Source organism: Schistocerca piceifrons, chromosome X (assembly GCF_021461385.2).
Source record: "Schistocerca piceifrons isolate TAMUIC-IGC-003096 chromosome X, iqSchPice1.1, whole genome shotgun sequence".
NCBI lineage: Eukaryota > Metazoa > Arthropoda > Insecta > Orthoptera > Acrididae > Schistocerca > Schistocerca piceifrons.
This window is the reverse complement of record NC_060149.1, coordinates 8,713,300-8,785,388: the sequence shown is the minus strand read 5'-3', so window position 1 is coordinate 8,785,388 and position 72,089 is coordinate 8,713,300.

Sequence of the window (72,089 nt, the reverse complement as noted above, 5' to 3'; positions counted from 1 at the left end):
GTACCACCTGTAATGAATCCATAGACATCCCAGTCTATACTAGGTAGGTTGAAGTCGCCTCCAACTAATATATCTCGATCCGGGTACTGCTACAATACAGAATGTAGAGTCCCTTTGAATGATTCTAGAACTGTCACAGTGGAACCTGGTGGCCGGTAATAACACCCCACAATTAACTTTATTTCCCCTAGCCCTGTTAAATGTGTCCAGATAACTTCACAATCACACTCTACTTCAACCTCAGTAGACACAATATTTTTGTCAACTGCAATGAAGACACGACCTACTACAGTGTCTAATCTGTCTTCCCGATACACGTGCCAACCCTTACTAAATATTTCAGCACTTCCTATCTCAGCGTTCAGCCAGGTCTCAGTCCCGAGAATAATTTGCACACCACACGCTTCCTGGAGGGCAGTAAATTCATGAACTTTATTCCGAACACTCTGAAAATTTACTGCTAATATCTTGATAGCTGAAGTGTCTTTATACTGAGCACGTCCTGATTTCCCTTCCTGCATGTCGACTGGTGAGTGTTTATCAGGACACCTAGCACTACTGCCTAGCCTAAAAATCCCCTATGTGGACACCACAAGTACTCTGCTACCCGAGTAGCCGCTTCCTTTGTGTAGTGCACCCCTGACTTATCTAGGGGCATCCTACAATTCCCCACCCAATAGCGCAAGTCTATAGAAATTTGCAGCCAAGACCGCCACAGAGTCGACGAAGCCTCTGGTTGAGACCCTCCACTCGGTTCCAAACCAAAGGACCCCGATCCACTCTGGGAACGAAGCTGCAAATAGAGAGCTGTGTTTGCACCCCGCGAGCGAGGCCAGCGGTCTTCACCAAATCCGCCAGCTGCCCGTACGAACTGAGGATCGCCTCAGAACCCAAACGACAGGCATCATTGGTGCCGATGTGAGCAACTACTTGCAGACTACTGCACCACGTATGCTCAATAGCCACAGACAAGGTTACCTCCACATATCGTATGAGGCCCCCCCGGCAGACAAACCGAGTGCACGTTAAATTTCTTTCCAGCCCTGTACGCTATTTCCCTATGGGGCTCCATCACCCGCCTAACATTAGAGCTCCCAATAACCAGCAAGCCTTTGCCCCCGTGTGCCTGCTCGGGCCCTGCTGAAGGAGTGGCCACCTGCCCACTGACAGGATGAACGGGCGAGGCCAGCCGGCCAGCTTCCACATTCGACGTATGCCTTGAGCGACGTGAACGCATTGCAGTCCGCCACTCTCCCTGAGGTGAGGGCGGCCCAAACGCGCTGGGTACACTAGAAGGTGCCTCAGCGGCTGAGTCAGCAGACACAGCAAGTGACACCTGGGGTGTCTCAAGCGACGCGCCAGATCTTCCGCCGTCACTGCACCTCGAGGCAGCAGCCTGAAGGCAGCTGACCGTGGCCAACAGCACGCTCAGCTGCTCGCGAACCATGACCAGTTCCTCCTGTGCCTGCACACAGCACGCACACACCCTATCCATCCTACTGCTAATATCTAACAACTCTACGAATTTATACTCTACGGCTATCAATAAGTAATATTACTTCTCTCAAATACGAGAATATGTAAGAATTTTATGTAATTAAATATGCAAATGCACAAACACTCGGAAAGATATTAAGAATCAAACTGCAAAACATTTATGAAAGCTAAATATGAGACCCGCTACTGCACTGATACTTCACCAGCGGCTGCTGAAGGCTCCATGAATTATCAGTTTATTTATTTCAACTGTGAAAGTTTCAAAATTAGTTATTTTAATCCATGAAAAGAAATCAGTTGTAAAATGTATATTTCGAAAACAGGTACATATTTTGTTTAAATTTTGCAACTAAAATCATTAATAACTCGCCAAGAGCATTACAGTGTAAAGGATGCTTTTCCTTTTTCCAGAAAAAAATCGAGTATGAAAGGATTAACATACTGAATTATTTCTTTATAGTATCATTTATCTTTTTTACAATCTCTTTATTATCAGCAGAGCAAGAAGGCATATAAGTATTATGGTATTCCATTGTTTCCAGTTTATCTTTGTTACAGTAATGTGTCCACTATGTTATTCATAGCAGTCTACCTACACTCCCGCTTAACTTTCAATTACTGGACCTACTCCTTCATTATCTCTATTTGGTGTGGTAATGATAATGTTGTTCTGACTCAACTGTAAATCCTATCCATCCAGCCACCAAATTTCGCTAACTCCCACTGTATCTAACTTCAGTCTATTCATTTCTAATTCCAAGTTCTCGAAACTATACACACAATTAAGGGATCTGACACTCCAGAATGTCTACTGTTTGTTTGCTCCAAAAAAGATCTTTTCAGGTAGTCCCCACCATGCAATCTGAGTGGGGACCTACTTTAAAATTTGCATATTATAGTCAGGATATCTTCGTCATCATTCAACATCAAAGAGGAGTTGCCTGTCAGAGAACATATGTTAGTTTGGCCTCTCCATGGACACACATCACACATCAGACATTGCTACTCCTATAATGTTGCTGACTGTATCATTGAAACATGGATGTCTCTTCTACCCAGCAAGATCCCTGATTTGTGGGGGAGTTTTAGTGTTACATCAACTAAATAGCACTCTGTCTTCAGGCTATTAGTGGCCTACTGGGACCATCCGACCACCGTGTCATCCTCAATGGAGGATGCGTATAGGAGGGGTGTGGGGTCAGCACACCGCTCTCCAGGTCATTATGATGGTATTCTTTACCGAAGCCGCTACTATTTGGTCGAGTAGCTCCTCAATTGGCATCATGAGGCTTAGTGCACCCCGAAAAATGGCAACAGCACATGGCGGCCTGGATGGTCGGCCATCCAAGTGCCGACCACACCCGACAACGCTTAACTTCGGTGATCTCACCAGAATCAGTGTATCCACTGCAGCAAGGCCATACATCTACTACATATAATAAGTATTGGCAAGTGTAAAAATATCAAGGACCTGCAGTTTTGCTATTGCTATTGGTAAGGGAAATAGGTGGAAATACTATCTTAATTAACTTACCCAGTTATATTCTTGCTCCAAATCCATAATCAGTGAGGATAGTGAGAAGCAGAAGTACAGAAAAGAAATCAGAGAAAGATATGAGACAAGAATCTTTCAATCAAACAACAAGTCAAATGCTGCAATTGTAAATATGTACAGGAACACTGAAACATTTGTTCCACAGACAGATTCAATAAGAAGTATAGCTAATTAGGTACTTATGAGTTCTTTTAAAAAATATGTCATTATATTATTCACAACAACATAATGTTGTTTCATGATTTACTCTCATGTCCACATAAATAACAGTGGTGTAATGTTCTGCTATCATACAGTTGCACAAAATAGCTAAATTAAAATGCTGTATAGCACGCCTGAGTTTTTCCAAGATCATACAGCAAGAAAGATATGCAGAAACATGTGATAAGCCAGTCACATTTCACAGCAAGACTTTCAATCCATTTAGAACATTAATCTTAAAATATAAGGACATGCACTAATTTCCTAACTCCAGGAGATGAAAGTGGACAAGTAAATTCACAGATCAAGAACCCAGAACCTCTTGTACTTCATGTAATAGCCTACTCAAACAATTACTATGCATCATGTTTGTGATTCTCACTTAATGTAAGAAAAGTGAAAACTTTTTCTTCTACAGCAGCCTCTTGTTACTTTTCAGGTGCAGCCACAAAGAAAGGCAAGCGGAGTTACTTGACACAGACATCCCCTTCCCCCTGGAATCCGTGACACAAACATTTTACTCGTAATAGAATTGTCATATTTTTTAGAAATGATTGTCTGTTTCCTAGAGACCACAAATATAGCATTGCTGAACATGAAACACTCTGCAACTAAGTTTATTTGGTATTCACAGTGTTCATGCAAAATTAAGCCACTTCTTTGGGGTGACAGTGGCTTGAACGCTGTCCTGGAGTCAAGGCAATGTGAACTTTTACTGAATAGTGTCAAGATATTGTCCCCAAACTCTTCCTCATACAATTCTAATCAAACCACAGGAAAAGATCAGTCCACTATATTGGCATGTGGAGTCCAATGGCAGTTCTGTTTCTTCACCCCAACACAATGCAATAGCATTCTTTACTGATAACCACTTACGAATTCCACATGGTCTGCACCCTTTTTGCTGCACAACTTAACCACAACAGCAGTTTATATTTTACACAACGCAAACAAGACCTGTGGAATCTCATTGACATTACATTCAGTGTGACATGCACAAGGATGATAAAAGACCATGCAGAATGTGTCCATATCAAAAAGATGTCCTCTCCAGGAATTGGCAACTACTAATATGTTGCGAGTTGCAACACACTGCTGGTTACATGCTGGAGTTAATTAATGATATGATACCACTTCAGATCATTAACTCAAAATGTTGGCATCCATAATCATAGTAATAATATAAAATATATACTTTGTATACACCAATGATTTAATATTTTCGAGGTAGGTTTTGAGGTAAACTACTTTCAAAAATTATTGAAAGGATAGCTATCAGTTTTTGAGATCCAATAGGTTTTATGCATATCCAGTAAAATTTAATTATTATTGTACATTATGATTTCAGATCATTAACTCAAAATGATGGTATCCATAATAACAATAATATTGTAAAATATTTGCTTATAGACCAATGAAATAATATTTTCAATGAAAGTATCAATATAAACTACTTACAAAAGATACTGAATGGATAACTATCACTTCTTGAGATCCAACAAGTTTTTCACATATCCAGTAAAATTTAGTTCTTTGAGCATGACACATCTCAAAATACACCATACCGGATGTATTTCACAAACTGCTCCCCCCAACCCCTTCACCAAACTTCATTCCTTGGGCACATTTCTGTGAACATCTCAGATATTCCATATACCGTAACTTTCCTACACCACACAAGGACCAGGTGACACAATAATGTTAAGTTCGTATGATAAATTATAGAATGAAAAATTGTCTCATCTTAAACTGCTGTAACTCCTATGGTACAATGTCCTGGATATTTTATCTTCTTGACCCATGAATAGTCCTATTCTCTCTACCCACTTTCCTACTTCTGGGTGATGCAGGACTATCTGGTTCCAAACACTAGCATTTACACTAACTTTTCACTGTATCTATGTCTGCTGTCATCTAATCAGTTGTGGTATTCTCTATATTTATGTGGCTGTAATTTCATTTTGAAAATCAATTTTCCTAATTTTGTAAATATGTATAATTCATCTTCTAAACAAATGCTGTCTATACAACACTGTCAGTAATTATTAGTCTACCAGATGTTTAATACACTGTTCAAAAATTCACCAGGGAAAAGAAATATGCTCACAGAGCCTCACACACACACACACACACACACACACACACACACACAGACCTATATATATATATATATGTGTGTGTGTGTGTGTGTGAATACAAAGAAAATATAATAAATTTTGATTTTTTAAAAGAAACATATAGGTCAGTTAATTTTCAGTGTAGCTAATTACTTTAGGGTTGAGATTTCCCTCTTCTTCTACCATTGGAAAAGGCATGCACCCAGACTGTGAGTTGGCATGTTGGTGCATAAACAAAAATCTTTCTTCATGTCTGGTTGAGATAAAATATTAACATTTAACAAGGCTTACATGATGTTTTCAAAATCAATTCGACACTGTTTTTCCAGAGAAGACTGAGTAAAGCATCAGTGTTCATAATTTGGTTAGGGAATGAATTTCCTGAAAAATGACACTAGGCCTAAGTATGCCTTTAATTGCCTCTTGCTTTGAGGAACAGAGCAGTTCCTAAAGGCATCATGTGTTTTAGGATCTGGCAGTATGCCTTCCAAAGACATTATATGAGGGTAGGCAATAAATGCAAGCTCAGCAAAATAGATTACCTGTTCCTCATAAATTTGTTTGGTTGGCAAACTATCCTGTCATTTCAATTATGATATTGCTTAGCTGTTCATATGTTTCCTCAAAGTCCATTTAATATTTTCACACAACTCCCACTTATTTAAATCACAATATGATTATTTTTTTATGGCTTCTTTCCCTCATGATTCAAGCAGTTCTCACATCAAGCTGCGTGTTGTTAGTTGCATTTAATGTATAAACTTTTTTTATCAAACAGCATGGCTACCTATATATGCAGTGACAAATTTTTTCATTGCACTGGCTCAGTGCTTAAGCGTGTAAATATCAGACAAGAAACTGAAAAGTTGGGCTTGATCCTTCATTGGTTACAGTATTATTTTCCTGAAATAAACTAAATGCGCTGAAATGAATATAAACAGGTGAATGAGAAAGAAATCAACAACAGTGCAATGATATGAAATTATGTTAGTGCAGTCCGTTCTGAAACACCAGACCTGTAATGCAACGAATACGTATCACGACATTTGAAATTCTGTGCCAGACTGGGACCCAAACCTGGATTTCCTGTTATTTGTGAGGAGTTGTGTTAACCATTATGGTTACTTGTGTATGCCTCCAGGACAGAATCAGTGATTGCTTGATATCTTCCAATGGCAATGAATAGATACAAAACTGTCATGAAGATTTCCAACTTCTATCTATTTGGAATGTGGGGTCCACAATTCAAAATAAAGTATGTAATAGAACTTATGTGCTTTTCCTATTCAAAAACCTCTTCTTTTGATGAGTAAAGTTTTATTTACGGTTACTGAATTCACATAATAACAAATACTGTCTCTTCAAAGTCTTGTCAGTTGGTAATAAAACAGATTACATGAAAGGCAAAGAATATAAAAGACATTTTATGGATGTGCACTTAAAACTCTCATATTATTATAATGACCAAATGCCATTTAGCCTTCCAGGGAGTCCAACAAATTGTCTCCTTGGAGTACTGAAAACAACATTAATTATGTCTCTGCTACAATTCTGGTTTCTACCACCAGTTCTCATATGAAAGAGAAGTCACAAAATATAATTATACTTAAATATGTTCTCACATTATAGCTCACAACTATTTCAGATTCCAGAGAGGCTAATAGTTTGTCACTCTGTAATTCAAACATCAAACAGAAGAAAAACATGTTAATTACAAAATAAATCCTTAATACCACTGGGGTTAGTAAATCACCACAGGCAACTTCTGCATCCAACCTTATGAAAACAACTACTAGAAGTGATACAGCTTACAAACCAAAACTCAGCTGTAAGCTATTATAGACCACCTCCTTGCAAAGAAAAACAAATGAAAGAACGTTGTCGGCAGACTTTGATGACATATTATACACTTGCTGGTGCCTAGTTTTCTCTATGGATATCACTACAATATAATTTTGTCTTTCATGAAACACACTTTGATTCAATGGCTAACACCAAAAGTAATTTAAGGGAGGAGGGTGGTTATCAGAGCAGCACAAGACTTCAAAACATTAGACAAAGACCATATTCTAACCAGAACAAACTTTAGCAATGACTGTGCGCATCCATAAATATATAGCTACATAGCCAGGAAAAGGTATACTATTCAGACTATTACCCAATATCCTGGAAATTTCAAGTACCGGTACGTATTTAATAAATGCAGCTGTAAAAATGCACAATTATGTAACAGTTGTTGTTGTTGTTGTTAACTATACATTATGTGTTACAGCTAATACTATACATGCAGAACAACACTTCTGTGTGTTCAAAAGTAATAACTATTTTATAAACAGTGTTGCACACAGCCTGTGATAATGGTCAACAATTAGCACCAACAGATATGGACATGCCAGTAAGAATGCAATACGAAGATAGATTATTAGGCCCACTTAACAATGTGACTTATTACAAACACCAGTATCTTGATCTTTAAAAGAACACAAGAGAGCAAAACATAACCATGCAGCTATAGAGTCTTCTACACAGCACAAAAAATAAAACTTCATAGAATTTACAACTCAGATTTAACTTGCATAAATGCAGCTTACAGTTCCTGGAAGAGAGAATAAACTGTAAGTAATGCAACTGTATCAGTGACATAAGCATGGGCATACCCAGCGAGGGGCAGGGGGGGGGGGGGGAGGGGCAGCTGCTGTTTTATTTAATAAGAAATGCTGCATGTTTTCTCGGATTGTACAAGTGCATTCTTGTATTTAAAATGTTTATTAAAAGCAGTTTTTCACTGGTTTACTGTTTTATTTAATAAGAAGTGCTATATGTTGTCCTGAGTCCTTGTTTCCTGAGACTAGTATGACCTCCCGCCCTTCCCCCCTCCCCCCCCCCCCCCCCATTTCAGATCATGGGTACGGCCTTGGACATAAGTGATGATATGTGCAACAGAGATTACTGGAAACAACATGTAACTAAGACGAGATTTCCTAGGCCTCTATTACATAAAAACATTATCGTAGTTTTAGATATCTATCAGATATTCATTTAAATAAAATAATTAAAGTTACAGTTTATTAACATTAAGTTATCATCATAGTCAGCTTCATTAAAATATCTGTTAACGTGATCATAGTGTGGCATAGTGTACAGATCGCACTTTCAGGGTGAAATGCTTTAGTTGGTGTAGCTGAATGACTGACTAAACACAATTTTCGACATCTTCACAAAATACATTTTGTTGTCAGCACGTTAAGATCACTGAAACATTACGCTGCACTTGCACAAAAGATAGAAGTTTTGCATGAACATCGTACCAAATAACGCGCCCAATATGCTATATGTTACGTACGAACAACTAAATACGACTCTGTAAATTCACTGCAAATGAGAGAATGTAAAGCAGTACACATTTTAAAATAAGATATCATGAAATGGTAGCCTTTCGTGAAACATAACTTATGGTAACAGCCCAGTACCTTGTATCTCATGCCGGGTTTGAGGTGCGGATTCACTACGGACAAAAAGTCTTCGCTATGAGCGGAATGAAGAGACACCACTGAATCGTAGTTTTGAAGCACGGTATTTTCCAAGTAGTCGGTTATTTCCACGCTCCCTGCTAGCCTCATTTTCTTCGACTACGAAACATCAAATAATTATTTGAAGCACGGCCTCTTTAAAACACAAATAACTGTTACATATATCAGGGAAAGAATTAATAAATATGGCGTAACGATAAGCAAGTCGTAAAATCTCATTTCATCATAGCCGATTGGTACACATAAAACGGGAAGGCTTAACAAAATTAGCGTAAAGGTAAGCAAGTAATAAAACATATAAAACTGTAAAAAATTCATGCAACTGAAGAATGAAACCCAATTTTAATGCTCACACCTTTCGCACTTACAGATACATCTACCAGAAGTCAAGAAAATGTCCGCAGCAACGGCTACCATAATCTCTGCCGTAGATATTATTTGTGTTTACCACTCGATATCTCGAATGTCCTCACTTCTAGCACGTACAGTATAGCAAACACATTCCAGGTTTATTGGTTTGTTCCAATGTTCGCTTTCACAAAGAGGAGATTATTAGTTAATATGAGAGATAATACAGGGTTCTGTTTTCATGTTCGTTGTGGGAGAAACGCCTATAAGCATAAAATAATCTCAGCCAAAACATCTTTAAGAAGCTACTTAATCGCTTTTCATAAAATAATGTGCTTCGCAAGCTAAATGCAAAACCTGACGATTGGCGAAATTATTTTAGAATGGACTCCCCATATCACACGGTGAAATACTTGTATGAGGAGAGTAATTTCAGCACACGACCGTCTTACAGCGATATTGCGATTCCAGGCAACAGTATGAAGTTACAAAGATTTAGCAATACATTTATTTTTATTTATTTATTTTTTGTATAGATTGTATAGATTGCAAACATCAGTGTTGTTTTACATCATTTTCAGAATTTCTTTTAAAATGCCAATAAAATAGATAGTTGATATAAATTAACAAAACTGCAATACAAGCATAAAAAAGAATAAGCCACAAAAGTAGGTGGACAATTAAAATATGTTTAATTTGTAATAAAAACTGTAATGTCACTTGTTTTCAACTGAAAATTCAGAAAGTGAGTATAAAATTTTTTTGCCAAGAATAACCTAATTTTCTATTTCAAGATATTTCCATCAAGCGCGCATAAATTTTTTGACAATTTATTAATCCAGATTTAACCATTGATGTAAGGAGTGCGGTCACTTATTTTTGATTAGGTCTTTGCCTATTATAGTTATTTCTATTTCTAGTATTGTGGTCATATATGTCATTGCATTTTCTAGCATGTTTTTGACGACGTTGAAAAAATAAAAATACTTTAAATATATACCAAGAATGTACTATACTACTGGCCATTAAAATTACTGCACCAAGAAGAAATGCAGATGATAAATGGGCATTCATTGGACAAATATATTATACTAGATCTGACATGTGATTATATTTTCACGCAATTTGGGTGCATAGATCCTGTGAAATCAGCACCCAGAACAACCACCTCTGGCTGTAATAATGGCCTTCATACGTCTGGGCATTGAGTCGAACAGAGCTTGGATGGCGTGTACAGGTACACCTCCCCATGCAGCTTCAACACGGTACCACAGTTCATCATGAGTAGTGACTGGTGTATTGTGACGAGCCAGTTGCTCGGCCACCATTGACCAGACGTTTTCAATTGGAGAGAGATCTGGAGAATGTGCTGGCCAGGGCAGCAGTCAAACATTTTCTGTGTCCAGAAAGGCCCATACAGGACCTGCAACATGTAGTCATGCATTATCCTGCTGAAATGTAGGGTGTTGCAGGGATCGAATGAAGGGTAGAGCCACGGGTCGTAACACATCTGTAATGTAACGTCCACTGTTAAAACGTCAATCCGAAGAAGAGGTGACCGAGACGTGTAACCAATAGCACCCCATGCCATCACGCCCAGTGATATGCCAGTATGGCGATGACGAATACATGCTTCTACTTTGCCTTCACCGCGATGTTGCCAAACGCGGATGCGACCATCATGATGCTGTAAACAGAACCTGGATTCATCCGAAAAAATGACGTTTTGCCATTCGTGCACCCAGGTTCGTCGTTGAGTGCATCATCGCAGGCGCTCCTGTCTGTGATGCAGTGTCAAGGGTAACTGCTAAATGTATTCACATGGAGCAGTTAAACTCCCCAGTGTTCTGAACAGATCTTTACAATGAGCTCGACTAGTATTTTTAGTTATTATTCTTATGGCTCTTTCCTGGAGATTGAAAACTGTGTTCACATTTTGTGCATTTGTTCCCCAAAAAAGAATGCCATAGCTAAGAACTGAGTGTACATATTAATAATATGTAACTAAAAGACCCTGCATGTTACATACTGACGATAGGATTCTAAGGGCATAATATGCTGATGACATTCCGTTGGCAACTACCTTTGTGTGTTCACACCACTTCAACTGAGAATCAATATTCATTCCTAGAAATTCTGCATTTGTTACACAATCTATAGAGGTGCCATCCACATTTAATTTAACATTATCATTTTTCCTCTTCAAACTGAAATTCAAAGCATTAGTTTTCTTTATGTTCAATGTCACTTTATTACTTATTGACCAATCATAAACTTCCTTGAGAGTTTCATTTGCTTTCTCGGCAAGGAATTCTCTGGTTTTTTCAGTGACTATAATATTGTTGTCATCAGCGAAGAGGATTTTTTCACCATGAGTAACACTACTGGGAAATTCATTGATGTATATCAGGAACACTAATTTCTACCTTATGGAACCCCTATATTAATGTATTTTTGTTCAGATAAGTGTTTTACTAAATGTTTAGATCTATTTGTAGTATGTGTTATCTCTACTCCTTGTACCCTATCTGTTAGGTATGATCGAAACCAGTCATTACCTACCCCTCTTATTCCTGATGCTTCTAATTTATTCAATAGAATCTTGTAGTCGATGGTATCAAACAACTTAGAAAGATCCAAAAATATGCCACTCATGTTTAACAAGAGCATCAAGTACAGCTTTTGTGAAGTTTACTATGGCTGACAGGCAACGGCCTTGTTGCAGTGGATACAGTGGTTCCCATTAAATCACTGAAGTTAAGCGCTGTCGGGGTTGGTCGGCACTTGGATGGGTGACCATCCAGGCCCCCATGTGCTGTTGCCATTTTTCATGGTGAATTCAGCCGCGTGATGCGACTTGAGGAGCTACTTGACTGAATAGTAGCAGTTTCAGTAAAGAATACCATTATTATGACCGGGAGAGCGGTGTGCTGACCGCACGCCCCTCCCATCCATATCCTCCCCTGAGGATGGCACGACGGTTGGATGGTCCCGATGGGCCACTTGTGGTCTGTAGATGGAGTGGTTCTGACTCTGTATATTTGCCAGTTCAGAAACCAAATTGTGATTCGCTTAAAAGATTGTATTTATTCAGGTAATTCATTAATCTGTCTTTCATAACTGCTTCTATTACTTTTGAGAATACTGACAGCAGAGAAATGGGCCAGTAATTTTCTATGTCTTCTGCATTACCTTTCTTAAGCAAAGGTACAACTCTTGCCTGTTTTAACTGCTCTGGAAATGTCCCTGATGTGAAGGATTCATTTATTATATTTGTTAAGGGGCCTTGTGTAATCCCTATGCATTTTTTTAGTACACACATTGGTTCTTCATCTAAATCTACTGAATTTTTATTTTGTAGTTTTTGAATTGCTTTACTGACTTCATTCTCTGTGGTTGGAAGTAACAACATTGTATCTAGTGCAACATTATTTACAGGTGTTATGTTTGTTTGGGAGAATTTTTGCTGTAACTTCTCTGCAATACTTGAAAAATGCTCATTTACATAGCTTGGTAAGTGCTGTGGATCATTTATAACTTTATCCCTCTTCCTTAGCAGTGTGTTATTCTGCGTTTGTTTGCCTCTTCCTGTTTCCTTTTTTATAACATCCCAGACTGCTTTGTTTTTATTCTCTGTATTATATATTATTTTGTCATTAAATGACTTTTTTTGCAGCAATCAGCACCTTTCTAGAGATCTTTATGTATCTATGATAGAAATTTAAGAATTCTGGATCATTGCGAATCTTTTTCATGGAACTGAGGCGTTTAAGTGTTTGGGAGGACTTTTTAATACCTGCTGTTATCCATCTGTTTTGGTGGGATGTTGATACAGACATGCATACTTCTGGAAATACCTTTTCAAAGTTCAATTTAAACAATGTGGAGAATTTAGAGAATTTCATATTCACATTGGTTTCTTTATACGCTTCATCCCAGCTTTGTTTTTCTAGTTGCTTTGAAAAATCTTTTATTTTTGTTTCTGATAGATGTTGTTTGTAGGCTTGTAGTTTAGGGAATGATTCAATGCCTGATTTTACTGTTGTTGTTTGACAGAGATGGTCTGATAATCTGAGATCTTTTACAGGTACATCACATTTTTGCCTGTCCATATTTGTGGCCACATGGTCAATTACTGATGAAGTCAGTGTGATAACCCTTCTTGTACTATTGACAAATAGAGACATGCCAAAATTTTGGAGGATTTTTATGAAAGTGCTGCTGGATTCATTTATGATGTTAGTGTTGATGTTAAGGTCCCCTCACAGAATTACATTGACCTTTGTACTTGAGACTTTATCTAGAACTTCTGTTAACTTATTGAAAAAAGTGTCCACACTACCACTGGGAGATCTACACACCCACAAAATGATCAATTTCTTGGTGATATCAAACCCTGTTAAGTTAATAGCTGATATTTCGAAGTTTTTGTCTTCACTTACGGTACTGAGGTCATGTCTTGATTTGAACTGTGTTCCTTTTCTGATATAAATGCATGATCTTCCACCCCTTGATCTAGTTCTGCAGTAAAAGCTTGCCTTTTCGTACAATGATAACACTACATGTTGGATTTCTGTGACTCCACACCAGTGCTCAGTAATACAAACTACTGTGCAGTTAAAAGATTGGAGCTCAACTTCTAATAGTTTTATTTTATTTTTTATTGATTGCATGTTTTGATGGAGGATTGTTAAGTCTGTAAAATGCCCCATGTTACTCCTTCCAGTGGTTTATTTTTTTCTGTGACATCTGATATATGTGATATTTGAGGTGTTAAAATCTGTCTTGTGAGTGCTTGTTTCAGTATTTTCTAAAGTGCTGGAGATGCTCTTTGAGCAGGGGAACCTGTTGTCCGGATTTATTCTAAAAAGGACCTACTTTTCCTACATATGACAACTGATATTTGACCATGTGTGGCCCAAGATCCACCCCCTATACTTTCATGAATCAGCTGTACCAATCTTCCCTTCCCATTCCTGTTTAGGTGTAGGCCATACCTAGTGAAACCCCATCTATTGACTGTCCCAACGGGCACCAGAGAAACATGAGCAAAGCTTGACGTCCTCAGAGCCATCCCTAACCCCACATTGATTCGCCTCATAGCTCCATCATGTTGTGGTCGATCATGACGCCGGAACAGTTCAACAAAGTGTACGTTGGTGCCATGAGTCAGAGAAGCTATCTTGTCCAGGTCACCACCTATGTCATATGCCCCATCCCTGTCCAAACTGTTTCCCGCCCCACCCACTATCACTACATGGTCCTCTTTTGTAAAGTCCTTACATAAAGACCCTAGGTGCTCTATCACATGACTTAGCCCTGCATTTGGCTTGAAGATACTGGTGGCCTGGTACGCTGCCCCTAAACTTTCATGTAACTGAGGGCCTACACCTCACCCATGTCTACTACCTAGCAGCAGCACTTTCTTCTTCCTAACACTTTGTACATTCCTAGGCTTCTTGGCCCTCTTGAAGTGTGCTGCACATGTCCTGCTCCTCGTTCTACCTGAGGCTCTTCTCCACTTAACTCTGGCAGTGGTAGATACCTGTTTTTGGTGTTGATGATAAAACTGTCAGATTGCGTTACCGGTATCTTTCTTCCTATCCTCCTACCAGCTGCCAGTTCCCAACCATCCTCCTTCCCCCTACCTCCCTTGATCCTTCTGAGCTCCTTCCTTGCTTCCTCCAACTGTGCCTGAAGGGCACAGGTTATCCTTTTCTGGTCCCAATCAAAATGTTCCTACTGCATACTTTGCAGTTTCAGGAGAGAGCCTCTTCTATTCTCCCAACGTTCTCCCCACTTCATCCCTTCCAGATTGGCAACAAATCCCTCGACTCACTACCCTATAACAGCTCCCACCTTTCTCACTCATGGTCAGTTTCGAAAGACTAATTATGTTTAAAGAATGTTTTAAATTTGTTAAGGACGCGAAATTGGCTGTGTGTAAACAAAAAACGACACAAAGGTCTTATCTGCGGTGTTGTGTGGTTTTTTTTTCCCCTGATTTAGAGATACAATGGCAGAAGAATGTATTTGTAGTTAATTTGCTTTTAGAGAATTTACGTTATCAGGCGTGTTTGGTCAGGTTTTCAAACGTTTATAACTCAGAAAATTTAGGCCTAGATCACGTCTATCTAACTAGTAAACAATACTAGATGTATTAGTTAAATACGATTTAGAAACGTCTAATTACACTTTTATTGCGACAATAGACACTGATGAAACTAGTAGCAGTCTTTTTTTAAACAAATTTTACGTCACACAAAATTTTTTCGTTTTTTTCAAGAACAAGCGCTGATGGGATGCTAATATTCAGTTGTGTGACAAGAACGGACACTACAGGAAGTATAAAAAACAAAGAAAACTTAAATTCGACACTATTTCCTCTTAAATAAGTTCTCTTAGTGGACAAAGAAAATACCTGTGCTCTAACTCGGCGGCGATCTTGGTTGGGAAGAGCTTAGTAAAGGATATATTGTTCCATACTAAACAGTTTTGTTAGTAGAGTTTGTAACTATTTTTGCTAGGTGACTGCATAGATACAATCCACTGATAACACTGTTCGACATGGGTTCTATTTCTGATATTAAAGTGTGTGCTTCTAGACCATTTTACCGTGGGAAATTCAAATATGTAAACAAAATATCGTTGTCAGGGATACTTTTTATGTAATATGTATATATATGTATATTCACAATTCATGGCAAATACAGAGATGTTATAGAGAAATACGGGTATGGTGCCGCATTCAATAGTGATAGAACGTGATAATTTGTTGTGCAACAGCAGGTGGGAAGAATCAGACATCATTAGGTTATCTCCCGCCACACCTATGTCATTAAGACCACCTGAAACATCTCATTAACTCGAACGGCGACAGCCGGTCGCTGCCTCGGCAGTAAAGCTTCACGCCTCCTAGGTGCAGGTGCATTGAGTTTACAACAGTGGTGTTAGCCGCAATTTGTGTCAGTCTTAACAAGTGGGTATTTTGGCTGACAAGTAACTGTCTGTCATATTACGGAGCACGGTTGAGTTTTTTAGTTCCTGTGTGTAAGCTGATTGAGTCTGGTGCTGAAGGTAAAATGACTGTTTGTTTTTACACAACAGCGTTCCTCTAGTTCCCTTTCCATTAATTTAATACAGGTGTATTACTAAAGTGGTATTTTTAAATTTGCAGAAATGCCATTTCGTCGTGGAGGTCGATATAAGCCAGACAACTTCTGCTACATCTGTGGGAAGTTCACTTTTGCCAGAAATAGGAAGAGCATTTCTTCAGTCATACAGAAAGCCTACAAACATTACTTTGGAGTAGAGGTAGGAGACCAAGATAAAGAATGGGCACCACATTTCTGTTGTGCTACATGTTACTGCTAACTAATTCAGTGATGGAAAGGTAAAGAGAATGTGGCGTTGTTTGCTGTTCCCATGGTGTGGAGGGAGCCTAAGGACAATGTTACTGATTGTTATTTCTGTCTAACAAAAATTCAGGGTTTTACAAACAAAAAGTCAAAGAGGCACATTGTTTACCCAGATCTGCCTTCAGTGAGAATGCCAGTGCAGCATTCCGACAACCTTCCAGTACCTTCAAGAGCTCGAGGTCAAATTCCAAGTGACAGTGAAATAAGTAGTACTGAAGAAATCACAGATGATGATTCTTTATATTACTGCACAAGTGAGTCATCACCACATTTGTTAGCACAGGCAGATTTAAATGATTTAGTACGTGATCTAGGACTAAGTAAACAAAAAGTGCAGCTGCTTGGTTCAAGATTACAAGAGTGTAATCTGCTGCACCAACGTACTAAAATCAGTGTGTTCAGGCACAGAGAACATGCCTTTATTTCTTATTTTTCAACTGACAAAGCACTGACATTTTGCAATGACATTGCTGGCCTGATGAAAATGCTGAACTTCACTTATATTTCACAGGAGTGGAGACTTTTCATAGATGCATCGAAAACAAGTCTGAAGGGTGTTTCGCTCCATAACGGAAATAAAATACCCTCTGTTCCAGTAGCTTTAATTACGAATTCGTGCAAAGGATGCCAAATTCATTAAAAGACAATGAACACAAATGTAAAATATGTGCAGATTTCAAGGTAATTGCTATGGTACTGGGAACTCAACAAGGCTACACAAAATATGCCTGTTTTCTTTGCGAGTGGGATAGTTGAGACCGAAATTCTCACTACGTGAAAAAGAAATGGCCTAGGTGAAGATGGAAAGTTGGCGAAAAGAATGTACAACGTGAAAGTCCGGTCGCTCCTCAATATATACTACTTCCACTGCTTCACATCAAACTTGGCCTGATGAAACAACTCGTGAAGGCCATGGATCCAACAGGCTATGGGTTTGCATATCTAGCTACCAAATTCCCCCGTCTTTCAGCTGCAAAAATAAAGGAAGGTGTATTTGTGGGCCCACAAATCAGGGAGCTGCAGAAAGGTGCAAATTTTGAAGCATGTGTAACTGATAAAGAAAAAACTGCATGGAACTGTTTCAAGATGGTGTCAGAAAACTTCCTCGGAAGAAGAAGAGCTACTAACTACAAAGCAATGGTGAAGGATATGATCAAAGCATATCAGGATTTGCGGTGCAATATGTCTTTGAAGGTATATATGATGGACTCTCATCTGGACTACTTCACAGAGAGTTGTAGTGAAGTATCGGATGAACATGGGGAAAGATTCCATAAAGACATTTCTACCATAGAAAAGCGCTATGAAGGGAAGTGGGTACCTTCTATGTTAGCGGATTATTGCTGGAATATCATTCGAGAGAAGAAAGATTCACAATACAAGAGAAAAAAGTGATGTGCATTACAAGGCAGTGGCTCATTGTTTGTCAATTTTCTGTAATTTCTCATGTCAAATAAATGCTTCAAAGTGTATACACAAAGGTTACTGTGTTATATGTTAGATCCCACCCTCCATTAATGTGATGAACTTATAACATCATAAAGATATGCATTTGTTTGTTGAATTTCACCTCACGTTTGCTGCACTATATCAGAAACTGAAAAGAGAAATAAAATTGCGATTACTCATAAACTATCCCTGACAGATAAAAACCAAAAACAGTTTTCAATTCAGCACTCAAAATACAACTAGGATCACAATATTTTTTATCAGAATTGGAAAAAAACTTTTTTTTTTGTAGAACAGTGTAATTTTACCACATAGATAAGTTTAGGCCTAAGAATTTGCTGCTAGTGGCATCAGTTGGTTCAGTTCTACATATATGGTTTACAGAGGTGTGGTAAGAGTTAACAATCTTAAATGATATTGCGATTTGTTAATATTTACATTTAGATCTTGATCACGAAAGTAATTAATTTTGTTTATTACTTCATCTGCTGCAGAAGATGTAAGTTGACAGGTGTTTTTGCCAAAAAACAACAAAGATCTTTCATCTGCATCTCTCAGCCTTTTGGAGTTTTGTGGCTGGGTGATATTGTTCACATAGACTAAGAAGAGAGGGGCCAAGAATTGATCCCTGGGGGACTTCTTGTTTCACTACAAGACTGAGAGGTTACAGCGTGATCATTAATTTGATAAATTAGCTTTGTGCACTGCTTCTGGTTTGACAGATAGAAGGTCAGCAGTAGTATTGCTGAAACTTTTAAGCTACATGCCTCAAGTTTCTTTATTAATAGGGAACGTTTAAATAAATCGAGGAATATGCCTGTTGCCAATTCCTTTGTGTAGTACACTACATCCATTATGTAAAAGTCACAGATTGCTGTGGTTTTACCTGAAATCATATTGTGTTTCTGTAAGTTGACTATTTTTTGTGAAATCGTCACTGAGTTGTGAAAGTCAAAAATATTCATAGATTTTGCTAAATTTTTTGGATCCTTTCTTATATACTGGTTTAAGTAAGGACATTTTTAATGAGTCTGGGTAGCTGTTTTCCCTAATACAGCAGTTAATGAGATAGGTAATAAGTTAAAGTAATTCTGTATGACCCTTTTTAGTTAGAGCACAAGATATCTCATGACAGCCAGTTGAGTGCTCGGTCTCTGATGTCTTGATTATTCGACTTATTTCAAGCTCACTTATAGTTCTGAATTCAAAGTTTGTACCTTGGGGTGAGCAAATGTTTATCTGAATGTTTTGGTCAATAGATTGAGCTGAGATGCTTCACAGAGTGACGAAACATGTATTAAAGAGTCACAGTTTATTATTGGATCTTCTGTTAATTTCCCTCATGCAATATGCTTGTTTCTTCCGTATTCATGTTTGATGGAGCTTTCTGGCGTAGATAAATGAGCTTCCAAAATGCTTTACTCACATTGTCAGATTTAATTATTAAAACATTGAGATCTTTCTTCTGAAATTTGAAAGCTATGTCTTAAACATTTTCATGGCTTTGCAATACCTTTCCTTGACAATGATATCCTTTTTAGATTTGTAAAGTAAGGAGAGGTCATGAACATTCTGCTTCAGTTTAATCAGACTACCACATAGTTTCCACATTGGATTCTTTCCATGTATTAGAGTCTCAAAACTGTTTCATAAAATTCATTTCATTTATTGTTTGGGCATTTTACCATATAAACACTGTTCCATTCCTCCTGGGCTAGTTTATGTTAGAGGCAGTTTGAATTATGATAGTAGTAGTAGTAGTAGCAGCTTTAGTCATCTGTAGATCTCTTTTTACCAGGATATAGGACATCTGAAAGTATTTACAAGTTTGGATCAATTTAAAATAAGCTAATTCGTATACACGTACATTTACGTACTTCTAGTTAGAGACAATCATTAAATTTACTCCTGGTATGCATTCTTTCTTTAAAATAACTTATTAAGTAATTTCATCTCACACTGTTCACTCATATCTCACTATCAGTCACTGCACACACTAAAAGCAGTCTGTTTCATGGCACTTCACTCATTACACACACATAACACACACACACATTTGCTCTCTGGGCTGTTTTCTGTACCACAACTTCCCATTTGCTATCCTGGAAAATTGAGTCAGCAGCCCTCTATAATAAGTGAGGTGTTGATCTCAGAAAGAGGAAGAGGTGCTGATGTTGTGTTATGCATAGCTTGGGTTGTAAGTATTTATAGAATAGGAAAAAAGGAAAAAAAATATAGTGTGAAGGTTTTATGTGGAATGTTGGATGTTTTATAACCATTATTATTATTTATTTGTATAACATTTTTTACCAAAACCCTACTCTGTTTCATCTAAGTAATCCTTCAATGTATAAAATGTATTGCATAACAGGTACTTTTTAGCTGCCTTTTTAAATAAGTATATTTTTGCAATTTCTTTAATGTCTTTTGGTAATTTATTGCACATTTTTATTCCTTGGTAGAAAATACTGTTTTGAGTGTTTTGTTCATTTTCTCTTGGTGAATGTAAGTTGAGTCTGTCACTTGTTGCATGGTCATGGACAGAGCTGTTTGTGCAGTAATTAGCAATGTTATTTTTGATGTGTACAACTGACTGGTAAATGTCAATGATAGTTCAAGATTTGTTTGTATTCAATAACATTTGCTACTTCTGCTGTGTTTATACCCATGGACTCAACAAACTGTCGATTGTGGTGTGAGTAGTGAAATTCTATATTGCTGTTCTTAACACCGTTTGTAGCATGTTTACTGATTATGACATAATCTCTCCTGCTGGAGGTGTAGTCTGCCACTCTTGTATCAGTGTCTAATTTGTTCACAATGTTGCATAAATTCTATATATCTGTCAGCTTCAAGTTAGTCATGTTGTTGGAATTTGCTATAATATTCAGATCCTGAAGTATGGTACGATTACTAGGCCACTTAATTAACTACTCAGCTGAGTGTATTAAAAATTGTGATATATATCTGCATTCCGTGGGTGATAAATTACTATTACTTTGTGTATAATTTTTTGTATAATTACTACCCTCTCCCTTCAGTTCAAGAATAATTCCAGCAATTTCTAGATTTCTTTCACTGCTATGTCTATCCAGGAATGACATTTTCGTAGTAATTAAAGTCTATTGAACAAAAATAGCCACCCCCACCGTCTTTATATCGCTGTCTACAGTAGCTGTTAGCTAGAATATAACGCTCTAATTTACAAAATTTTATTTCTTCTGCTTTAAGAGCATATTCAGTAATCACAACGACATGGGGGAGGGTGTTGTTCAGTCACAAAAACTTGTAAAAGGTCTAGTTTATTTCTGAGGTACTGAATATTTGTGTGCATTAGTTTCAGGCCTTGTTTGCTATCGGCTACATTACTGAATTGTTCAGACCAACTTTGCTCTCACAAGAAACCTTGTCTACAGTAATAAGCATATTAATACTTTTGTTCCACCCTTTGTTCTTTGACTAGTGTGTGTGACTGAGGGCTAATATATTAATTTACTAGGAGTGCTTGTTTGGCTCTTCATTTGAAGACTGTGGGTAGTTAAACATGACCTATCATACATGCTTACATCCACTGATTTAACATCAGAGAACTTAGTACAAAATCTCTTAAGCTTATTATTAATTCAGTCAATTTTCTTGTTCACACATGACCACTCAGGAAAATTATGTCTCTTGCTGTAACGAATTACAGTAATATCTGCGCTAATAAGAAGAACAAATAGTCTTAGATAATTCTTTAACACTATAATTTACTATTGCAATATATGTCGTTGGATCCAGCACAAATCACAACTGTATCATGTTCTTCATATTTCTTACTTACGACATGTTCAGTTACATCATCGAAATGTGCACCAGACTTTACAATGCCCTTTATTTTGTGTGTCGAACTATTTTTAGTAATTCTAGGGCTAGTCGCTTACTGTGGCTATCACGAGATTTCTGTTTTCTTTCTTCTCACTTGATGTACCTTCGAATCACTACTTACACTACACTTCACTTTTGTTTCTTTTCACATCTGTTTTGCCTCGCAATTACTGCGCAGACGATTCAGAATTACTAAATTTTCTGCTTATACAATATGAGAATCACGAGTGTCTGACTTACATGGATTCATCTTGTATTCCTTACATATTTCTTTTAATTCATCTTGCAAGACTCTGATGAGATAAAGGATAGGTTTTCCTTTTTGATACTGTCGATGGTTGTAGCTGCCTCTCTCACACACACACACAAGTTCAGAGAAGCATGGTGGGAAGTGGTAGCTGGGAACAGGGGCCACAGAAAGAGGGCAGTGTCTGACAGTTTCCCAATTGGCACAACCAATAGATTTGCTTTGTTACCACAGTTAAGTAAGGAAGAGGCTCCAGTAGAAGTAGATGTAGTTAAGATGCAACAGAATATCACTAGGAAACCAAATGTGTCAAAAGAAGTAGAAAGTAAGAGGAAAGTTCTGTTGCTAGGTAGCAGCCATGGAAGAGGTGTGGGCCAGATTTTGCAGGAAAAATTAGGTGACAGGTACCAGGTCACAAACTTTTTCAAGCCAAGAGCAAGTCTTAGCCAGGTGGTAGACGATATAGGTTCCTTGTGCAAGGGATTCACATAGCAGGATCATGTGATGATAGTGGGTGGAGTGAGAAACAGTATTGATAGGGATCAGAGCTACAGCATTGAGGGAGACCTGGTGATAATAGCCTCGGCAACGACCCATACCAGTGTTGGGCTGGTGCCTGCTTTCGTGCGGCATGATCAGCCCTAGTTGAACCGCTCTGTCAGGAGGGTAAATATGGAGTTGGATCAATTGCGTAGGGTGGACACTCTGTCAGACATTGGATTGGTTCCTGTCGAGGCTATTGATTTCACAAGGCATGGCCTACATCTCAATAGGAAAGGGAAGGGTAAACTGGCAGTGTTGTTAGTGAAATCCATGAGGGAGGACACTAGTACTCATGGGTGTAACTCTTTTTGTAGACTAATACCAGTGCCCAATGAGAAGTTCAGGCAGGCAGGTGCTAAAGAGGTCCAAAACTCACAAAATTCTCACAACAGGAAAGTAAATAATAATGTTACCATATTTAAACAAAATATTGGCGGATCAAAGAAAAAAGCAGATTCTCACAAAAGTAAAGTAAAAAATAATGTTACCATTTTTCACCAAAATATTCCGGGATTGAACACTAAAGTAGAAGAGCTCCTGGTTTGTTTAGATGACATTGAATCTGATAATGTAATAGATATACTATGCCTGTCTGAGCATCACATTGTGTCTGATATGGAAAAGGTAAATATCAGTGGTTATAAACTAGCTGCATATATGAGTAGAGAGAATAAGGTGGGAGGAAGAGTTGCCATATGTGCCAAAAGTTATCACTGTGTAGAAACCTTAGATACAAAAAAGTTTTGTCTAGAGCAATATATAGAAGCATGTGCCTGTCAACTTAAACTGGAGGAGGGCTCTTTTACAATTGTAACAGTAGATAAGTCCCCTTCAAGAAACATTCATTTATTCCTGGAAAACTTGGATGCCTTGTTGTGCTATCTGTTAGATAGGGGAAAGCAAATTATTATTTGTGGGGACTTCAGTGTTGATTCACTGAAAGAGTGTAATAGGAAGAATGATCTGGAAGTCTTGCTCAGTTCTTTCAGTTTGGCATCTGTCATCAATTTTCCTACTCGGGTAGTAAAGGACATCAGCACATTGATAGATAACACTTTTATAGACCAAGATAGGTTTAAAAACATAAAGTCTTTCCCTGTTGAGAATGGGCTTTCTGATCATGATGATCAGTTAGTTACAGTACATGACATAGCTCCATTCAGTAATTCAAAACTACCCTCCAAAGTTGTGCGTTCAGTTAATGACTCAACAATTAGAAATTTCATAGAAAATCTTCAGCAGTTAGAATGGGATGAGGTGTACAAGGAACTGGATGCTAATTTAAAATATAACTTATTTCATGATACACTTGTAAGATAATTTGAAAACTGCTTCCCCAAGAAAGTAGTTAAATCTAATTACAAGACACCATGCAAAAAACCTTGGCTTGCTAAAGGAATAAAAATGTCTTGTAATCACAGAAGGGAACTGTATGTAACAACAAGAAAGAGTAATGACCCAGAAACAGACAAATATTATAAAAACTACTGTGCTACATTAAGAAAGGTTATTAAAAAGTCCAGAAGCATGTGCATCATGTCTGAGATTAATACCTCTGATAACAAAATCAAAACAATTTGGCATATTATTACAAGGGAGACAGGACAACCAAGAGTACGAGATGATGGTATCACCATCAAATCGAATGGAAACTTGATAAACAACAAGGCTGAAGTCGAAAACATTTTGTATAATCATTTTTTAAATGTTGTAGAGAAAATAGGATCTAAATGTTCATTAGAAGAAGCAAGGCAGTTAATGGAAGAGGTCTTACCCACACAATTTGATACAATTGAAATTCCTACCTCCTGACACGTTCCACATCATTAAAAAGTGTCGTATTCATGATCTATGGAACAAGTACTAATCTAATCCAATCTAATCTAATGGAATGAATCAATACCTGGCACATGCGAAGCTGTATACCAGTCCTGAAGAAGTATTTCATGAAGACATGTAAAGTTAGTTAATTAGTTTATTTATTTATTTATTCTCTCTCACAGTTAGTTAGTTTTATGTTCCATGGATCACTTGCATGATAAATCATGATTATATGAAATAATTCATTTTAAAATTCACATTGCAAGTTAATTTGTAAATGTGGCTACATGCTGAACATTTACAATTTTTTATTATTATTACATGCACAAACGTGAGTTAGTAATTCCAAACCACATATAAATTCTTCTACGTAATAAAAGGATTTGTCAAGAAGTAACTGTTTAGGTTTGCTTTCAAAGTTTACTATGTTGATAAAATTTTCTTGGGCTTCCAGCCACCTCCAGTGGTTTAAAATTCGTGAGGTTTCGATCGTGTTTTCCTCAGCCATTGGCAAGTGGTGACTGTCGAATGATTGCTGCTGCCGTCATTATATAGTTGCGTTGTCTTCAGTGACGTCGCTGGTGCTCGCTCGAGTGATATATATGGTAATGTTTTCACCACGCACTTGCTTCGCCCATTTCAAGTTTCCAATGGCTGGGTTCCAAGTTGTGCTTAGCTGCAGACCGCTGCTTTATTGAGGGTATTGTCAGAAATTTTTAACTCGACCGCTGTTTTTATAACACTGTCCCAAAAACGAGTAGTTCGCGTAATAACAGATGTCTCAGTAAATGCAATACGGTGTCCATTTTCTAAAGCATGTACCGCCACTGCTGATTTCTCAGGACACCTTAGGCGAAGACATCTCTCATATTTCACATGGCACTGTTCAATAGTACCTACAGTCTGTCCAATATAGAACTGTCTACACTCACACGGTACTTTATACACTCACGGCACTCTGAGTCCAACATCATTTTTCACAGACCTCACTAGCCACTAGCTGTCCAATTTTACCTGTTGCCCTAAAAACAGTATCGATTTTATGCTTCTTTAGAAGCTAGGTAATCTTTCCTGTTATTGTCCTGAAGGCAGTGCGGTTATATAAGGCCAGCAGCAGCAGTCATTCGACAGTCACCACTTGACAATGGCCGACGAGAACTCGGTTGAAAGCTCATGGATTTTAAATCCCTGGACATGGCTGGAAGCCCGAGAAAATTTTATCAGTATATTCGTATTTTACTATGCTGTCTGTCGGACATTTTATATCACTGGGTAAGTTATCAAAATTTTAGTTGCCGACTGTGCACCCCATTTTGTGCTAAAGACAACCTTAATGTGGACTAATGAATATAATTTTTCCTTCTAGTGTTGTAATTATATACATCATTGTTCCTCTTGAACTGTAGTGGAGTATTTACAACAAATTTCATGAAGGCATTAATATACTGTGAAAATGTAGTCACAATGCCTAACTCCTTAAACAGATGTCTACAAGATGATCGTGGTTGAACACCAAATATTATTCTCCCAGCACATTTTTGAGCAATTTCTTTCTTAAAGATGAGTTATCATGGAACATTAGTTTGTATGGTATTACTGAATGAAAATATGCAAAATATGTCAGCTTAGTCAACTTATAGATTTGTCTCCCCCCAACATTTGCAATGATTCTAAGTGCGAACATAGATGGACTAAGTTGTTTAGAAATTTCGAAATTTGCTTTTGGAGATTAAATGCTCATTAATACAGACACCGAAGTATTTTGAAGTTTCCATCCCATATATTATTTCCTCACCATATGTTACACTTATCATTGGTGTATTAACCCTAGATATGGCAGAAGTGAATATGTTGTGTCTTTTTAAAATTGAGGCTGAGGACATTTACAGAAAACCAGTCAATGATACCTTTAAGAACATTTTTTATCATTTCTTCTGTTGCTGTAAGTATGCTTGGACTGATAACAATGCTACTGTCATCTGCAAAAAGATGTAATTCTGCTTGTTGTATATCAGATGGAAGAATATTTACAATTATGAGGAACAATAGCAGACCTAAGATTTAACCTTTGGGAGCCCAGTATGTGATTTCTCCCCAGCCAGAGTAATCTCCCTGGATTACATTGGTTGAACTACTAAATACGACTTCCTGCATTCCTTTACTCATGTATGATGTTATCCATTGGTTGGTTACATGGTCAATCCCGTAAAACTTCAATTTATAGAGGAGAATATTGTGATTCTCACGCCTTACAACTTAGATAGGCCACAGAAAATACCAGCTGGCGTTATTTTTTTATTTAGTGGTCATAAAATTTGGTTAGTGAACATACAAATGTCACACTCAGTAGAGCAACGTTTCTGAAACCCAAACCATGATTTCCTAAGGATGTTATCGTTGCTCAGGTGAGATACTACTCTAGAATACATCAATTTCTCATAAATTTTAGAAAACAATATCACCAGCGAAGCAAGTTGGTGGTTATCTAAGTCTATCATCATTCTTAGAGAGGAATTTGACAATGCCATATTTGAGTCTCTCTGGAAAGATGCCTTGAGATAATGATGCAGTACACATTTCAGATAAGACAGTCTTATTATATGGGAGCAAATCTTTAGTACTCTATTGGAAACACAATCAAAAGCAGGTGGGCTCTTATTTCTGAGAGAATACATAACTTTCTTAATTTTGGAGGGAGAAGTTGGTGATAGCCGGCCGGTGTGGCCGAGCGGTTCTAGGCGCTTCAATCTGGAATCGTGTGACCGCTTCGGTTGCAGGTTCGAATCCTGCCTCGGGTGTGGATGTGTGTGATATCCTTAGGTTAGTTAGGTTTAAGTAGTTCTAAGTTCTAGGGGACTGATGACCACAGATGTTAAGTCCTATAGTGCTCAGAGCCATTTGAACCATATGAAGTTAGTGATACATTCATATTATTGAATTGCACAAGAGTTCCTTCTCAACATATTCATGAAATTTTTTTCAATTTTTTGTCCCTGTACTTTCTACTATATTAAAGAAAAGACCATTAAATGTATTTGCTACCTGTGACTCATCATTTATAACCCTCCCATTCAGTTCTGTATTGAAGCATCTCAAGTATGTAATTTATCAACTGTGACAAATAACAGATAATACTTTTAGATTTTAGACTGTTTTAAATTTTATATCTTATAATAAACTGTATGTGTGTGGTAAAAGAGGTAGCTTTTAGTTTATTTGTGAGTATAGGGGAATTTTGAATCCACCATCTACCAGAAATGTTTTCTCCATAAAATAAAACTCCATTCTGAACTCTTGATATGAATTCATTGTCTATACGAAAAGTTTTAATACTGTAGTAGTGAACTGCATAGTTTACCTTTAACTCACTGTGTTTATGAACCACAAATTCAATTACAGACTAGATGTATTGACACACATGTGTAAGAATCCCTACATCTCTGAGGACACTGCTGCAGGATATATTTTTCTATCAACTTAATACAATATTTTGACTGCATTCTTCTGCAAATTAAGTACTATTATTTGTATCTACACTGCAAAAAAGATTATGGGGCAGGACTGTACTGACTGACAGTACGCTAGTTTATTTAGGGCATCACAATGAAAGAATTTCTAAGTGCAAAGCAAGCAGTACTAATAATTTTGGTGAAGCCTGCTACGACTTTTGTTTCTTCTAGATTTACAGTTTCTCTGTTTGCCATGGGGTCAACTGCTCCTCCATTAAAGAATTATAAGCAGCGGCCTTCTTATCTCGCTCACTGTAATCTTTGATTTTCACTTTACTCAAGCATGCACATTTCAATAAATTAAGCAATGAACTTCCTACAATACTGACACATATAAACCATTTTAGAAGTCACTGTGTATGCAAAGACAAGAAACAGTATACTGAATAAACAGCTGAGTCAAACTCATTTGGAGCACCAGATTTGATCTGTTCACCTATTACGAGTTGTCTGTGCAGATATTACGTCAGCTTGGATATTTGAGCATTTTTGTTCAAACTTCAAACTCCAACTTCTGCACACATCTCACATGTGAGTAAATCTTCTGTACACACTCTGTGTTCTCTCTGTGCAGAGGTGATGTGTACAGAGATTTGCGCAGATAGATAGTTATATATGGATCAGTCCTTACTTGGATGAAAACTCTTTCTCACTGAAACATCAGATTCAAATGATATGTGGAAAGTGTTGTATATCACATGGACAAACTTTTGGAGGATATTAACTGTTCCACGAAAAATATTAGCTCTTCTTCTTGAAAAAAAAAAAAAAAAAATGAAAACCAATTACGAAATTATAGTTTACATTTCCTTTTCCATTTGGAAACTAAGGTCAGTCAGAAAGAAGGCAAAATAAGGACCAAGTGTAGTGCCGAAAATGCACAAGAGAACATGATTATAAAATAATATGGCTCTACATATTAGTGCAAATATGCTTTTTAAAAGTTTTCGGTATCTATAAATATCTAGATTTCTTGCAGTATGGCTTCCATATATGACAGTTGGTATAAATGTACAGTGGCGGACTAAGAGGGGTGTGGGAGTGGGCTCCCTGAGGCCTCTAGGCCTGGAGAGCCACAAAACTCGAGGGCTTCGAGCTTTAGAAGCCCCCCAGGACCAGAAGAGTTTTAATCAGATTCCAAATAAGGCCAAAATGTGTTCAGTAAATAAGAGGCAGTTTGGACTTAGAGGCACCATACTTATGCAAAATACTTGAAAAATAGGTGCCAGGAAACACTGAAGAGGATACAGTCAATAAAATGTTTTCTGGGTTTGTGACCACATTGTCAATACATAAAACTACCAACATTTCGGTCACTGTTGCAGGTGACCTTCTTCATGGTGTTTTTGTTTACTGTTGAATGAGAAAATTTTGTTTCTTACATGCCTGCAGACCTGGCTGTTATCTATACCTGAACACAAAAGATATATCCTACTGAGACAACACACCAAGTCGTGTAGGCACAACACCAGGATGTGTGTGCCAAAGAGACTGATGTTGGTGAAGCTCGAGTACTGGTGAAACTGCCTCTTACTTTCAGGAGGAGGATTAAAGAGGTAATAGAAATAGCTAAGCGACCCGACCACATGAAAATAGAACACGGGTACTGACTTCCGAGGTCTTATGGGACCACAATCCACGTGAAGCGATACACACAGGCTCGCGGGAGATGGCATCTGCAATGAATCATACAAATGTTGGTTCGGTTCCTGCTTTCATGCGGTATGACTGCCCACAATTGAACAGCTCTGTCAGAAGGGTCAATATGGACCTAGATCAGCTGCTTCAGGTGGCTTCTTTGTCAGGCGTGGGTTTGGTCCCTGTTGATGGTATTGGTAGGTGGGACTTCATAAGACATGGCCTGCATCTCAATAGGAAAGCCGGGGATGACAGCAAAATCTTCAAGTGGGGGGGGGGTCACTGAAACTCATGGGAGTATATTTTTAGGCTAAGATCAGTGTCCAGTGATCCTACATTGATTGAAATTAAGCTTAATGAGAAGTTCAGACAGGCAGGTACTGGAGATGCGAAAATATCACAAGATTCTCATAACAATACAGTGAAAACAATTTTAGTATGCCACAAGATTCACATAAAAGCACACCAAAAAATAATGTTAATATAGTGCATCAGAAATCAGGGGATTAAAAAAAAAACAAGTAGAGGAGCTTCTAGTTTGCTTAGAAGATTTAGAAACTGGGGGTGGAATAGATGTACTATGCCTGTCTGAACGTCATACAGTCACAGTTATGGAAATGGTAAATGTAGGTGGATATAAGCTTTGAGCACATGTAAGTAGAGACACTATTGAGAGAGGAGGAGCTACCTTATATGTTAAAATCAGTCCCAGTGTGAAAAACTTGGGAACTACAATAGAAGCATATGCATGTGAGCTTAGACTAAATAATGGCACTTTTATAATTGTAGCCATGTGTAGGTCCCCATTGGGAAATTTTCAACTATTTCTGAAAACCTTGGATTCTTTGTGGTGCTACCTGTTAGACAAAGGAAAGCAAATTATTGTTTGTGGGGATTTCTATCTAGATTTTCTGAAAGAGTCCGATAGAAAGCTTGACCTTGAAGTATTACATGGTTCTTTCAATTTGACATTAGTTATTGATTTTCCTACTTGGATGGTACATGAAAGCAGCACACTGATAGATAACGTTTTCATAGACAAAAATAAATTTAATCAAATAAAATCTTTTCCTCTTAAGAATGGTCTGTCTGATCATGACGCACAGCTAGTTACAGTATAGGATACAGCTCCACACAGTAATGCAAAACAGTCCTCCAAAATAGTGCATTCTATTAACGATTTAACAATTCAAAATTTTAGGGAAAGCTTGCAACAGTTAGACAGGGATGATGTGTACAGGGAACGTAATGCTAATTTAAAATTTAACCTACTTCATGATACCTTTGCGAGTATATTTGAAAACAGTTTCCCTAAGAAAGCAGTGTAACATAATTGTAAGAAACCATGTAAAAAGCCATGGCTTACTAAAGGGATAAAAATATCTTGTAAACTGAAAAGGGAAATGTATCTTATAGCTAGGAGGAGTATTGATCCCAAAACAGTGAAACAGACTACTGTACTGTATTAGGAAAGGTTATTAAAAAGTCCCCAAGTATGTGCGTTATGTCTGAGAATATCACCTCTGATAATAAAATTAAAACAATTTGGAATATTGTGAAAAGGGAAACAGGGCAACCGAAAGCACAGGAAGACTGTACTTCGATCAGACACAATGAAAAGTTAGTTAACAAGAAGTCAGAAGTAGAAAAGACTTTTAATAATCATTTTTTATGTGTTGTAGAGAAAATAGGATTCAGTTGTTCATTAGAAAATGCAAGGCAGTATATGGAAGAGGCAGTACCTATGCAATTTGATAAAAGTGAAATTCAACCCACCTCTCCTACTGAAATTAGGAAAATAATAAATTCACTCGAAAGTAAAACTCACATGGAAATGATGGCATTTCCAACAGAGTACTAAAAGCTTGTTCCCAAAAACAAGTAGAATTTTCAGCCACATATGTAGTAGCTCACTGCAACAGGGTGTTTTTCCAGTTAGACTGAAATATGCTATTGTCAAACCATTGCATAAAAAAGGGAATAGATCTGATGCTAACAACTACCGTCCAATCTCACTACTGACAGCTTTATCCAGCATTCTAGAAAAAGTAATGTTTTCAAGAGTAGCATCACATGTTTGTAAAAATAAAGCACTAACAAAATGTCAATTTGGTTTTCAGAAAGGCTTTTCAACAGAAAATGCTATATATGCTTTCACTGATCAAATATTAAATGCATTGAACAATCAAACATCACCAATTGGGATATTTTGTGATCTCTCAAAGACTTTTGACTGTGCGAATCATGAAATTATACCGTATAAACTTAAGTATTGTGGTATGAGTGGTACACTGCACGAATGGTTTAATCCATACTTAACTGGAAGACTGCAGAAGGTTGAAATTGACAGTACAAATAGTCTGCAAAACCCGGCAGAGTCCTCCAACTGGGGATGTATCAAGAATGGTGTCCCATAGGGTTCAGTCTTGGGTCCCTTATTGTTCTTAAAATATATCAAAGACTTGCCACTCTGCATTCATGAAGATCCAAAGCTAGTTCTTTTTGCTGATGATACAAGTATAGTAACCACACCCAAGAAGCAAGAATCAGCTGAGGAAATTGCAAATAATGTCTTTCAGAAAATTATTAAGTGGTTTATTCAATTCTGTATAGTAAATGGTACAACACCATTGATAAATATAGACTATGAACGGAAGTCTGTTGCTAAGGCAGAATACTCAAAATTTCTGGGTGTGTGCATTGATGAGAAATTGAATTGAAAGAAACACATGGATGATTTGCTAAAACAGTTAGGTTCACCTACTTATGCTATTACGGTTATTGCAAATTTTGGTGATAAACATAGCGGTAAATTAGCCGACTATGCCTATTTTCATTCACCGCTTTCATATGGCATCATATTTTGGGGCAATTCGTCATTAAGAGAAAAAGTATTCATTGCAAAAAAGCGTGTAATCAGAATAATAGCTGGAGCCCGCCCAAGATCACCTTGCAGACGTTTATTTCAGGAACTCAGGATATTCACAGTACCTTCAAAATGGTTCAAATGGCTCTACGCACTATGGGACTTACCATCTGAGGTCATCAATCCCCTAGACTTAGAACTACTTAAACCTAACCAACCTACAGACATCACATACATCCATGCCCAAGGCAGGATTCGAACCTGCGACCATAGCAGCAGAGCAGTTCTGGAATGAAGCGCCTAGGACCGCTCGGCCACAGCGGCCGGCCACAGTACCTTCGCAATACATAGATTCAATTATGAAATTTGTCATTAATAACCCATCCCAATTCAAAAACAACAGTGAAGTGCATAGCTACAACATTAGAAGACAGGATGATATTCACTTTTCTGGATTAAATCTCACTTTGGCACAGAAAGGGGTGAATTATGCTGCCACAAAATTCTTTCATCAATTACCAAATAGTATTAAAAGTCTGACAGATAGCCAACCAACATTTCAAATCAAATTAAAATAATTTCTGAATGACAGCTCTTTTTACTCAATAGACGAATTCTTCGATATGAAGTAGTAACCATACAATTAATTAATTAATGACTTTGTTTAGAGAAAACTTATGTTAAAGTGACACATTCCACATCATTATTTAATGTCATATTCATGATCTATGGAACAAGGATTTATGTATGTGTGTATGTATGCAGGTACATAGAGTACTGTCGCGCCTCATCCAGCTCTAGAAAGCAGGGAAACAACGCCACATCACAACTGCTGCCTGGCTTTCCATTCGCCGATTTCCACCAATCACAAGCAATAATGCAAACACCAATCAAAACGTCGGGTTTCCACCAATGAAAAGAAATAATAAAACCACCAATAAAGAACTTCTAAAATCCCTTCCCATCACCCTTAATAGCCTGTCAGAATTAGATAGTATCCATGTCTGCAGGTGTATAATAAACAAAGTTTTCACGTTCAATGTTAAACAAAAACACCCTGAAGAAGGTCACTTGCTACAGTGACCGAAACGTTGGGAGTTTCACATATCGACAATGCGGTTACAAACAAAGAAAAAAATGTATTGACTGTGACAATGGCAGCGGAAGTCTACGCTTATACTGAGGAGGATATATCGAAAGATATTCTATTGTAGTTGGAAAAGATGTCCTGGATATTACCTTGTGCAGTTCTCTAGGTTATAAGAATGCTGCGTTACTAAAGTGTTCGCTCTAGTGTTGTCTGGTTTGGAACTGTAGAGAAGTTATATTTCTTTCGTCCTTGTCTTATTCATACAATTGGGAATTACTTGTAGCAAAAAAGTAAAAAGTCAGAAAGTATTGTCTGATAGCCACTGTAACAAACTCTGGAGGATATGTAAGATCCAGCCGAGGCACACCTTGATACTAGAGCTGCAGAAAGCTTGCTCTTTCCAGTTATATGTGGTTTTATCTTTTTGATCTACATCAGCTTTTGGCACACGATACTGGAGGAAGTAAATATGGTCCAACAATATGTGCAGTCTCCAAAAATGACTTTCAATAAATAACTCGCCCAATTAAATACCATGAATGAATTTTTAGTGATGGAACAAACTACAATCATGTACGATGGTGTTACTTTTGGCACTAAAATGGACATCAATATTGACCAACGAGGAAGGAGAAGGGTAAATAAAATACACTAAAGAGCTAAACAAACTGGTTCACCTGCCTAATATCGTGTACGCCCCCTGCAAATACGCAGAAACACTACATGGCATGGACTCTACTAATGTCTGAAGCAGTGCTGGAGGGAACTGACACCATGAATCCTCAAGGGCTGTCCATAAATGCGTAAGAGTACAAGGGGGTGGAGTTCTTTTCCGAACAGCATGTTGCAAGACATCCCAGATATGCTCAATAACGTTCATATCTGTGGGGTTTGGTGGCCAGCGGAAGTGTTTAAACTCAGAAGAGTGTTCCTGGAGCCACTCCGCAGCAATTATGAAGTTGTGGGGTGTTGCAGTGTCCTGCTGGAATTGCCCAAGTCCGTCGGAATGCACAATAGACATGAATGGACGCAGGTTCAAATGGCTCTGAGCACTATGCGACTTAACTTCTGAGGTCATCAGTCGCCTAGAACTCAGAACTAATTAAACCTAACTAACTTACGGACGTCACACACATCCATGACCGAGGCAGGATTCGAACCTGCTACCGTAGTGGTCACTCGGCTCCAGACTGTAGCGCCCAGAACCGCACGGCCACTCCGGCCAGCTGGGTGCAGGTGATCAGACAGTATGCTTACGTAAGTGTCACCTGTCAGAAACGTATGTAGGCGTATCAGGCACTCCAACTGCACACTTCCCACACCATTATAGAGCCTCCACCAGCATGAGCAGTCACCTGCTGGCATGCAGTGTCGCTGGATTCGTGATGTTGTCTCCATACCCATACACGTCCATTGCTCGATGCAATTTGAAACGAGACTCGTCCGAAAAGGCAACATGTTTCCAGTCATCAACAGTCAAATGTCGCTGTTGACAGGCACAGGCGAGGCATACAGCTTTGTGTCACACAGTCAACAAGGGTACACAAATGAGCCTTCAGCTCCGAAAACCCATATCGATGATGTTTCGTTGAATGGTTCGCATGGTGACATTTTTTGATGGTCCAGCATTGAAATCTGCAGCAATTTTTGGAAAGATTGCACTTTTGTCACGTTCAACGATTCTCTTCAGTCGTCGTAGGTCCCGTTTTTGCAAGATCATTTTCCGACAGCAGCGATGTCGAATACTTGATGTTTTACCGGATTCCGAACAGTCACGGTACACTCGTAAAATGGTCGTACGGGAAAATCCAATTTCACCGCTGCTTTGGAGATGCTGTGTCCCATCTCTCGTGCGCCGACTATAACACAACGTTCAAACTCACCTGCCATTGTAGCAGCAGTAACCGATCTAACAACTGCGCCAGACACTTGTATATAGGTGTCGCAGCGCCCTATTCTGCCTGTTCACATATCTCTGTATTTCAGTACGCATGCCTATACCAGTTTCTTTGTCGCTTCAGTGAGCTAGATCATGGCGCCGGATTATCGATTCAAGAAAAAGTTTGTCAATGAATGTTTGAATGCATAGACTGATTTATGCAAGAACTGTCACGACGATACATGGCTATGAAAGGAATCACTAACATTTTCCAAACTGTTAAGAGAAAATTTTAGCTTGAAGCTTCCGATGACACTCTGGCTGCAGCACTGGTGAATGTGGGAGAAATATGTGATAAGTCTGATAAGGAGCAGGTGCTGCAACAAATAAAAATACATCGCAGGCACCTGCTACAGTTGTGGATATTTGTTGTTAGATGGACTGTGCATGAAACCCTTCAGTGAATTGTTATCCTGTACATTACTTATAAGCCATTGTTTCTTGACCATTGTTTCTCTCAGTCACACTATGACATAGAGCTTTCCTAAACCGAAACCAATGTGTGTGTGTGTGAATTCCTATGGGACGAAACTGCTTAGATCATCGGTCCCTAGAATTACACACTACTTAAAGTAACTTACGCTAAGAAAAGCTCACCCAACCATGCCCAAGGCAGGATTCGAATCTCCAGCGGGAGGGACCGCGCAGTACATGACGTGATGCCTCAAACCGTGCGGCCACTCTGTATGGCTGAAACCAATAAAAATTATCTTCACTCTACAATGGACCAAGAACGACAACAGTGGGACAAGGCCGGCATCACCCCACTCTGCATTATTGATAATTTATTGAAGATGGCGACCCAAGATCGCGATAGGTGTGGTAATGACATCATAGTGGGAAGTTCAAATTTTGGGGGGAAAATAGGTCAACTGGGCTACCTAGGCAAACCCAACCCCTCCCTTCCCCTCCCCTTCCTCTGGCCCAGATCAAATTTTGGCAGTAAAAAGTCACTTGGCCTACCTCCACTAACCTAAGTCATCCAACCGCCATCTCTTCCTTGGAATTGCCGGGAAAAGGTCTCAGCCTGTGCTGTGTTGCTGGATATAATGGACATAAGTCTTTATTTTGCAGGCAGTCTTTATTTCAACAATTTGGGGCAGTAGTTCAATCTAGTGTGTTCACCATGAGGTCTGGAGTCCAACTGACCTAGTACACAGTACTGCCGCCAGAGTTCACTGTCGCTCCATGGCGGTCTGAGGGGGGGGGGGGGATGGCGGGAAAAGGATTCAGTCTGTGTCCAGTTGCTGGAGAGAGGAAGGAGCGCACTTTATTTATTTTGGAACCATATATTTAGGGGCAGTAATCACGTAGTTTATTTATTACAGTGATACAAAACACTCACTCTGAAGTGCTTGGGGTCACAATCCACAGCCTGCAGAAGTGCAAACCACTCGTAAATTACGGAAATAATGCATTGCACAGTCTACAGACACGAAAATAGCTGGTAAATTGTCAAAATAACGCGTGTAAAACGCTATGCAAACACACACAGTGCTTAAAGAGCAGAAATAATGCACTGCGCGAACATTCATTGCATGTAAAAAAACGCTCTCGGACTATCGTTAAGACATTCGACAGCAATGTATCAGCGAACTGCCACTATACAGAGCTCCAATGGGCGCACACCAGAGGGCACGCTCACACTGGTTCTATACGTGAGCGACTCACCATTGTAGACACAGATAAAAGATTGTCAGTGTTATACTGATGTCACAGGTCTATGTAAATAAGAGCCAAGTATCCTCTCTGAATGTGCTACAAAAGTCTGTTGCAATGTTTCCTAGAACAGGACTGGGTGCAGTCTCCCTAGCGATCGTAACGGGACAAGCGAGACGCTGCAGGTGGCATACGTGTTTATTCAGCCAACACACGTACCTGTCAGTTCAGCGAAGACCTAATTGCCAAGTGAGACATGTCCGTGTAACGGCTCACCAGGGCAGGCGCAACTAACAGGCTGTCAGTGCTATACTGATTTCTCATGTCTATGTAGCCGGCCGGAGTAGCCGAGCGGTTCTAGGCGCTACAGTCTGGAACCGCGCAACCGCTGCGGTCGCAGGTTCGAATCCTGCCTCCGGTATGGATGTGTGTGATGTCCTTAGGTTAGTTAGGTTTAAGTAGTTCTAAGTTCCAGGTGACTAATGAGCTCAGAAGTTAAGTCCCATAGTGCTCAGTGCCATTTGAACCATGTCTATGTAAATAACAGCCAGTCCACCCTCTAGACGCGCTATGGAAATCTTCTGCAATCCTTTCAGAAACTTTTAACGTGAATAGTCCAGAATAACAACGAATGCATTCTTTCTGCTGCTCCTAACGGCAGAGCCCGTCCATCACATATCAGACCCTCACAGAAACCGAAAAGTGGCGCAGAAATAGAGAACAGTCGCTTTTGTAGGAGGTTTTATGATTCTCAGCTTGTATGCATGGAAGGTTTTGTCCTAACAGGAGCTGATTACGAAAATAGCCCAGAATAACAGTGACTGCATTCATCCTGATGGTCCTAACAATGCACCCCGTACATCACACGTTACTCTTCCTGAAAATCGTGACAACTTGCTTTCGACATATGTCTCAGAAACAGTAAACGTTCTCACCCCTATGTAGAGGCTCGTTCGTCCCAGCACAAAGGATGTCTTGTGAATGAATGGAGAACTCTGATTGGCTCTTACTGAATTTACCTGCCACACTGCCACTGCTGCCAGTGAAGGAGCACTGTTTGCCATTTTTTTTATGCAGATGATACTTCCAGCAACAAAACTATTTTGTACAGACCACGATATTGCACTGACAGTTAAACCCTAAAAAAGTGGGCTACTGATTGTCAAATATGGAAAGACATTTGCTCAATTAGACTGCTCTGCCACTGAGGACAGAAGCTTGAACATTACAGCATGAAGCTGATCTCCAACCCAGCAATATATCACCACATACCATGTTGATGTTGTAAGCATACAATTCTTATCCTGTGCCATACAAACTCGCCCGTTTTGCATCATGCATATAGCTATCGACCTCGAGACACTCATACATACACTGCGAAGACAGACAGCATTAGCTTACGCTCCGTATATACTCCTCGCAGCACTAGATCTATCCCGCAAGGTCGGTCATCCACCACAGCCGACAGTCACAAGTCATCCACAACCAACACGTGACCAGATCTCCCTCAGCGCTCTGAAGAAACTCTCCAAACTGTTGTACAAAGTTGGGGTCAGTTCCCTTTACATAAAGGCGTTACTTTTTCTGGCCCTAACCTGCTTGTTTGCTTGCTTTCTATACCCATCTCCAGACTCTGGGATTAGAAGAACAGATGTATTTTCACATGATTTGGCAGAATATTATACCATTCACGCGATACGTCTCTACATGAACCACTTAGCAGTATCACTTGCATAGGAGTATCACTTTCACAGTGTGATTCCGAAGATATAGACTGGAAATTATTTCTCTAGAAATCCGAAACCTTAACGAGATGCAGCGTGCTGTAGATCACTGAGTAACTGGAAACTTATCCTGTCGGCGAAGATCTTTAAGTGAAAACTAAATAAATAGAGGAAACTGATATTTCCACTCGAGAATACTAATTTCGGTGATATAATAGAATCCAAATCATCTTTATAATTTACAAAGTCAGCTAAGGGGTTTCTCATGTCCAGAGAACCAGCAAGCTTGTCTTCCACCCGTCTTTCACCTGCTACATGCACACAACACACAGCACAGTCGATGGGCTCTCAACCAAATAAAGACTGGAAATGTGCAGAAGCAGTCAGCCTGTACGCTTTTGGGCTGTACATGGCTCTTCACGTTTTCACTTCACTATCACATCGCAAACAGTGGACCTAGGGATGTTTAGGAGTGTGGAAATCTCGCGTACAGACATATGACACAAGTGACACCCAGTCACCTGGCCACGTCCGAAGTCCGTGAGTTCTGTGGAGCATCCCATTCTACTCTCTCACGATGTCTAATGACTAGTGAGGTCACTGATAAGGAGTACCTGGACGTAGTGGTAGTACAAGCACCTAATATGAAAAACGTAAGTTTTTGGGGGTGTCCAGATACTTCTGATCACATAGTGTATATTGCTGGTTTGGAGATTGGTTTCATGCTGTAATATTCAAGCTTCCATCCTCAGTGTAATGGAGCAAGTGTCTTTCCATATTTGACAATCTGTAGACCATTTTTGAGTGTTATTCTGGGCTATTTTTGTAAATAGCTCCTGTTAGCACGAACATTTCCATGCATACAATCTGAGAATCACGAAAGCTCCAGAGACTTGGCTGTCATTCTACATAGACATGAGACATTAGTATAACACTGACAACATTTTATCTGCACCTACAATGGTGAGTCACTCAGCAATTAGGTCTTCACTGGACTGCAGGTATATAGGTATCACGCCAGCAATGACAAACATGTACTCGCGGTCCAGAGCTCATGTATGGGACTGATGTGAGTGCGCCGTCTGGCATGCGCGCCTTGGTGCTCCATAGGGGGGCAGTATGCTGATACCTCACAATCGAATATCTTAATGACAGTCCGAAAGTGTTTTCTACATGGAATGAGTGCTTTTGCAGTTCATTATTCGGGCTGCTTAAGCGCTGTGAGGGTGTTTGCATTGTGTTTTACAAGCATTATTTTGACCATTTACTATCTATTTTCGTGTCTGTAGACTGCAATGCATTATTTTGGTGATTTACTAGTTGTTTGCAGGTCTGCAGGCTGTGTATTGTGACACCAAGCAGTTCAGAATGAGTGTTTTGTATCACTCTAATAAAAAACTACTTGATTTACATCCCCAAATATATTGTTCTGAAATAAATAAATTGCAGTCCTTCCTCTCTCCAGCAGCTGGACACAGACTGAATCCTTTTCCCACCATTTCCCCACCCATCCCCCAAGACCGCCATGGTACGACAGTTCCCTCTTGTGGCAGTACTGTGTACTAGGTCAACTGGACTCCAGACCTAATGGTGAACACACTGGATGGAGATATTACCTCATATTGTTGAAACAAAGACTGCCTGCAAAATAAAGGCTTATGTTCATCCTATCCAGTAGCCCAGCACAGACTGAGCCCTTTTCCCACCAATTCCAAGGAAGAGGTGACTCAGGGTAGTGAAAATAGCCCAAGTGATGTATTTTCCCATCAAAATTTTCCTGCTATTTTCTTAGGTTAGTGGAGGTAGGCCAAGTGGCCTTTTTCCTGCCAAAAATTGCGACATTACCGTATTTGTCGCCGCCATCTTGTATCCCCCATCTTGTATCGGCCATCTTGGATAAATTTGGCAACAATGCAGAGTGGGGTGACACCAGCCTTGTCCCACTACCAACGACTAGTCAAACTGTTTCAGATGAAGTAGAACTCAATGATGTTACTGAGAATTTCAGTGCAGAAAAGGCACCGAAACATTTAATAACATAATCAGAATAATTACTATTATCTCATACTAAGGTTACGAAACTGGTATTATAATAATGTACAAGCTTTGTTTCCTGTCATGTAAAGTAAGTTATTTTTCTTATTCCATTCTTTATTATTTCTCTGCTCCCTACCTGGTGGTTACTGTGCACATTGTTGATCTGTGTTCTAAGTTTCTCACCTTTATATTTAAGTATGTACACAGCCAAAAAAATGCAGCATCCTTAAGGGCATCATTTTACTGACAAGTGAGGTGGTGGGTAGCTAATCATTATAGGGCCTTATGATAAAGTCAGGCCAAATGAAAGGTATGTCACAGTAAAGGGTATCTAGGCAGTCTCATCAATACACAGTGAACCCTCCTGTGGCAGCAACACAGTCATGCGATCTCACAAGTGAACGATCATAAAGATGCCAGATAGCTCCTGCAAACAGATTATACCTAACATCTTGCGTTTTTATTTATTTATTTATTTTTGTGTAGTTTGGTAGTGGTTCCCATGGTTCCTGGAGAACGATTAGATTCCTGCTTCATTATTCCCCATACATGTTCAAATGGCGAGAGAAGCGGTGACCTTGCTGGTCAAGACACTAGTTGTACAACACGAAGAGCATGTTGCATCACAGGAGCCATATGTGGATGCACATTGTCCTGTTGAAAAACACACCAACTTCCGGTCATAGAGCTGGCAGAAGCACGGGGATAACAGCTTGTGTAATGTAGCGAGTATCCATTGCAGTGGACTGCACACATTTGCATTCTCAGGATTGTGTAAAAATACCAAAGAAGGGACATTAACAACTGTCCTCTGCAGTAAACAACTACACCACATGATTAATCCTGCTGCAATTTGACGGTTCTCAATGGTCCTTGATGACACAGCAGATGCTACACGTGCACAACTTTCGTCCCTGGATAATGTCTGGTCGGCCACCGCTGCTTGCACAATGTGTTGGTCTTGACGTTTGTCTGTACTGCATGGATGTACAAAACCTGGTCTACAGTTCTCAGAGTGTTCTGTAGCTCTCTGTTAAAAGCTGTGGCACACCACCAATACACACGCCCAACATGTGCTGTGATTCGTTGATATGTCCATCCAGCTTTCCGCAGGTCCACAATGCGACTCTGTTCAAATGGCTGAAACTGTTCAACAGCAGCATGTACACTACTGGCCATTAAAATTGCTACACCAAGAAGAAATGCAGATGATAAACGGGTACTCATTGGACAAATATATTGTACTAGAACTGACATGTGACTACATTTTCACGCAACTTGGGTGCATAGATCCTGAGAAATCATTACCCAGAACAACCACCTCTGGCCGTAATAACAGCATTGATACGCCTGGGCATTGAGTCAAACAGAGCTTGGACGGTGTGTACAGTTACAGCTGCCCATGCAGCTTGAACATGATACCACAGTTCAGCATGAGTACAGACTGGCGTATTGTGATGAGCCAGTTGCTCGGCCACCATTTACCAGACGTTTTCAGTTGTTGAGAGGTGTGGAGAATGTGCTGGCCACGGCAGCAATCCAACATTTTATGCATCCAGAAAGGCCCGTATAGGACCTGCAACATGCGGTCGTCCATTATCCTGCTGAAATGTAGGGTTTCGCAGGGATCGAATGAAGGGTAGAGCCGGGGGTTGTAACACATCTGAAATGTAACGTCCACTGTTCAAAATGCTGTCAATGCGAACAAGAGGTGACCGAGACGTGTAACCAATGCCACCCCTTACCATCACGCCAGGTGATACGCCAGGATGGCGATGACGAATACACGCTTCCAATGTGCGTTCACCATGATGTCGCCAAAGACGGCTGCGCAATCCGTTACAGCCATGTGGATAAGATGCCTGTCATCTCGACTCCTAGTGATACGAGGCCGTTGGGATCCTGCACGGCGTTCCGTATTACCCTCCTGAACCCACTGAATCCATATTCTGCTAACAGTCATTGGATCTCGACCAACGCGAGCAGCAATGTCTCGATACGATCTTTATCAAAGTCGGAAACGTGATGGTACGCATTTCTCCTCCTTACACGAGGCATCACAACAACGTTTCACCAGGCAACGCCGGTCAACTGCTGTTTGTGTATGAGAACTCGGTTGGAAACTTTCCTCATGTCAGCACGTTGTAGGTGTCGCCACCGGCGCCAACCTTGTGTGAATCCTCTGGAAAGTTAATCATTTGCATATCACAGCATCTTCTTCCTGTTGGCTAAATTTCGCGCCTGTAGCACGTCACCTTCTTGGTGTAGCAATTTTAGTGGCCAGTAGTGTACTTCTTGGTGGGACCTGTTGCATCTTCTGGTCGTAAACACTGTTCACCTCTAAATTCAGCACAGTTACTGCCTGTGGAGCAGAATCAGAGAACGTACAGTTAGGCTTCCTGAGTGGCAACTGATCGTTGATGACCGTGACAAATGGATCATAACTGTACAACCCCTCAGTGTGCACAATCCCTGGTACAAATGAACACAGTTCTTGTGGGTGTTGCAGTTTTTCAGTTAGTGCATGTTAGAAGCATCACAGAGTACACATTATCAACATTTGATCCTTCTGTCAGCCATTACATCTACGTTGTTCATTTTACTCAAAATGTAAATATAAATACATCAGATATTAAGCAGACTGGGGGCCTCATTTACTTTCGCCCCCCTGAGGCCTCCTATGGGCTTAATCATGCGTTGTAACTGTATTAGCATTTTCTGCAGTATGGCATAACTTGCGCTTCCTTATTTATGTAAGGTTGTTGTGCTAATTAATGCAGGCTATTAGTACTTAACAGAAGTGTGAATTACCCTAAAAAATTTGTCTTTACTTTTGCTGTGTTTAGAATATTTGGGTGCTATTGGTTATTTGTTATCATTATCATTACTTAAAAATTTAGTTTTTATGTATGTACTAGCGAACCCAGCAATGTTTCGAAGCTGCTAAATATGTATAGGTATTGGATGTACATTCTAATCATTATCTCCCCCTCTTTCTGTCCAACTCCTCCTCCCCCTCTCTTTGCCCATTCCTCCTCCTTCTCCCAGAATCTCTGCGAATCACCTCTTCCTCTTATACCCTAACGTTTAACTTTTCCTTCTCCCTTTGCCCATCTCCCCCCCCCCCCCCTCCTCCTTTCTCTGTGAATCAACTCCTCCTCCTTTTCTCTGTCGTTCTATTTTTTCCCCTGTCTTTCCCCATCTCCTCCCCCTCCTCCTTTCTCTGTGAATCAGCTAATCCTCCTTATCTCTGTTGTTCTACTTTCCCTCCCCCTCTCTGACCATCTCCTTCTCCCACCACTCCCAGCCATCTCGTTCTCGACCCCCTGTCTCTGTGAATCACCTCACAATCCTTTTCTCTGTTGTTCTACTTTTCCCCCTCTCTGACCATCTCCTCCTCCCCCCACTCCTTGCCAATCTCGTTCTCCGTCCCCTGTCTCTGTGAATCACCTCCTCCTCCTTTTCTCTTTTGTTATACTTTTCCCCCTCTCTCTGTCCATCTCCTCCTCCGCCCACTCTTTACTCATCTCGTTCTCCTCCCTCTTTACCTGTGAATCACCTCCTCCTCATATCTCTGTCGTTCTACTTTTACCCCTCTCTCTGTCCATCTCATCCTCTGCCCCCTTTCTCTGTGAATCACCTCCTCCTCCTTTTCTCTGTTGTTCTACTTTTCCCCTCTCTCTGACCATCTCCTCCTCCCCCCACTGCTTACCCATCTCGTTCTCCACCCCATGTCTCTGTGAATCACCTCCTCCTCCTTTTCTATGTTGTTCAAGTTCTCCCCCCCCCCCTCTCTTAACATCTCCTCCTCCCCCACTCCTTGCCCATCTCGTTCTCCATCTCCGGTCTCTGTGAATTACCTCCTCCTCCTTTCTCTGTTGTTCTCCTTTCCCCACCTCTCTGACCATCTAGCCGGCCGAAGTGGCCGTGCAGTTAAAGGCGCTGCAGGCTGGAACCGCAAGACCGCTACGGTCGCAGGTTCGAATCCTGCCTCGGGCATGGATGTTTGTGATGTCCTTAGGTTAGTTAGGTTTAACTAGTTCTAAGTTCTAGGGGACTAATGACCTCAGCAGTTGAGTCCCATAGTGCTCAGAGCCATTTGAACCATTTTGACCATCTCCTCCTCCGCCCACTCCTTGCCCATCTTGTTCTCCACCCCCTGTCTCTGTGAATCACCTCCTTCTCTTTTTCTCTGTTGTTTTACTCCCCCCACCCCTCTGACCATCTCCTTCTCCCCCCACTCCTTGCCCATCTCGTTCTCCACCCCCTGTCCCTGTTAATCACCTCCTCCTCGTTTTCTCTGTTGTTCAACTTTCCCCCCCTCTCTGACCATCTCCTTCTCCCCCACTCCTGGACTAGCTCGTTCTATACCACCCCCCCCCCGTCTCTGTGAATCACCTCCTTCTCCCTTTCTCTGTTGTTCTACTTTCCACCCTCTCTGACCATCTCCGCCTCCCCCCCACTCCTTGTCCATCTTGTTCTAAACCCCCTGTCTCTGGGAATCACCTCCTCCTCCTTTTCTCTGGTGTTCTACTTTTCCCCCTCTCTCTGCCCATCTCCTCCTCCACCCACTCTTTACTCATCTCGTTCTCCTCCCCTTTCCCTGTGAATCACCTCCACCTCATTTCTCTGTCATTCTACTTTTACCCCTCTCTCTGTCAATCTCATCCTCTGCCCCCTTTCTCTGTGAATAACGTCCTCCTCCCTTTCTCTCTTGTTTTACTTTCCCCCCTCTCTGACCATCTTCTCCATCCCCTGTGTCTGTGAATCACCTCCTCCTCCTTTTCTCTGTTGTTCTACTTTCCCCCCCACTGTGACCATTTCTCCTTCCCCACTCCTTGTCCATCTCGTTCTCCACCCCCCGTCTCTGTGAATGGCTGGCTCTGAGCACTATGCGACTTAACTTCTGATGTCATCAGTTGCGTAGAACTTAGAACTAATTAAACCTAACTAACCTAAGGACATCACACACATCCGTGCCCTAGGCAGGATTCGAACCGGCGACGTAGCGGTCGCTCGGCTCCAGACTGTAGCGCCTAGAACCGCACGGCCACTCCGGCCGGCTCTCTGTGAATCACCTCCTTCTCCTTTTCTCTGTCATCTGCTTTTACGCCTCTCTCTGTGCCTCTCCCCCTTCCCTTCCGCCTCTGTGTCCACCTCCTCTTCGCCCCTCTCTCTGACTTTGATCCTTGTTTACTGGTTTTGCAAGAGATACCTTGACTGGAAACTGAAGTCGCTTAAAATGAATGAGTTAATCTGTTGGGAGCACTGATAGACAGCGTATGAAAGAGACTTCTCCAGCCGCTGCAACTGTGAGTATAGTAAATTCAGTTACAGTATTTTTGCTGGTTTTAATGTGCAAAGGGGTAGGATTAGAAAGTTTAAGACGATTCAGATTCCATAGTGTTGCTCTAATCAAAAACCAATAAGCCATAAATAGAACTGTCCTGTTTTCTGTTAGGACCGACATATGGGAATAGTATGGCACTGCACATTGGTCTGTACGCCAAGTTTAGTTAAAACTGTGCCGGCCGGAGTGGCCATGCGGTTCTAGGTGCTACAGTCTGGAGCTGAGCGACCGCTACGGTCGCAGGTTCGAATCCTGCCTCGGGCATGGATGTGTGTGATGTCCTTAGGTTAGTTAGGTTTAATTAGTTCTAAGTTCTAGGCGACTGATGACCTCAGAAGTTAAGTCGCATAGTGCTCAGAGCCATTTGAACCATTTGAACCTTAAAACTGTATGTAAGGAAGAAGGACATATATAAGGGAAACAACATATCTAATTGTTTAAATGTTCTGTTATCATAGTTAAAGTTGACTGCAAGAAAGAAAAAAAAGACAGATTGTGACAGCACAGCAGTTTTTCTCAAAGTCGGTTTTATGAGAAATCCTGTACAGCGTTGTTTGAAAAAACATATAGCTTATGTCCATCTGAATGTGTATTAGAGTACTGTGCAAAAATTTGAAGTAAGTCTGTGAAGAACTATTCAAGATTTTTGTTGACAATTTGTAACCTTGTGACTGTAGACTTTCCCGGCATGTTCTACAGTTGAAGGTTCTCGGGTCTCCAGCCGGGTGGTAGCGTTGATATATCGCGACGATTCGAAAAGTGACATACAGACATTGTCTGCATCTGCGGCGAAGGATGTTGCAGGGCGCGCTCCCGACCGATCGCAGGGCTCCACGCTGCGCTTAGTTGGTATCCTTCATCGCTTTTGACCGGGTTGTCGTGCATCCTTATTTCTAGGGATTCTTTGGTAATACGTTCCCGGAAGCCAGATGCTCGGCACAGCACCTTCGTGTTTTCGAAGTTGACGGTGTGTTCTTCCTTTATGCTGTGTTCTGATATGGCTGATTTTTCTGTGTCTCCTGGTCGTACACATCTAATTTGTTCTTCACAGCGTTTAGATATACAGTGCTGAGTTTGTCCAATGTTCTGTTTTCCGCCTTTACATGGGATTGTGTATATTCCTTGCGTGTTAAGCTCATCGAGTCTTTGGCAGAACCTAGGACCTCCCTCGTCTTCGGCGGGGGGCGGAGAACGGTTTTGATACTGTGTTTGCCCAGACGTCGTGCAGTTTTGGCTGAGACCGGACCGACGTACGGAAGGAGTACGAGTCGTTTGTCTTTTTCTTGTTCTTTTTCTCGGGTTGTCACTGCTTCTTTCTTCCTTTTTAGCACCCTGTTGATTTTCGTTTCGCTGTAACCGTTTTGGCGAAAGACCTCCCTCGGTTGGTAGGCTGTCTTTGCCGCAGATACGCGCACCCTATGCACCAGGGTGGTCAGCACTGTCTGTCTTTGTGCTGGATGGTGGCAGCTTGTTGCGTGAATGTACTGGTCTGTGTGTGTCTCCTCCATATGCACTGTATGGCCTAGTGATCCATCTGCCTTCCTCTTAATTAGTATGTCAAGGAAGAGAAGTCATCCATTTTCCTCGACATCCGTCGTAAATTTGATTGTCGGATGGATGCTGTTGAGGTGCTCCAGAAACTCGTTTAGCGCCTGTCTGCCATGCCCCCACACGACAAAAGTGTCATCGACGTAGCGGAAGTAATGATTTGGTTTCCGTCTAGAGCTTTGAAGGGCCACCTCCTCCAAATGTTCCATATAGAGGTTTGCAGTCGCCGAAGCCATTGTAAATGGAGGAAAATGGATGCCCCCCCCCCTTCCTTGATATAATAATTAAGAGGAAGGCAGACAAAGGCAGCCTACCAACCGAGCTGCAACACCTGAGGGAGGTCTTTCGCCAAAATGGCTGCAGCGAAACACAGATCAACGAGGCGCTATAAAGGAAGAAAGAAGCAGTGACAACCTCAGAAGAAGAAGAAGAAGACAAACGACTCGCATTCCTCCTGTGCGTTGGTCCGGTCTCAGCCAAAATTGCACGACGTCTGGGCTAACACAGTATCAAAACCGTTCTCCGCCCACCATGGAAGACGACGGAGGTCCAAGGTTCTGCCAAAGACTTGCTGAAGCTTAACACGCCAGGAATAAACAGCGTCGCATGTAAATGAGGAAAACAGCACATTGGACAAACACAGCACTATATATATAAACGCTGTGAAGAACAAATTAGATGTGTACGACTAGGACACACAGAAAAATCGGCCATATCAGAACACCGCATAAATGAAGAACACACCGTCAACTTCGAAAACACGAAGGTGCTGCGCCGAGCATCTTGCTTCTGGGAACCCGCCAACATCCTCCGCCACAGACGCAGACAGAATGCCCACACCGAGAGCCGAACACGGCCGCTGGGGACGGCTGCTACGCCCACTAGCACGCGCTCGTGGCCTCCCGAGGACTAGTGGAGGGGGAGACCGCGCGTGTAAATACCCTGCTATCCGCGGATCTCGACACTTCGCCAGAAGATGGGTACTCTGACACTTTCCGAAACGTCGCGATATGTCAACGCTGCCACCCGGCTGGAGATCCGAGAAACCTTCAACTTTTCAACTTTATAAAAGCCTATGTCCATCCAGACGTTTATTAGAGGATAGTGTAAAAATTTCAAGTAATTCATTCAAAATCAGTTCGAAATTTCTGCTAAGAACGTTTCTCTTATAAATATATATATAAGGTCATGTCGACATCCCTCAGAAAAGACCTCAGAAAGCAGAAAACTTGGAGCTCACCAGTTCAGCAGTTAGATGAGTTCCAAATCGACTATGTGCAATCAGTATAGAAAGAGATCCACAAAGTGCAGGTATTGTAGTGGGACGCGAAATTGAAGCATCACCCATCCACCAGCGTCAGACCAGTTTGCAGGTGAATATAAGTTTAATTTAGTGTTTCGTTTATGTCTTTTGTAATATTTGTAATGTTTGTGAATTATTTAAAGTTTTGTATTTATTTTTATGTTTCATGTACGGAGAGGGCGGCGCAACGAACGGAGACAGCATCTTCACTGCCGTGACCAGAGAGAAAATATGAAGATAATAAACTAGTGTATACTACAAAAGTTTAAATACGTGTTCCGAGAATTTATTTATGAAGAATTATATTAAGGAAGAAGTATTACTGATTTATTTGACAAGATTATTAATTTTCCACAACGTTCTTACCGAGTTTGAGTCTTAAAAGTTTATTCAATGTGGTTTTAATATTTATCAAAGCAGATAACTTGCATTAATATAATTTCTGAGAAGATACAAACGACATCTAAATTGAAAAACGTTTGCGCAAACCAAATGGACTGAGTGACGTGATTCTGCGCATACGACTCAAATGATGATGTTTTAATTACAGTTTCGTTCAGAGACAACTTTAAAAAGAATTTAAATAATTTTGAAGTGTTTTGTAACTGACGTAGGTGACGAAGTCTGCACATGGTCATATGTCAAAAGAAAATCATTTATACAAAACTTACGTCGTTACACTACACCGTGGCGACCTTATGAACAGGACTTGTGTGCAACTAAGGCACACAGGTACGAAACAATTAAAACATCAAGAGTCCTTCGGAAGGCAACGCGAGTCTTCGTGGAGCGTTCACCAGCCAGTGGCGACTTCGCGGGTGTGGGCATCTGACGGAGCGCAGCCAAGCAGTACGGCTGCGCAGTTATTCCACGAGAAGGCGCATATGTTGGGCAGCAGCTGAACGCTGCAAACCCCGACAACCTTTTTCTCCATAAACTAACAGGCCCAGTACGTCAGCTAGGGGGCGTTCCTCCGGCTGGTATTAGAGATGTTGCTGAGGGCTTCGCCTGTCTACGGTGCGGCCGGGTGTGGTTGCAGCCAGTGACGTCTCCGGTGTTCGACTCAGCGTCTTGCCGGTTGCGGAAGCGGGGTCGCAGCATCTCAGCGGCTGCACCGACGGCTGTTACTTCTGCAGCCCATAACACTGATCACTGAGAACTACAAACTACAATATTAGTGTCCGGTGAGTCTGTTTTAAGTTGGAAGTGGAGTGTTGTACATAGGGAGTGTGCTTTTAATAGGATTGTTGAATGCAAGTCTACATGTGTAACTAGTTAATATCTTACAATAATGTCGGGAAGTGAAATGTCAGACGAAGAGCAATCTGTGTCCGACAGGAGCATGAGATCCCTTTTTAGGGCGATCGCTAAATTAAAACAATCTAACGGGGAATTTTTAGCTGAATTAAAAAAATCTAACGAAGAATCTACTGCTAGATTAAAAGAGGAACTAAAACAGGAATTAAAACAATCTAACGAAGAATCTGCGGCTAGATTAAAAGAGGAACTTAAAGGGGAAGTAACAAAATCTACAGACAGGTTACAGGAACATCTTAATGAAACCAGTCGAGAATTACGTGATAAAATAGAAGCCTCTAAAATTGAAATGCAGGAAAAACTAGTAGGACTTAGTAATAAGATTGCTGATAATTGTAAAAGGTTAGAAGAACATATCCAGGAATCGCGTGAGGAAAAAGCTTGCATGGGAAATGATATTACTGACTTAACCAAGAGACTAGATAACGTCAATGTCTTAGTAGTAAATGAAATAGAGAAAAATAACGATAAGTTACGAGATGAATTTTCTATGCAAACAGAAACTGTTAGTATAGAATTATTAGAATCTATTAAAGAGGTGTCTACCGAACCTGTAGAGATTTCTTCAATAGGTAATGTAGAATTAGAGACATTAACTCATCGAGTAGAAAAAGATCAACACTGAAATAGAAAACATGAAATTTTTAATTACTGAAATATGCAGTAACCTTGAGACTTCCAAAGATAATAATATTGACGAAGATACAGAGCGTTCACATCGTGAACATAGTGAAGAATCGATTTTAGCTAACCGTGTATCCAGTACAGAAATGCGAATACAGGAGGTTACTAAACGGTTATCGGAATTAGATAATAATGAAAGCATTTCAAGTAGTAGAAGTAATAATGTAATCAGAGACAACCGTCGCATCGTGTTTGCTAGCTCGGACGACAACAATAAAAATAAAGACATCACGGCAAGCAAATCCGACGCAACTCCGCCTCTGCAATCTAAACAAAATCCAACTATGTCTCTCGCAGAATTTTGGGATGATATAACGACAAATTCAAATGTAGCAAGTCGATTTCCTGTATTCAAACCAGGAGGCGAACTTCACCCTTCATCTTTATAAAAGCTTTTGAAACTTCATTATCTCCTAAATGAAGTAATGAAAAAGGGATTCAGTTTGTAATAGGACATTTAGAAGCAGAAGCTGCGGAATGGGCAGTACTGCATAGAACTGAATTTAGGGACTGGGATGATTTTGTTAAGCAGTTTAAACAAAATTATTGGTCAAGAGGAAAACAACAACACTTAACTTTAGAGTTGTTAGACCCTCCTCCTTATTCTAAACGGTGGGGAGGTTATAGGAATTATTTCGAATGGCATTTAAACCGTGCTAAATTAATTGAAGAACCAATTATTGAAAGTCATCTAATACGAGTCCTAATTAGTAGGTTACCGTATTATGTAAAGGAAAGAATGATAGAAAGGGTATGGTCACAACCTTGCAAATTATTAGGATACGAAGATCAATAAGGAATGTAGAAAATTCTTCTTTATCTTTGAAGGTCCATATGTTGTTCATAATATTGTACACCCCAAAGCGCTACTTCTTATGGAACGTTCATCAGGTGTAATTAAAGGATTATATAGTGTCGATCAAATTAAACCCTTCATTCCTAAATGAGTTAATATTTAGTATATGTTAATACGGACGAGCGTTCATAGTTTATTCATGTGAAGTTTTTCGTGATACTTATGTGTTATTTTAAAGAAAAGACAGGAAGTTTAAACATGTGTTCTACAATAATCTACCGGTACTTCAAAAAGGGAAAGATAACTAAAAACGGATTTATATGGAAGAAATTTTTGTTATTAGGACAGAAGGAATTTTGTATATTTTATATTTACTCGGATAGTAGGAACCAAAGGGGATGGTTAATAATTTTAGGGACCATGGGCGTTCAGAGCTATATGGCTCACGAGAACATAGCAGAGTGCCTTTAATAGAGATTTGTAATAGTGTTAATATAGAACACACCAAACGGGGCTCTCTCGCTTGTTTCTCCTAAATAAATTGCCATAACCCAACAAAGTGTCCGAAGGTAAAGAAAGTCATGCCGAGATTCTAAAGAAAGTTTTGCTTGATTCTTCTTGACCTCATGCATAAATAAAGAATTATGCAAAAGAACGACGTAAAGTAAATAGTACTATTAGTTATTGTGAGAAACTTATTAGTAATATATATTTTGGAAAGAATAACTTTAGTAAATGAATAAAACTGAAACTAACCTATCACAATTTGAACGCTCTGTCCTAATGTAACAACGTTAAAGAATGTACTAAATTATTATTTACTAGCACTATTAAATGAAAAGGAGTAATTTCCATATATTCAGATATGAATTACAATAATAGCATAATTAAAAGTAAATGACAAATAGTCACAACAATATCGTCCTAAAAGGATTGAATCTATCTAAGAACAAGGACTTTAGATAACTGAAAATTTGAGAAAAATGTATAATATTAACAGTTAAATATTGCATATAGAAGAAGTTTTATTTTCGGTTAAAACCTGACAAACTGAGCTTGTGGGTGGGGTATGTAGTGGGACGCGAAATTGAAGCGTCACCCATCCACCAGTGTCAGACAAGTTTGCAGGTGAATATAAGTTTCATTTAGTGTTTTGTTTATGTATTTTGTAATATTTGTAATGTTTGTGAATTATCTAAAGTTTTGTATTTATTTTTATGTTTCATGCACGGAGAGGGTGGCGCAACGAACGGAGACAGCATCTTCAGTGCCGGGACCAGAGAGAAAATTGCTGGCCACTATACGTCGCGGGTCGACAGCCAAAGAGCAACAGAAGATCGTGAAACCGAGTTGTTGCGTCGTGCTTCTAAAAACTGAAAAAATAAGAACTTGTAATGTTTCTGCAACAATGATGTCATAGAAAGTTTAATCATGTTGTAAATGTTGAGTCCTATCTTGTCAATGCTAATGTTCACGTCTATATGTAGTATATATGAAGATAATAAACTAGTGTATACTACAAAAGTTTAAATACGTGTTCCGAGAATTTATTTATGAAGAATTATATTAAGGAAGAAGTATTACTGATTTATTTGACAAGATTATTAATTTTCCACAACGTTCTTACCGAGTTTGAGTCTTAAAAGTTTATTCAATGTGGTTTTAATATTTATCAAAGCAGATAACTTGCATTAATATAATTTCTGAGAAGAAACAAACGACATCTAAATTGAAAAAAGTTTGCGCAAACCAAATGGACTGAGTGACGTGATTCTGCGCATACGACTCAAATGATGATGTTTTAATTACAGTTTCGTTCAAGAACCATTCAGAAACAACTTTAAAAAGAATTTAAATAATTTTGAAGTGTTTTGTAACTGACGTAGGTGACGAAGTCCGCACATGGTCATATGTCAAAAGAAAACCATTTATACAAAACTTACGTCATTACACTACAGTATGCAGGGGAGTCAACATGTACTCGGATCATTACCTCACATGACTCAAAGTCAAATTCGCCTCAGAGAGAACTTTCAGTAAGAAAAACCCTGTACCAAAATTTGACACAAAGAAGGTAGCAGAACCTGGAATGAGAGAAGCCTGGAAAAAGAACATGTAAATGACAGCCAAAATTTCCACCAAAAATCACATAAAAAGCACAAGCCCTCACTCCTCTGAAGAGCCCTCGAACTGCCTTGGTGGGACACCGACTGCAAGAATACACTCGTCACTTGGACAGTTGCATACCAGAAATACAACAGCAAAAAATCCCAAAAACATTTTCAGGCTTTCAACGAAACACGAAAAACCACCGCAAAAATTATCGGCAAACCAAGAGAAAAATCATGAAAGAACAGTTGGACTCCATAGACGACAATTTCCGTAACTACAACACAAAAAATTTCTACATGATGTTCTGTGGTGTGGGGTTGATCTGTTATTCTGTCATTCTGCACAACGGATTAATCTGAGATGTACCCTTTACCCTGTGGCTCCTGCAAGATGTAATTTCCACCCCCACACTACTACAGAAGTCAGACATACGCTCCTAACGTTCTAAAGAGAAATGGCTGAAAAACTTTCAGCAATAAATATCTTCTGGAGTCGGCCAGTGTAGGGAAATGACACAAAAATTCACAAAATTTCTTACATAACTAGTGGGATACTTGGGTACTGGAGTAGTGCTAGTTAGTGTAAGAAAAACATGAAACTAACGAAAGTTATTATTTATTTTGCAAAAACTCTGAGAAATCACAATGGCAGTTTTAGTTATGAATTGAACAAGTTATATCCTGGTTCTTTTCGGAATGTGAAGTTACCTCTCAAGGATAGGATTCGCTAATGAAATTTCTATAAAAAGTTTAAGATGGTTGTTGACTTGGCAGAATGGCTGAGAGGCGTACCTACTCAACTTGAATAATTATCCTTTAGAATGTCGCTAGGTACGGTCAAGGCTGTCGCGTGTGAAATGCAGTGAAGTGTACTGTTTTGGAGGAAATATGGGGCTTGCAATATCTGTAGCGCACAATACCGTAAGCTGCGATGACTGCTGTCTGCGAAGCTCGCTGCTGACAAATAAGATAACTCTCGTTCTATCTGGATTGACCTTCGCCAATCAAACTCTCCCTACGACTTGATGAAGTCAAGGATTCCTATTCGCCCCTAGTCTAACTACTGGCGTGGTACACCAGTCAGATAACCAGTCCACCGCGATGCCACTCAAAAATTCACTCGCAGGCGTTTAACTATAGCTCTGTCCGTTCACACCGCACAATAAGTGTGTCGGCCAACACAGTGAACAACGCTTAATCGCAAGGACTCAATATGGAGTCACTCTTCGATTCGCTCTCGACAGAGGTGCTCTCCCAGTGAAGTACTGAGGAGAGACTTGCTCCTCGCTCCAAGAGCGACAACGGAACGGCGCCTCTCCATGCCAGACATGAAGGGGTATGTCTTTCGGTTTCTTCCATTATTCTTTCAACTCAAGGCGTCAGAAATATCGTCTGCCAATCAGCATTGCTCTTCTAAAACAGGAGACTGACGTTTCGTTTAAGGCGACCAATCCAGAAACCTGTAGTATTAGCGTTTGGCGTTTGCTGTCTCCCTGTGAAAATCTCTGAAACTGCGTGCTGTGTGTAAAGAATGCATAGGCTGGCCACTCCCACACAGTGTAGCGGAATTTGCTTTTAAGCCGAACACGGGGTTGTTCCCCCTTTCACTCAGGCCCACGCTGTCCGCTACACGGGAGGTCACTGGCTGATATAGGCTGGGTCGTCCTCTGAAGGGACCAGCGTCTCGTTGTGCGGTTTCTCCCCCGAACTAAAAGCTTCTATGACTGTCATGTCTGGAATGTATGTGTGGATGCCAGCCTCGGGTATTTCAACCATGGTGCGCTTACTTGTTAATTGCATATCGTTTACATGAATTCATACAACATTGACTTTATCTTATCGAGTTTGGGTTCGAATGAAGCGTCTTGATGTGTGGAATATGACTGTGAGGGCGGAATATGTAAGCAATAAAGGTCAGGAGACCACAACGTCTTACAAGGTTTGCAGGGGAAATCCCAGGATACACACCACAGAACCTCTGCTTCAGGAAAAGTGATGGAAAATTGGCACTGACAAATAAGAGTAACTGCAGGGTGCTGGCACAGTATTTCTCAGAAATTACAAGGATACTGGAAACCAGTGAGACTAGGACGACCCAAGGATGAACTGGAAGTTGGCTGTTTAGCCTTCACGGACGACCTGGCACTACTTGCAGACAACGAAACCACTGCAATCAGGCAGGTAGAATTACTCAAAGTGTGCACAGAAAAGTAGGGCTTCAGACCTTCTTCCAAAAAACAGAGTTCTTCTGCACAAAATTCAACATATTGAATTTAAACACAAAATATGACAAGATCAACAGAGTAACACATTTTAAATACTTAGAATAAGTGCTCGAACCGACAGGAAAAGAGAAAATCACGCAGAAACTAGGTTACTGAAGATGAAGAGAGCCTTATACAAGACACAGGGTATCAACAACAAAAAATATCTGACCACCTCCATCAAAATTCGTCACTACAATACTGTAACCAAACATGAGGTGCTATATGCCTGCGAGACACTGATGCTCTACACTAAGGGCGACCTAGTGAAGATCCTCACAGAAGTAAGAAAACTTATCAGGAAAATTATTGGACCAAAATTCAGAGACGAACGATACAGGCTTCAGTCCAGACACACTACAGAGAAGTTGACAAGCTCACAGTGGACATCAGAAAAAGGCGACTAAAATTTTACAGCCACATCAGTAAATTCCCACAGATCAGACTCACCAACAGAATACTGAGATACATAGAGAGACTCAAAACCACTACACCTTGGATGGCACAAGTCAAAACTGATATGAGAAAAGCACAGGTAGATTCAGCAGACATCAGAGACAGTAGCGTCTATAATCACAAAATACACAAGTGGGAAGTAATGTCAGAGAAGACAGCACCTTATATACTAGGGTAATCCAAAAGTATGGTCTCCTATTTTTTATAAGTACCTAGACCTGTTTATTTCTACAATGGTTTACATCAGTTTACAGCTTGAACATTTAGCTATTTTTCAACATAATCACCATTTATGTCGAAGCATTTTTGTAGACGCTGTGCCAGTGTTTGTATGCCCATGTCATACCAGCTTGCCGCCATGCTGTTCAGAAAGTTATGAACCTCTTCTTTCAGCTTGTCGTCAGAGCTGAATCGTTGGGACCACAATTAACGTTGACAGGTACTGGGAGACTCTGAAAAAACTCAAACAGGGCAATTCAGAACCGGAGAAGAGGAATGTTGAGCAAGGGTGTACACATTCTCCGTGACAACGCTCGCCCACACATCGCTCGGCAAACCGTTGCTCTCCTACAACAGTTTCAGTGGAACATAATCACCCACCCATCCTATAGTCCTGACTTGGCGCCCACTAGCTATCACCTGTTACCTAGGTTAAAAGGACATAAGCAAACGCACTAGCAAGTGACAATCTAGTATGTAATTTCAGAAATAGCAAGTTTTCAAAAGAGGAAACTGGGTGCAAGGTCAGTTAACCACAGTAAAAAATAATCATTGGAAAATAATAGTCAACTAACTGACTACAAGTAGTTGACAGGTACTTCTAACAGTTATTTCTGAAAGATAGCACAGCAATTGGTAGACATGTATTGGTACAAACAGACAAACTATAAGAGAGAAAAGTAAAATTTAAAAATTCATGCATTTACTATGCAGTTCATAACAGCTAACCCAGATTTCTGTTTTCTTATTCATTATTTGTCCTACTCTTGCACTACACCTGTGTGATTTCGTATTGATATCTCAATACTAACCTTACAAAACACACTGTTCTTCCCGCCACTGCACATCACTAACTCAAGCTATATCTAACTTCAGTCTTTCCATTTCCCCTTTTTAAATTCTTTAACCTAACTACCTGAATAAGGGATCTATCATTCCATGCTCTGATCCCTATAAGGCTAGTTTTGTTTAACTGATGGTAACATCCTTCTGAGTAGTACCTGCACAGAAATACCTGAATGGGCGACTATTTTATGTCCAGAACATTTTACCTGAGATGATGCCATCATCAATAAGCCATAAAATAGAGCTGCATTCCCTCAAGAAAAATATCTTTGGTATCGTTTCCCCTTATTTTCAGGCGTTTGCTGTACGAGCACAGCAAGGCCATGTTGGGCAATGTTACACGGCCAGATCAGTCAGTCATCCAGCCCCTGCAACTACCGAAAACGCTGCTGCCTCTTTTCAGGAACCACAGGTGAGTCTGGTCTCTCCACATATACCCCTCCACTGTGGTTGCACTTACAGTACGACTATCTGTATCCTTGAGGCATGTAAGTCTCCCCAACTTAGCAAGGTCCATTGCGTGGGTCATGAGGAAAGGAAGTGTAGTCTGTGCAGTGATCGGTATTAATAAATGAATGACAGTATACCAGATACTTTTTCGCGTTCTTAATTAACTTACATGGTGTTCAGCATTGAGGCCCACTTCTGTTTGTAGTGTTCATATCGACGTCAACATGTCCACAGACAGCCTGGTGGAAGATCATTTATTGGATATGGCAACCGGAGTGAACTGGTACTTTTTGAGTTGTTACTGGATGCTCACCAGTGTGTGGCAAGACTGAATTTCTATTTTGTGTGATGAATTAGAGCTTGCTCTAAGTATATAAAAATGTAAGTAAATGCAGATGAACAGGAAAATCAGTCCTGTGATATTCAAATACAGTATTAGTGGTGAGCTGCTTGACTCAGTCATGTTCATTTAATATCTAGGTGTATTGTTGCAAAGTGATACAACATAGAAAGAGCACTTAAGGCGAATGGTTGACTTCCATCTATTGGGAGGATTCTAGAAAAGTGTATCTCATTTATAAATAAAATAACGTGTAAAACATTAGCGTAAGCCATTCTTGAGCACTGCACTAGTGTTTCGGATCCCCCCCCCCCCCCCCCCCCCAGGTCGGATAAAAGAGAAACATCGAAGCAATTGACGGACATACTGTTAGATTTGTTACCAGTAGATTTAATCAACACTCAACTATCACATAGATGATTTGTGAACTCGAATGGGAATTGCTGGAGAGAAGGCGACAGTCATTTTGCTAAACACTATTGAGAAAATTTAGAGAACCGGCATTTGCAGTGTGATTCTACTGTTGTCAACATACATACTGTGAAGACGAGATAGGAGAAGTTAGAGATTGCACAGAGGCGTGCAGAGAGTCGTTTTTCCCTTGCTCCATTTGTGTAGCGCAGGACAGGTAGTGGTACAAGGTACCCTCCGCTACACACCGTATGGTAACTTGCCGAGCATGTAGATGGTGATGAATGTTGTCATATCGTTCACGACCACTGCCCTGTTGTTCACGCCACAAACTCCTTGAGGAAAATATGGATCGTTTTGTCAATCGCCCATAGAGCATACCTGGAATGTGATGGGAAGATATAATCTTCATGAACCAACACCCCATGTGTTTCAGGCATGAAATATATTCCACGGCGTGACATTCAGAGCGTGTTTACTTCAATGTTACAATATTCCATATTTATTTCGATAACAGTCATTAGTTCTAAACGGACTGAAATTTTAATAATGTAATGCCATTTATGGGAATAACATCTCTAAAAAATTTAACAAATATCATGTTGGGATTTCATGATGTAACACTTTCCACACCCATCAGAGTATAAAACTGTGAGTGATAAGTAACGTAAACCCACTAATTGATGTGGGCATTATATCTCAATCAGCAAGGTCTCTCACAAGTAGGGTTACCATATTTCCAAATAAAGAAAACGGAGGGGGGGGAATGACAAGCAATAATTACGTGCATCAAATTGAGTTACTTTTTTTCAAAAGAGTATCTCTCACTTCCTCGAATCTTCTTACATACCGTAACTCGTTCATGGATTTGATGTTATTGTAATACTGAAAACATGTGAGATTTTTGTAGTTTAAATATGCATTTACAGTTTTCTTAATGTATATACAAAACGTTCTCTATAATCTCAATAGCTAACATTAATGAAGACCCACGACTGCAGAGGTCTCGATGCGCTGTACGACACTATTAGAGGAACGAAGCTGAAGACCAAATCGCCGTGCCACAGCAGTCGACGATCGCTTAAAGTGTTGCCAACCTGCTTTTATTGATATCGCAGAGCAACAACTTGACGTGAAAGTTCAAAAATAGTTTTTTTTACTGTTTTATAGATTGTCAGCCGGGGCTTGAAAGAGACCGCTAGAAACCAGGTGGAATCCAGTTAACCTGGGTGATTTACAACCCTACTCACAAGGAAGTGAATGTGCTTGTGAGAGAAAGCGATCAGTGTTTGATTATGTCATCTCATTGCAGAAAAGATGTTGTACGTCTGATTTATTGGTAAATACACTAAGTAACGGATTGTATGAAGTAGAAGTAGCAACATTCTCTTCTATCAGTGTCACCTCATGGTGACTGCTGCAATTTCCACATCTTTTTGTGCCTGTAAATCTCCACCCATCACGTGCAGGAGCTTTCATAGTCAATGCTTTGTCGAATACGTTTGCCAAATGTCCTGCTCTGAAAAATGTGTATTTTAGTTAACTGTTCATGTGTAACTGTGATGTATTAAGTATTAAAATCTATTAGAATGGCATGAATATTCTACTTTCTCACAGTTATAGTTCTATGGGATTCTGGATATGGATCATAATATACGTAATAAACAGTTCCCAAATTTTCTATATACACATACACATGAACACTGCACGAAGTACAAAGGCAGACTGAATTAAACATGGCGGCTTGTCACAGCAGTTAATGCTCCAAAGATTGTAATTTGTGTGGTCGATGCGACCTATTGTAAGATGGCAAGAACTATGCCACTTACAAGAAGTCATTAAAGAAACCTAACTCACGTTGAACGAACAGTAGGGCTGAACAAAAAATGACTGACAAGGCACAATGCATCTTGTAGAGGGTATAGTATGGACGTATTTGAATAATTAATGTCGGGTGATGGTTTTAAAGTAATTCACACGACATGAAAACTTTGTGTTTTTTTTTTTTTTTTTGGTAGGGTTTAAGGGCGCTCAACTGCTGAGGTCATTAGCGCCCAAAAACTTTGTGGAAACGAGTCGATTTACTGGACTCTAGTTTACCCCAGGGAAGCATTATAGTCGACCGTGGCCGGCTGGGGAACGGCAAATGGAAGCAACAATAGGCAGCTTAGGGCAGCTTATGCTCTGAGAAAGCGGTGAGGTGGCGAGGCCTCCAGTCGCCTTAAGATGAGTGACAGTGAGTGGGTGGTTGACCCCGACTCCATGCAGGTGTACCAGGAAACAGATGGAGAACTTGCACGCCTGTTGATAAATGTCTGTCGTCCCGTTTACTGTGAAACATGCGAGAAAGCTGCGCAAAGCTACAGTGGAGTGGTTAACAGAGGTGAAAATATGCGTGTTCGTGACTATAGCAACTTCACGCTGAATTCACGGTCCGCAGAGCCTGAAGTAAATCAGGTGAAGAGCGACAGCATGAAATACGCCCGCCTCCGATGGGAATGTAGGACCAAGGAATTTGAAGTACTCCCCTGGCAGTCAGAATTCCGGAAAAATTGGAGTTTGTGCATACACTAACGTTGATGGGTGGCCTGGGGGGAGCTAAATAGAAGAAGTTGAGAGGAAGGGAAATTTTGAGGGAATTTGTTCACTTCCCAGAGCAGGCATTGGTCGGCGACTTGCGCTGCAATTCGTGTAAGTGATTTTGCTGGAGGGGAAACCGAGGCAAAGAGCAGACTGGCAGAATTCTCAGTAGAGGTCTTCCGTTCCCAGCTTGCCTAGAGTGCGGACGTGGCATTCTTTACTCAGCTTGCCTGAGAAAGAGTGAGCATCCCTGCAGTTTAGGACTTAGCAAATGGAAAGATTGAGCTTGGAGATAGAAGGATCTGGTTCAGCTATGTACTGAGCAAGATAGCTAGGAGTGAATTGACGAGCGCAGCCTTGCAGCACCACGAGGTCGGCCGACGCCCACACAATGACGCCGCTCCGCCACGCTGTATTCGGTGATATTGCACCCGCTCCGGCCACTGATTAATTTGTTGGATCACATTGTCAAAGTTTCAGCGAGGGTTTCATGGGCCGTGTATTGTAGAATTCTTCTCGCACTTCGCATTACGCCTGGGTCAGTCGATAGGAATTACTTTTGAGTTATCGCGCTTTACTCCATGCAAACGCAATTTATTACCACTGCCTGATAGGAGAGTCTTGTAAAGTGATGATCGAAGGTCGGGAGTTAAAATAAATTTGTGCTAATCGACTGCATCTGTTTTCAATCAAGTAGTTGAAATCCCAAGTCACTTTCTCAATTAATTTTATGTTCAGCATTTGCATCTGGTATTCAATAGCGGAATATAACATCAATGTGCACCTCTTTTTAATTAAAAGTGATCAATTCTGAATAAATTAATGTCATCACTGCCACCGCAGTTCAATCGGGAGTCACAGGGCCATATTACCTTTTTGCGTTATCTGATATTGCGGCAGTTTTGCACTCACTGTTGATCTGTTAGTCAATTAGTTGGGGTGAACACACGCCAAAACTTGCTAAGTGACAGGTGGGGTGTTACACTATTGACGCAACACAGCCCCCCCCCCCCCCCCGCAGTACGGAGTACGGTTTATGAGACCTGAGGGGGGGGTCGTGTGGGTGTCAGCATCGGCGTGAGTGGTAGGCGGTAGGCGCACGACCAGAAGCTCCATCTCCGTTGGGTCGGCGTGCAAAGGTGCGGCGGGCGGCCGTCGGTAAAACTCGTAATCTGAAAACCAGCGGGGGGTAATGATGCGTCGGCCAACACTGGAGTAACGGGAGTAACGGTATGGAAGAGGAGGTGGTGTATGAGCGTGCCTTCCCCGAATGCATACTGAGCCGTCCGAAGAAATGAAAGCTCGAACACATGATGGGTCGCACTCTTGAGGGAGGGACAAGCTGCGCACTATCTTGACATTGAGTTCCGCGGTGAGGGTCAGGTGTGTGCTGTCGGTGAGCAGTACAAGCACATGATTACCTACCACCGTAATCGACACGTCGTCGACGCGGTCAGATGGTACCTTGCAGCGCAAAACGAAGGATGGGGCGTCCGCGTCTCTAGTGCCTGAAATGTCTTCAGAACCTGTGAATGGGGATGATGATGACATGCCTGAGGAAACCGCAAACTGCAGTGGTGACTCGTTGGACGGAGAAAACCCAGCCGTAGGTTGAACGGACTCGTTAGCGGGTTTGTCAAAAGAGCGTGTGCTCGGGTAGTCCGACTGGGACGGCAGAGGGGTGTCGGAGTCTACAAAGGAAGCCTTGGGCCTGTGTAGAGAAATGGTTTTCTGGCGATCTTTTATCATAATGTCGAACGTCGTCTCGCCCCTCCGGAGTACTTCGAAGGGGCCGAGGTAAGAGGGTTGTAAGGGTTGTCTGACACAGTCGTCTCTGAGCATGAAGTGTGAGAAAGTGCTGAGTGCGGTCGGCACGTACATGTCAGGTGGAAAATGGCTGACAGGTGGGAATAGCCAGGTGTTTCTAAAGTGTTCACGCATCCTTCTGATAAAGTTTGGGAAGGAGGGGGAATCCCTGGGATCTTGGGGGAGAATTAGTTTCACAGGTAAAACCGAGTTTTCGCCGAGAACGAATTCGTAAATCGTCCCAGGTAAATCTGGTTTCAATGTAGAACATAGGTCCAGCAACACCCAAGGAAGTGCCTCAGACCAGAGATAGTCGTGGCACCTGACTGCAGTTTTAAGGGTGTGGTGCCATCGTTCCACCAACCCGTTGCTTTGGGGCAGGGGAGGGGGGGGGGGGGGGTAGGCTGTCCCATGGATCTTTTTAATACCACAAAGATTACAGAGAATCGAAAAAAGTGCAGATTCGAACTGTCGACCCTGGGTGGTTGTGACGGTGGACGGGCAGCCGAACATAGTGAACCAAGAAGAAACGAATCTTTTTTCCACAGTTTCTGCTGTGATTTTGGATAAGGGGACGGCTTCCACCCAACGAGACATTCGGTATATTTTGGAGAGGATATACCTGTGGCCCTCCGACGGAGGCAGGAGACCGATAAGGTCGATATGTACATGACGGAAATGTCCCTTAGGGATGTCAAACTTGCCGAGTGGTGGAGAGGTGTGACGTCCTATTTTGTTTCGTTGACAGGAAATGCAGCTGCATGCCCGTTTGACAGTCCCGTTTCACATCTTTCCACATAAAACGCTTGGTGATGAGCGAGTGGTGGCTCGGATGCTGGGGTGGGAGAGATTATGCGAGGTATCGAAAACCTGTCAGCGCAGCGTGGGCGGGAGCAAAGGCCGCAGAATGCCCATAGAAGAGTCGCACCACACTTCGTCCGAAATGCCAGGGAACTTAGCCTTGGTAAACACGAGCGAAGACTGCAGGTCCGTGAGCAGACCCTAAGTGTCCTCGTCCAAAGCCTGTAGAGTGCTGAGGTCGGAAAAATCGACGATACTTGAAACGGCATCGATCCGCGAGAGAAAATCAGTGGCGATGTTCTCCATGCCTTTGTTGTAGCATACGTCTGTAGTCGTGGGTGGGGCGGGTGGGGGGGAGCGGGGGGATCCTGTGGTGGGTTGCAGAAGGCATCTGCCAGCGGTTTGTGATCAGTAAGAATGAAGAAAGGATGGCCCTCGATGTCAGTGCGGAAATGTTTGACAGCGTGGTATACAGCGAGAAGCTCTCTATCAAAAGTGGAATATTTCTTCTGCACTGTAGACGGTTTTTTGAAGAAGAAATGAAGTGGTGAAACTGTGTCGCCTTTGCTCTGTTGTAATACTGCCCCCAGACCGCGATCTCGCTGACGTCCCTAGTGATGAACAAATCGGCAGACGGATCAGGGTGGGCGAGTACGACTGAATGTGCTAAAGCTGTTTTAAGAGCCCTGAAAGGCTCTAGCATGGGTTCAGTCCAACAGACTAGTTTAACGCCCGCAGAGCGAGTCCGTCAGCGGGGATTGCACGGTCGCAGCAGAAAGTAGATGGCAACAGTAGTAATTTATAGTACCTAGGAAATGTCTGAGTTCTTTCTACGTAGTTGGGGGTGGCAATGACGTGATACGCTGCACATGGGATTTGGGAGGCTGTATTGCGTATGCAGAGACAGTGTAACCCAGAAATGTCACAAAAGACTGACAGACTGACACAATTGGAATTTGTCTTTGTTGACCTCAACACCGTTGGATGCAAGAGTCTGGAGGACTTGGGATAAATGATCTTCGTGGTCTTCAGTCGATTTGCTGAAAATGAGTCCGTCATCCAGGTATGTGAAGCAGAACTCGAATTGTCGTGAGATTGATTCGATGAAACGTTGCCATGTTTGTGCCGCATTCTTTAAACCAAATGGCATGAAGTTGCATTGGAAGAAACCGAGCGGCATGATGATCACAGTCTTTGGAATGTCTTCCGGCACTACAGGAATCTGGTGATAAGCACGTTTGCAGTCAATCACACTGAAGATTGTGGCGAACGATAACATACGAGTGAAATCGTTTATGTTTGGCATGGGGTACTTGTCCATGAGAGTGCGAGCATTTAAAGGTCTGTAATCACCACACATTCGAAAAGAACCGTCGTATTTGGAGATGAGGTGAATTGGTGAAGACCAATTGCTGTCTGATGCCTGTAGGATGCCTGCCTCCAGAAGTTCGTTAATTTGCTGCTGCGCCGCGGGCAACTTAATGGGGTTGAGGCGTCGAACCTTGTGTCTAACAGGAAGGTCGGCAGTAGTAATTATCTTGTGTGTCGTTCTGTCAGTGACAGAAGAGACTGGGAAGTGCTCACGAGGCTGAGTAACGTTCTGCCATGGAGTTTTGAGATGAGTGCGGCACAATGAGGCGTAGCCATCAGCGGGAGTGGGAAAAGGCAGCACGAAAATCACATGCCTCTTACGCGAGCCAGCGTGAGCTTGCTTGTTTGTAGAGGTCGGCTGCGCGGGCAGCGCGGATCGGAGTGGGGAGCACAGCGACTGTCTGTTTTAAACTTTGCCTTGGGCAACCGGTGCGGGCGAGAGAGGCGCTGGCGTCGCGCGAGGGATAGCGATGGCCACCGAGTTTCTCAGCTGGCGCGCGGGAGAGGGGGAATGTTTATCAACAAGCAGGGCAGCTGCGTGCGTAGTGGGCGTGGTCGTGCTGCGTGAGCGACTGTTATTAGAGACACTGTTTGAAAGATGAGGCACTGCGCGTAGTGGGCACTTGGACAGTGCAGAGGTCACTGAACGCGAATCGTCACATGCAGTGAATGTTTTTGAACTAACCTGACGAGTGTTCAAACTGATGCTTGATGATGAAGCTCGATCCAGGGAAGAAACTGCAGATTGCAGTTTCAACAGTGAGTTGTGGGCCGCAGCGAGCTCATTGTAAGTGTGAGCAATGTTTCAGCTCGTCGTTCTCCTGGCGGAGGTGCACCACTGAGTCGTATTCTGATAGTAAGTTAGTGACACAGGTCACAAGCATGCCCACGAGGGTGGAACACTCGCGAACTAAATTCTATGTTGCAGCGGAAACGGAGGGAGGACAATGGGTGTCAGAGCACGGTATCTGAGTGTTAGATGGGTGGTGTAACACTGAACACTGGATTATGTTCAGGGAGAGCTTGTAATGGGACAAAAAGTCCATAAAGAGAATTGGTTTATCCATGTCGGCGACGTAGAAGGTCCACGGGAAAAGCAGAGAAGGGGATAGGTGCACCATCACTTTCACAGAACCGACAGTTTGTAATGTTGATGCGTTGACAGCTCGTAGGAGAGGCTTCGTCGGCGAAAAGTCGGCAGGAGCCAACGATTGTGGTATGATAGCCACGTCAGCGCCAGTGTCAATTAGGCAGACAAACTGTGATGAAATGTCTGTCACGTACAAATGACTGCTCGGGCGAGGGGAAGAGTGGATGGAGTGCAATGTTAGGGGACGTCTATGAAGTTCCCTGCAGGACTCAGCGGCACTTAGTTCCTGCGGTCAGTGTTTGGGTGATCGCAAGGTAACCTGCACTTCTTGGCCTCAGCACCTATTGTGGTACCAACAGTGTGGATGAGCTGGATGTGGCAGTGGCGGTGACTGTGATGGCGGGGGAGGCTTGTCCTCATTGATCTGCTCTGGGACGTAAACTGGGACATACGGAGCGTGGGCGATTCCTGAGTGCTCGGAAAGAAGAGAGAGCAAACGAGTACTGCCTGGTGGCGTAGAACGCGTGGAAGTGGAACTGGCCCTGCCCCTGCCTGCAGACGGCCGCTAAACAGCAGGTGTAGTGTCACACAGCGATGGTGGATGAGCTGGGTGTTTCTGGCGCAGGAGCGCATACAGGTGATCTGCAATGCGTAGGTGAGAACCGATAGACTTGAAAGAGGTGTATTTGTAGGTCAGTAGGTAACTTGGCAGACCGTACCGCCCACAGTGTGACGTCTGGCATTGCGTGTTCACTCACGTGTAATCTGAGGTGGCGTCAAAGTTGTGACGGAGTGCAGTTCCCTAGGTGCTCCTCGTACAGAATCTTGATTATCAATTCCTGTGGCGAGCAGGCAAGTCGGTCCAGTGTCGTTTTCTTGGCGAACTCGTCCTTCGATGGCGGTGGAGGCGAAAGTAGGAGATCTCAAATTAAATCCGTATGGTCGTGAATGTGTGTGACCAAACATAGGAACTTGGAGTTGTCATCAGTCACTTGATGCAGCTCGAAGAGGTGCTCCACTAGTGCAAACCATGAACTGGATTGTTCTCCTATAGGGGAGGTAGCTCGGATAGGCGGCCTGGAGGTGGTGACGAAGGTGGCTTCGGCATATCTCAGAAGGCCTGAGGTCCCACTGCGCAAGAGTTCATACTGGGATCCGTCATTAGCAAAGCGGAAATGTTACTAGCACACACATTCAGAACAACTGCTGATTGTAATGTCTGAAAATGCCCGAAAACACGACCCGGCAAGCGCAGTTGGTACCGTGGAAGTGAACGGGCGAGCAGCGTGTAATGAGGGCCCCTAAACTGCACAGGAAATTGCAAGAATAGCACTGACATTGCCCAACTTGCAAATGACGTGGAAGGCTGGCGCGGCAGACCCCATGGGGGGGTAAGGGGGGGGTGGCCTGGAGCCTAAAGTGGCAACAGCGGACGTTTTCCGCACACACTGGCCAAGCACCCATCGTGGTAGGACCATAAAACACTGGTGAAACCTGTTGGCGGTCACACTGTCGTAGTACAACGTTACTGGGTGAAGAGGCTATGTTGAGTGCACTCGTACCAACGAGGTCCCGAAACTGGGCCGGCGATCCGGTGGTTTGTTCTGGCGAACTGGAGGCATAAAATTGTCTGTTACTGATTTGTGATGAAGGCGAGGCTGGTGAAGCTTGGTAATAGTTGACCGAGTGTGCATTTTCCTCAAATGGCGGCGTTGCACACGGCACTACTGTAACAGACGAAGTGGCGTGTAGAGGATCAAAGCATGTGTGCGAATTTCGGTCCCTTTGAACTTCGTAGGAGCGATTGATCGTCACACTATTTAGTAGATCGTCCACTTTACTTTTCACTTGTTGCTGTGTGTAATCCGGCGAAACAAAACCTGAGTCCATTGTTTGTGGTAACTGCGTAACACTCGGTCGTTGTGGAGTTGCTAAAGTAGAGGTTATCCTCGTCGAAGATTGTAGATCATTGTCCGTTAGCTGCGAAATAACCGACGGCGGAGGGTTGTGTTGGCCTGGTTGTAAGAGCGGGGCCTCCAAATTTTCGTAAAGAATGGTAGGTGATGTAGCCGTGGCGTAGTACGTGTGAAACCTGTTGATCCATACGACCGGCGCGGAAGTCGCAGAAGAGGTAGAACTTTTTGTCCGGGGTCACCAATATAGTATTCTGCATATGGATCGTAATATACGTAATAAACAGTTCCCAAGTTTTCTATATACACATATATTTTACCATAAAGACTGATACACATGAACACTGCATGAAGTACAAAAGCAGACCGAATTAAACATGGCTCCTCGTCGGAGCAGTTAATGTTCCAAAGATCGTAATTTGTGTGGTCGATGTGACCTAATGACGCCACAGTTCTTAATGAATTTCAGAATCAGAGGGTCCTGAAGGAATCAGTCTAATATACCCTAATGGTAACTACCCAACTGGCCACTGCATTTCAGTATCACTGGATCCGTGTATGCTCGCTGCAGTCCCAGAGTATTGGGTTTGATAAGGTCAGTAGCTGATTATGCTAAGTGCTTTTCAAGGTCTTCAGGTAACGCTACAAACGAGGAACGTTTGCTTTTGCTAGAAAAACAACCTCTGCTCATAAATTGTTGTCGTTAATCCCAGAAATCGAGAAGAGATAAACACTATTTACATATATCATGTAGACAATCACCTACTGATACACAATCAATACACTGTTCTACTGATATACTGCAAAGACTTCCAGGTGCATGTTGAACACATCACAAGTTATCAGTTGTTGGCTGTTACAAGAGCAGAGTTTCCTATTTTTGAGGCTATCTTGGATATACAAATCAACCCAAGTAATGGGACAGAGGGAATTGCAGGCCAATGATTTATGCTCCCCCTCTCTCACCTGTCACCTCTGTCACTTTTAAGGTCAGCTGGCTTCCCTCCACTCTCTCCCAAGCTCCTCTCCTTCTCCCCTATCTTTACACCGCCCCCCCCTTCCCGTCGCATGAACCATGGACGTTGCCATTGGTAGGGTGGATTTTCTGCCTCAGTTATTTAAATCCGTCGAATCATTGTGTAGTTTCGTAATTATCAGGGGCAGATTTGAATTTTAATATCTGTGACATGCAAAGTCGCATAGTTGTCTGTCGTTTGTTTATTTCTTTCAAATAGCCTTTGTACGTTACTGACAGTACAGTTAGCCTTCTGCCGCCAAGCAGTGTGTCAGCAGTGAGCAAGTAGCAGCATTACTGCATTTACTAGGCAGTCTTGTGTTTTAATAACCATTTAAATTTTGTGTCCAATTGTTTGTTCTCTCTGTAGAGTAGTTCAGACGTTCTTTGCACAGCAGTATTTAGCATGGATAGGGACTGCGACTGCTGTGTTCGGATGCGGGCTGAGTTGGCATCCCTTTGCTCCCAGCTTCAGGCAGTGCTGGCTTCGGTCACACAGCTTGAGGCTGTTGCCAATGGGCATCACTGTGGGGGTCTCGACGGGGGTTTGTCGGGGACGGCCAGCTCGTCCCACGCATCCCCCGATCAGAACTACAGCTGTGGCTGCCCGGGATACTGCCCACATTGAGGCTGACTCCTCACTCGTGGTAGAGTGGGAGGTCGTCTTGAGGTGTGGCAGGGGCGAAAGACATTCCAAAGGGCTGAACAGAAAGACTCTCCAGTTTGCCTTATGAATCGGTTTCAGGCTCTGTCTCCGGCTGATACTGATCTTTGGCTGGACATGGCTGCTTGTCCTGTTCCAGAGGTTGCCCCTCAGTCTGCAAGATCCGGGCAGTCGCAGAGGGTGGGTTTACTGGTAGTTGGGAGCTCCAATGTCAGGCGCGTAATGGAGCCCCTTAGGGATATGGCTGCTAGGTAGAGGAAGAAAACCAATGTGCACCCCGTGTGCATTCCGGGGGGAGTCATTCCAGATGTGGAAAGGGGTTCTTTCGGATGCCACGAAGGGTACAGGGTGCACCCATCTGCAGGTGGTCGCTCATGTCGGCACCAATGATGTGTGTCGCTATGGATCGGAGGAAACAGGGAACAGGGCAACTAAGAGCACAGGAAGACTTTAGTCCCCTAAAACTGAATGACAAGTGTACCAACAAATAATCAGAAATTGAAAATATTTTCAATAATCATTTTTTAAATTTTTTGGAGAAAATAGGATCTAGATCTTCACTAGAAGAGGCAAGGCTACTAATGGAAAAGGCCATACCTGTGCAGTTTGAAACACCCGTAATTCCACCAACCTCTCCCTCTGAAACCAGTAAAGTAATAAACTCACTGAAAAGTAAAAGCTCTTACGGAATTGATGGCATTTCCAGCAAGGTACTTAAAGCTTGTTCCCCATAGATAAGTAGGATTCTCAGCCACGTATGTAATAGCTCTTTGGAGCAGAGTGTTTTCCCTAATAGACTGAAATATGCCATTGTAAAACCATTGCATAAAAAGGGGGTTACGTCGGATGTGAACAACTACCGCCCCAATCTCTCTTCTGACAGCTCTATCAAAAATTTTTGAGAAAGTAATGTATTCAAGAGTAGCCTCCCATATTTGTAAAAATAAAGTGCTAACAAAATGTCAGTTTGGTTTTCAGAAAGGCTTTTCAACAGAAAATGCTATATACGCTTTCACTGATCAAATATTAAATGCTCTGAATAACCGGACATCACCCATTGGTATTTTTTGTGATATCTCAAAAGCCATTGATTGTGTAAATCATGTAATTCTTTTAGATAAGCTAAATCATTATGGTTTGAGGGGGGCAGTGCACAAATGGTTTAATTCATACTTAACTGGAAGAATGCAGAAAGTTGAAGTAAGTGGTTCATGTAATGTTAAAACAACAGTGGATTCCTGAAACTGGGGGGCTATCAAGTACGGGGTCCCACAGGGTTCGGTCTTAGGTCCGTTACTGTTCTTGATATACATTAATGACTTACCATTCCACATTGATGAAGATGCAAAGTTAGTTCTTTTTGCTGATGATACAAGTATAGTAATAACATCCAAAAACCAAGAACTAAGTGATATAATTGTAAATGATGTTTTTCACAAAATTATTAAGTGGCTCTCAGCAAATGGACTCTCTTTAAATTTTGATAAAACACAGTATATACAGTTCCATACAGTAAATGGCACAACTCCAGTAATAAATATAGACTTTGAACAGAAGTCTGTAGCTAAGGTACAATTTTCAAAATTTTTAGGTGTATCCATTGATGAGAGGCTAAACTGGAACCAACACATTGATGGTCTTCTGAAACGTCTGAGTTCAGCTACGTATGCCATTAGGGTTATTGCAAATTTTGGTGATA